A 72,089-nucleotide genomic window follows, 5' to 3' on the forward strand; every position below is an offset into this window, starting at 1 on the left:
AACATTAGCTGGGCATGGTTGCAGGCATCTGTAATCCCAGATACTCAGGAGGCTGAGGCAAAGAATTGCTTGAACCCGGGAGGCAGAGGTTGCAGTGAGCTGAGATTGCGGCACTGCACTTCAGCCTGAGAGATAGAGCAAGACTCCGTTTCAAAAAAAAAAAGAGTAGGTGACTTTGCAAATGTGGATTTCATGACTAATGTGGATAGACTATATGTATGTATGTATGTGTGTGTGTGTACATATATGGCATTGTCTATGAAAGTTGAACATGTATACACACACATTTCTGTGCATATGTATTTAAAAAGTAAAACTTAAATGCATTTACACCCACCGGCTCCAGGATGGATGAGGAGGCATGACCCTAAGGCTTCCCTCAGTGCCGCCTTTTCCAGCTGCCTACAGCAATCTCTGGTTACTTGGCTTCAAGACTCCTTGGAGCAGAAATTTCCAAACCCCACACTGCCTCAATCAGACCATCCTTGCTTATGTAGCAATTGCCAGGGGGACCTCGTTACAAATGGATCCTAACTCCATTCCTGACGTACTCAAACAGAATCCAAGGGAGGAAAGGCTGGAGCTTGGAATGTGAATGTGTACTTGACACCATTTACAAAGCTCACAATTCAAGTTTGAGAATGACTATGAATAGGTTCTCAGCCAGCTGGAGAAATCAGCAGCTGACACTGACCCTGGGAGAAGAGGCAAATCGTCTGTGTGGGCCACCCTGCTCCTCTTGTGAGCACACGAAATTAGTCAAAAGTGTTGTATGCTTCGTGAAAGACCGCAGGCAGTTTCATTTAAAGCTGTATAACCTAGAGAGAAAAAAGTAAATAAAAATTAAAGAATTGTGTGTGCTTAATGACAGGAAAAAAATAATTAAGCTGGGAACACAAGGAAGGTTATGTAACATCCCTGTGTCTCATGTTTAAAGTGAAATAGTAGTTATCTCTTAAGGTTGTCAAAAATGTTAAAAATGTGTGTTGAGCAGCACTTCCCATGTGGGAACAGTTAACAACCACTTATTATTATCACCATCAGCTGTTGTTCCCTGTGTGTCCAGAATTGGTGGGTTCTTGGTCTCGCTGACTTCAAGAATGAAGTTGCAGACCCTCGTCGTGAGTGTTACAGCTCTTAAGGTGGCGCATCTGGAGTTGTTTGTTCAGAATGTTCGGATATGTTTGGAGTTTCTTCCTTCTGGTGGGTTCATGGTGTCACTGGCTCAGGGGTGAAGCTGCAGACCTTCGCGGTAAGTGTTACAGCTCTTAAGGTGGCACGTCCGGAGTTGTTCGTGTGTTACAGTTCTTAAAGCGGCGCGTCTGGAGTTGTTCGTTCCTCCTGGTGGGCTCGTGGTCTCGCTGGCTTCAGGAGTGAAGCTGCAAACCTTCGCAGTAAGTGTTACAGCTCATAAACGCAGTGTTGACCCAAAGAGTGAGCAGTAGCAAGATTTATTGCAAAGAGAGAAAGAACAAAGCTTCCACAGTGTGGAAGCAGGTTGCCGCTGCTGGCTCGGGCAGCCTGCTTTTATTCTCTTATCTGGCCCCACCCACGTCCTGCTGATTGGTAGAGCCGAGTGGTCTGTTCTGACAGGGCACTGATTGGTGCATTTACCATCCCTGAGCTAGACATAAAGGTTCTCCACATCCCCATCAGATCAGTTAGATACAGAGTATCAACATAAAGGTTCTCCAAGGCCCCACCAGAGCAGCTAGACAGAGTGTCGATTGGTGCACTCACAAACCCTGAGCTAGACACAGGGTGCTGATTGGTGTGTTCACAAACCTTGAGCTAGACACAGAGTGCCGATTGGTGTATTTACAATCCTTGAGCTAGACATAAAGGTTCTCCAAGGCCCCACCAGAGCAGCTAGACACAGAGTGTCGATTGGTGCATTCACAAACCTCGAGCTAGACACAGGGTGCTGATTGGTGTGTTTACAATCCCTGAGCTAGACATAAAGGTTCTCCACATCTCCACCAGACTCAGGAGCCCAGCTGGCTTCACCCAGTGGATCCTGCACCGGGGCCGCAGGTGGAGCTGCCTGCCAGTCCCGTGCCGTGCGCTCGCACTCCTCAGCCCTTGGGTGGTGCGATGGGACTGGGCGCCATGGAGCAGGGGGTGGCGCTCGTCGGGGAGGCTCGGGCCGTACAGGAGCCCATGGAGTGGGTGGGAGGCTCAGGCATGGCGGGCTGCAGGTCCCGAGCCCTGTCCCGCGGGAAGGCAGCTAAGGCCCAGTGAGACATCAAGCACAGCGCTGGTGGGCTGGCACTGCTGGGGAACCCAGTACGCCCTCCGCAGCCACTGGCCCGGGTGCTGAGTCCCTTATTGCCCGGGGCCAGCAGGGCCGGCCAGCTGCTCCGAGTGCAGGGCCCGCCAAGCCCACGCCCACCCGGAACTCTAGCCGGCCCGCAAGCGCGGCACGCAGCCCGGGTTCCCGCTCGCGCCTCACCCTACACACCTCCCTGCAAGCCGAGGGAGCCGGCTCCCGCCTTGGCCAGCCCAGAAAGGGGCTCCCACAGTGCAGCGGTGGGCTGAAGGGCTCCTCAAGTGCGGCCAAAGTGGGAGCCCAGGCAGAGGAGGCGCCGAGAGCAAGTGAGGGCTGTGAGGACTGCCAGCATGCTGTCACCTCTCACCTGGACCTGAGCTGACCCCCGGAGTATGCTCTTTCCTCCTGCTCACTTTCTCAGCCACCGGAGTCTCACCTTTTTTCAGACCTTTCCTGTTTCAGTCTAGATGTTTCTTTTTCAAATGATTACTTTGCAAAAATATGTATTTAATAGAAAAGTAGGACTGTGCACCCACCTGGATGGCAAGCACCCAGTGTTGGCAAGGACGCAGAGCAAGTGGGGGCTTTGCTGCTGGAAATATAAATTTCACTTTGTCAAACTTTGACATTATCTATGAAAGTTAAACATCCACACACACTGTGACCCAGCAATTCTCCTAAATTCATAGATACAGTCACCGAAAGACATGACAAGAATGTGATTTGTAAGAATAAAAAGTTAGAAGCAAACTAAAAGTTTATCAACAGCAGAACTTGTATCCGTGCAATGGGGGACAGTAAGCAGCTAGCGTGGACTAACTGCAGTCTTCTCAATGCAGAGGAATCCCGTGAACACAAGGTTAGGTGGGAGGAGACAGACACTAAAGAATGCATACTGGGTGGTTCAATTTATGTGAAGTTCAAAAAAAGGTAAAACTACTAATGTATGAAGTTAGGACTCCAGAGCAGGGTCTCTCAGAAGGGGTGCTCGAGACTGGAAAGGGGGTACTGAAGGTTTCCGGGTTGTGCTCAGCAATGTGCTACTTATACACGTGCCTGTACCTTGTGAAAATTCTTTTTATTTGTACACGTATTCAAGCACTTTGCTAAATTTACATTATATTTTGGTAAAAGTTCACATTAAAAAAGAAAGGTAGGAATGGGCACGGTGGCTTATGCCTGTAATCCCAGCACTTTGGGAGGCCGAGGCGGGTGGATCACTTGAGGTCAGGAGTTTGAGACCAGCCTGGCCAACATGGTGAAACTCTCTCTACTAATAATACAAAAATTAGACAGGCATGGTGGCGCTCGCCTGTAATCCCAGCTACTCAGGAGGCCGAAACAGAAGTATTGCTTGAACCCAGGAGGCAGAGGTTGCAGTGAGCCGAGATCATGCCATTGCAATCCAGCCTGGGCGATGAGAGTGAAACTCCATCTCAAAAAAAAAAAAAAAAAGAAAGAAAGAAAGGCAGAATTCTGAAGACGTCTTTGGTTGGAAGTGGGGATAGATGTTTAAGATGGAGAACAAGCCAGGTGCGGTGGCTCATGCCTGTAATCCCAGCACTTTGGGAGGCCGAGGCGGGTGGATCACAAGATCAAAAGTTCGAGACCAGCCTGACCAAAATGGTGAAACCTTGTCTCTACTGAAAATACAAAAATTAGCCAGGCATGGTGGCGCATGCCTGTAATCCCAGCTACGCAGGAGGCCGAGGCAGGAGAATCGCTTGAACCCAGGAGGCAGAGGTTGCAGTGAGTCAAGATCACACCACTGCATTCCAGCCTGGGCAACAGAGTGAGACTCCGTCTCAAAAAAAAAAAAAAAAAAAAAAAGATGGAGAACAGTGAAGTAGCATTGAAAAACAGAGAAGGAAAATTTCAGAGAAGTTTAAAAGAACATTTTACCTTTAATGATTTTGAAAGACTAAGCACAGAAAACCCAAGGATTCAAAGAAAAGTGGCAAGGAGTCCCACAGCACCGAGACTGGAGAAGCATAAGGGGGAGGCAGGGCCCTGGGTGGTCTCAGGAGACAGCAGTGAGGCCAATAGAGGTCATTTGTGGGGTCCTGGCATCCCCTGGGAGGGCAAACAGCCCCAACATGTCCCCACAGCCTGAGCTGTGTGTGTGCTCTTGCCCAGCATTCAGCCCACAGAGCTTCATGGAGCACTTATCATGGGCCAAGAGAATCCTCCCACCCAACGGAGACCAAACTCCCTGTGGGACTGATCTACTGTGTTCTCTGGGGCAGAGAGGCGGCCTCTCTTCCAGCATTTCCCAGACTTGCCTGTGTGATGGCATCACTGAGGCACTTGCTGTAAACACAGGTTCCCAAGCCCGTTACCTGGAGATTCTGATCTGGTTGGTCTGAGGTGGGGTCCAGGACCCCAGGCTCTTCTTTTAACCAGACTAGTTGAGGAAACAGTGCTCTCGTGCAAGGGGATGCTCTTTTAAAAAGAATAAACACATTACTGTAAATGGTGAGATAATGTTTTGAAAATAATCCAAGATATTGTCAAAATATAATTTCCTGTTGGGAAAAAGGAAAAGGGGGAGGGACCATGACAGTGAGCCTGGCAGTAAAGTTGCTGGATAGAAACACAGGATGCCCAGTTAAATATGAATCTCAGATACACAATGAATAATGTTTTCGTTTAAGTATCTCCTAAATATTGCACCAGATATACTTACACTAAATTTCTTGTTTGTCTGAAATTCAGATGTAGCTGGATACTCTGTATTTGTATTTGCTAGATGGGGCTGCCTCTCCAGGAAGGGCGGAAAAGGCTTTGGAAAGTTGCTCCAGCTGTCTGTGAGTGGTGGCAGGGCACAGGGAACACCCAAAATATGGCTCCCTGGTATGGTATTTTGTATTAAAGGCCCTTAAGGATCAGCAGATGGAAGAAGACACTTTTTCCCTACCTACATGAAGACCAGACAGACTTGCCAAGGAGAAAAATTGTTCCCCAAGTACCTCTGGCCCCGTCCCTTTGTTTTCATTTACTGAACTCATAGCAAGGCGTGATGGCTCACATCTGTAATCTTAACTCTCTGGGAGGTCGAGGCAGGAAGACTCCTTGAGGCCAGGATTTCCAGACCAACCTGGGCAACATGGCAGGTCCCATCTCTATTATTTACGTATATGTATCAAAAAACCCAACTCTTATCACAGGAAGGAAGACTGAAGACTGTCAACAAGCCTGGACATTTTGTCACAAACCACTGTCTGCTCCGCGGTCCTGACTTTGTCACAGAACTTTGCATGTTCTTCAAGCCCCTGAATTCCCTTACAAATCATTTACCAACCCCCCAAATCATCCACACTTCCCCATCTACCTTTTCCCTAAGAAGTAGGGTGTATACTTTTCTTTTTTTGGAGATGGAGTCTTGCTCTGTCACCCAGGCTGGAGTGCAGTGGTGCAATGTCAGCTAATTGCAACCTCTGCCTCCTAAGTTCAAGAGAACTCCTGCCTCAGCCTCCCGAGTAGCTGGGATTACAGGGGCCTGCCACCAGGTCCAACTAATTTTTGTATTTTTAGGAGAGACAGGGTTTCACCATATTGGCCAGGCTGGTCTCGAACTCCTGACTTCAGGTGGTCCGCCTGCCTCGGCCTCCCAAAGTGCTGGGATTACAAGTGTGAGCCACTGCACCCAGCCTAGAAGTAGGATGTATAAGCATCTGTACCCACTAGGATGTCAGGATGTCACTGTGATTCTCTGATGTGCACAGTGGTGATATCTTTGCATGCCTTTTCTCTTACTAATCTGCCTTTTTGTGAGTTGATTTTTCAGCGAAACTTCTGAGGGTGAAGGGGAAGCTTCCCGGCTGCAATGGCCATGGGCAGGTTGGGAAGGGGGTCTGAGATAGACTGTCAGGAGGCCATGATGATAGGAACATTTACTGACTATCAATAGAGCCAGGAACAATTTTTTTTTTTTTTTTTGAGATGGAGTCTTGCTCTGTCACCCAGGCTGGAGTGCAGTGGTGCAATCTCAGCTCACTGCAACCTCCGCCTCCCGAGTTCAAGCAATTCACTGCCTCAGCCTCCTGAGTAGCTGGGACTATGGGCGCCCGCCACTATTAGCACTGCACTGCTAATTTTTTATATTTTTACTAGGGACGGGGTTTCACCATCTTGGCCAGGCTGGTCTTGAACTCCTGACCTCGTGATCCACCCGCCTCGGCCTTCCAAAGTGCTGGGATTACAGGCGTGAGAATGATCTTAAGTACTTCACACTAACACATTTACCCCTACACTAACCTAGGTTGCAGATAGCGTCCTTAGCCTTCTTTAAAAGATTTTGGACACGGGGACAGGTAGAGAAGTGGAATGGAAGAACCGGACTCTTCCCAGGCAATCTGGTCCTGCGCCCCTGGGGAGCCCGCCAGCCCGGCTGTCGCCTCGGGGAGAAGGGGGGTTTCTCTAGTGCAGGGCTGTTAAACTGGGGATGTGGCCTGTGAATGGTCCCCGCTCCCAACCCTAAGTTCATTAGTATATTCAACAAACACCTACTGTGTGCCTCCTCTGTGCCCCTGCACCTGCCTAGGGCTTTTGGGGGTGTGATGGTGAGCTGGCCTGCTTTGTGGGGTTCAAGATCAGGGATGGGGGGAGTGGAAGGGGGACGTGTCCAGAATTTCCCTCAGGTTCTCAACTCTGCCCCTACTTCCTCTCCCCCAGTGGAAGATGCAACTCAGGCCGGCTCCTCACCAGCGTAGGATCTTCTGAATCCGGCCGGGAGTTGCCCTGCCCGGCTACTCCCGGGCTGTTCAGTGACTGTTGGTATCAGGGACCTGCACACTCCAGCAAGGGCCACTAGACCCGCCTACTCCACCTTGGGGCCGAGGTTGGCCAGCTGGAATTTGACCAGACCTCACAGTGGGTGTCAGTACCAGACAGGCGGGAGGACTGTGGCGCTTCTCAGAGAACGAGGCCCGTCCCTGGGTGCATGTCCCACATTTCTGTTCACCTGAGACAGGCATTCCAGTCTAAGCCAGGCCTTCCTCACGCTGAGGGTCTAACCGAGGCTCCATCAAAAGACGTTGGCCTGGCAGTGGCTCACGCCTGTGATCCTGGCACTCTGGGAGGCTGAGGCAGGAGGATCGCTTGAGCCCAGGAGGTCCAGGCTGCAGTGCCGTGACCCGGCCCCTGCACTCCAGCCTTGGCCACAGAGTGAGATCCCATCTCAAATAAATAAATAAATAAATAAATAAATAAATAAAAATAAAAATAGGCCAGTCATGGTGGCTCATGCCTGTAATCCCAGCACTTTGGGAGGCTGAGGCAGGCAGATCACGAGGTCAGGAGATCGAGACCATACTGGCTAACACATTGAAACCCCGTCTCTACTAAAAATTAAAAAATCAGCCGGGTGTGGTGGTGGGTGACTGTAGTCTCAGCTACTCGGGAGGCTGAGGCAGGAGAATGGCGTGAATCGGGAGGTGGAGATTGAAGTGAGCCAAGATCGCACCACTGCACTCCAGGCTGGGAGACAGAGCAAGACTCCGTCTCAAAAAATAAAAAGTAATAAAAAAATAAATAAAAAGACATCTGGCGAGTTTCGCCAGGGCAGCCTGCTGTGCCTCTCTCTGCTTTTATAGGAAATGGTTCATTCTCCATCCACCCTCACTCTGCCCCTACCCAAGACAGCAATTTAAGGCTGCTTGTTCTTGTTTTAAAACATTATTATCACCAGGATCATAATGAAGAAAACGCAAATAAAAACTGTGTGGTGTTTTTCGCATCTCATGTTGGCAAGTGTCTTCCAGAGTGCCAGCCTGCGATGGTGGTGGAGGTGTGCGAAGACAGGCATTCTCATGCGCTGCTGTGGGGAGAGGGAAAATCAGAACACACTTTTTGGAGGGCAATTTGGTAATATCTACAAAACATACACATATGCTTTGACTCAGCAATTCCCCTGTAGGGGAATTCACCATGCAGTACAACCCAAAATATTTGTGGAAGGAAATTTACTGCAGCGCTGGGGGTGATGGTAAAAAAGCCAGAAACCACAAACGTAAACGTGCATCAGTGACGGATAAATAGCCTGCAATTACTTTGTAAAAGTGAATTCCATGTAGCTATGACAAAGAAGGAGCTAGGTCAGTATACACTGACATGGAAAGATTCTGGTGTGCACCCAAGGCCAAGGAATGCCAGATAAAAGCATAACCAGGAAATAGGAGAGGGACACCAAGAGGTAGGCAGGCTCCCCAGCTCACAACTCAAACACCCACAGCAGTGCTGGGAGGGAGCTAGTTCAGCTTGGTCACTGAAATCAAAGGGGCTATAGACAGCAGCAGGAGCTTCCTCTGTTTATAATAGTACAAATAAGTATATAATAAAAAGACCAGGCACGGTGGCTCATTCCTGTAATCCCAACAATTTGGGAGGCCAAGGCAGGTGAATCACCTGAGATCAGGAGTTCAAGACCCGCCTGGTCAACATGGTGAAACCCCGTCTCTACTAAAAATACAAAAAATTAGCCGGGTCCGGTGGCTCACGCCTGTAATTCCAGCACTTTGGGAGGCCAAGGTGGACGGATCACCTGAGGTGGGGAGTTTGAGACCAGCCTGACCAACATGGAGAAATCCTGTCTGTACTAAAAATATAAAATTAGCTGGGTATGGTGGCACATGCCTGTCATCCCAGCTACTCAGGAGGCTGAGGCAGGAGAATTGCTTGAACCCGGGAGGCGGAGGTTGCAGTGAGCTGAGATCGTGCCATAGCACTCCAATCTGGGCAACAAGAGCAAAACTCTGTCTCAAAAAAAAAAAAAAAGCCAGGTGTGGTGGTGGGCGCCGGTAATCCCAGCTACTCGGGAGGCTGAGAAAGAAGAATTGCTTGAACCTGGGAGGCAGAGGTTGCAATGAGCCAAGATTGCACCACTGCACCGTAGCCTGAGCGGCAGAGCTAGACTCCATCTCAAAAAAAACACAAACATATAAATAAATAAAAGTGTATAATAAAAAAGAAACCATGCCTTTCTTCCAACCCACTAGCTCTCTCATGAATCCCATTGTTTCATGCCATCCCAGTTTGTAGTTCAGTCTTTACGGAGCTCAGTGAGTCTTGCTATTATCTTAGAATAATCTGAGGCCAAAAGGATCAAAATATAAAAATGAGTTTCAGATAAACTAATGATATCACTGAAAAGAGCTAGGCCAGGTGGCAAGTACAGAAAGAGACTCCCAGAAGGTGGTGAGGAGGTCTGGGGTGGTATGGCAGCCACTGTTCTCTCCCCTTGCTCTGAGAGCCTAGCTCTTTCCTCCAGTTGATGCCTTTTCTGCCTGGGGACCTGGCTGTGCAAGGATGTGATACCAGGAGCTGGGGGCACAGCCTGAGGAGGCAACGGTTATGGGAAGACACCTCGGCAGAGATGCGGGCAGCCTGGGTCCTCAGTGACAGCGTCGCATCCTGGAGGTAACCAACCCCTGCAACTGCTGCATCTCTGGACTATTTGTTATAGAAGGCAAGGAAATTTTTTTTTTTTTTTGAGACAAAGTCTCACTCTGTTGCCTAGGCTGGAGTGCAGTGGCGTGATCTCAGCTCACTGCAATCCCTGCCGCCCGGGTTCAAGCAATTCTCCTGCCTCAGCTTCCCAAGTAGCTGGGATTACAGGTGCCTGCCACTGCACCTGGCTAATTTTTGTAGTTTTAGTAGAGATGGGGTTTCACCATCTTGGCCGGGCTGGTCTTGAACTCCTGCCCTCATAATCCACCCACCTCAGCCTCCCAAAGTGCTGGGATTACAGACATGAGCCACCGCGCCAGGCCAGAAATTATTGTTTAAACTGTTGACCTGAGATTTTCCATTTCTCCCAGCAGAAAGCATCGTAAATGAAAATAGCCCATTACTCCAAGGCTGTGGCTCCCAACTTTGGCTACAAATGGGATCTATTTGGCTGAGTAAATAAATAGATAAATAAATAATAAATTAATAAATAAAACAACCACTGATTTCTGGGTTCCACATCCCGAAATTCTAGTTGTGGGAAACAGGTGCTCGGTGTCGCACAATCAACACTGAGACAAAGGATCTCTCAGAAAGGCTAGTTTACTTTCTGCAGAAAGGGTGCTGCTCACTAACAGCCTTGCCACGAGAGCACACCTGAACAAAAGAGAGGGGGACATTTATAATCTTTGTAACCTGATGCAATCATCCTATGGCTGTGTCCCGTTTCCATTGGCTGGAACAGGACCTCACATTCTGAGCTTGACCCAATTGGCTAACAGCTTGAAACTTTTCTAAATAGGCAAAGGGGAAAGAGGACAAAGAAAAGAGGAAGCTAGTCATGAGAGGGTCAGGAGGGTTTCCAAATAAGGAATGGCATGTACTATGGTCTGGGGCTCACTTAACCCTGCCCAGGCACGCCAGGTCAAGTCAGAGCAGTTGCATTGGAACATATATAGATATGCGTAGAGCAAAGAAATGACAAGCTCTTTATGGTTTTAAGAAACTTTGAAGAACTTCTACATTCCTTACACTGATTTAATTGATGTTTGGTGAATGAAAGGTTGATATTGTGATAAAATAAGAAATATGCATTTGGTTTTTGTCCCCATTTCCAGGAACAGAGCTCCTAAAACCCTTAGAATGGAATTTCCTGAGTGATAAAGGTCAGAAGAATATCTTTTATTATTCATAATAAGCCTCTTTCAAACATCTGGAGCTGCTAATGCTGATGAGCTGACTCTTGGAGGATGGGGACTGGTTGCCCAGCATCCCGCAGGTGATGAGAGGTTGGGAACTTTCATCTCTATCTCCTGGTCCTCCAAGGAGGGGAGGAGGAATGGAGACTGACTTAATCACCTGTGGTCAACGATCTAATCAATCATCCCTATGTAATGAAGCTGCCATAAAAAACCGCAAAGAAAGAGTGTTTGAGAATTTCCAGGTTGATGACCGCATTGAGGTGCTGGGAGGTTGTTGTACCTGGAGAGGGCTTGGAAGCTTTGCAGTGCCCACCCCTCACCCTTGCCCTGTCCATCTCTTCCATTCGGCTGTTCCTGAGTTGTATTCCTTGTAATAAACCACCAATAGTAAATAAAGTGATTTCTTGAGTTCTATAAGTCATCCTAGCAAATTATGGAACCCAAGGAGAGGGTTGTGATTGATAGTCAGTTGGTTAGGATTGTGGGTAGCTCTTAGGATTGTGACTGGTGTCTGAAGTGAGGGCAGTCTTGTAGGACTGAGCCCTTAGCTTGCGGGATCTGCACTAACCCCGGGTATTTAGTGTCAGAATTGCTTAATGTGAGGGGAAAAATACACATTTGGCATCAGCAGTATTGTGTGAGAGTAAAGAAAAGCAGTTTGTTTTCTTTTTAGAAATGCATTGGGGATTTTTAAAGCTGGCATGGGGTTGACAGCCTCTGCTGTAACATTGGGATATGTGAGGGAACACAGACACTGCCTCAGAGCCCCTTCCAGTCAGAGCTGGGCAAGGGTGGCTTTAGGAGAAGGTGGGCAAGGTCCCTCTGTCTGCCAGGGCAGGGCAAGGCCAGCTGTGCAAGTGTGTGGGCAGTTCACAGAAGCCTCTAAGGCTGGAAGGAGCTCAGTTTCTACCTAGGACCAGGGGTACACCTGGCATCTGCATAAAAATGACCACATTTCCTTATACAAAAGTGGTCTCACTTCCTCGTCAACAAAAGGATCTGGTGTGTGGTGTATGTTGTGTGTGTTGCAGGGAGGTAGAAGCGTTGCACTTTGATTTGGAATGGATAGAAGTACAGGTTTCCCAGGATAAGGAGGGAAGGCGGGAAGGTCTGACCACCGGGTGAGTCTGTGCCAGCCCTGATCCCCAACAGACTTGGGTGTGTGCTGTGTGCACTGAGGTCTCCCCATCCAGGAAAGGAGATGGACTCTGCTCCCCAACTCGCAGAGACTTAAAGGCTGTGAAGGGTGTGGGTGGCTGCAGAGACCGAGAGTGAGAGGGACACACACAGGAACCACAGGGACAGGAAAAATCACGGTCACTACAACGCAGTGCTTGCGGAGGGGCCCAGGTCCTGAGTGGTGCCAGGGAAGTTTTCGCCAACAGCTGAGAGCATAGCTGTGGCGTTGGAGGTTTAGGCCTGTGTTGCTGTCCCAAGGGCTGGGAGCCACCTAGCTTTGCTGTGCAGACATGTGCGGAGGGCTGTGACGGGACACCCCACCCTCTTCTCACTGTTCCTACTCTTGCTCTCTAAGTGTCCCTTTAAGGGTTAGCAGGACTCACATTCCTGTGAGTCCCCTGGCCTCAGTGAGGACAGCTGGCCCTATCTTTGGGATGGTCAGGATTGGGAGGGGGCAATTATGTCATTCATTTGTTCAAGGGACATTGAAAGTATCCCACAGGCACTGGCTCCGCCCTTAAAGTGCTTAACATATTAGGGAAGGAAAACTGAAGTGCGTAATGAGCCTGATGGAGAAGTAGGACCCCAGCTGGTGAGGAGGGGCAGCGGTCTTTGGCCCAGTTAGGGGCCACCAAGTGGACGTGGTTTGATGAGGCAGGATCGGCCGGGCGTGGTTCGGTAGGGGGGCGGGGTCGGTAGGTGGGCGCAGTTCGGTGGGAGTGCGGGGTCGGTAGGTGGGCGTGGTTTGGTGGGGCGGGGCCGGCCAGGGTGCAGGGAGGTGACCCTGAGCTCTGAGCGTGGGACGCCTGGAGCGAGCTGGGTCAGAGAGTGTGACCAGAGTGTGGAATATCTCCCAATATTCAGAAAACGGGGAGCGATAAGAACCTTCAGACGCGGACCTACGCGTCCCGACGTGGGCAGACCTATATACTTTATGATGCTGCTCTGGCAACGCCCTCCCTCCACCCAAAGGCGGCCGCGCCAAGAGCCATGAGCTGACAGCTGGCGCGGGTTGACAGACACAGGGTAAATACGACTTCTAGTACATGGGCCAGTCACTTCCCGTGTTCCTGTTGGCTGTGGGCCTGGGCTCCTCTGTTCAATGACCATGCGCCCCGCCGACCGTGCTGGTCCACCGAGCGCTGAACTGGCTGTCTCCCAGAAGCACGCTCCCCACGCTCCCCGTCTGGCTGACCTTGCAGGACCATTTGCTCAAACTACTCCCAGGAACCTCCTGCCCAGGCCCCGCACTCTCCACCGGAACTTCCGTGACTCCTCAAGGCACTGTCGATTAGGGGTCCGTTTTTGCCAATTCACTGTGTCTTTACTGGTATTGTCTACCAACAGTTACTCATCATTTTCACTCTGAGCGGAGACTATTTCATATTCTTCTTTCGTGTGGTTTAAAGTTTAATAACGCTTTTAGTTTCTCCCAAATGTATTGAAAGCAAAAACTTATACTTTTTTTTTTTTTTTTCCCAAAGACAGAGTCTCACTCTCTCGCCTAGGCTGGAGTGCACTGGCGCGATCTCGGCTCACTGCAACCTCCGCCTCCCAGGCTCAAGTGATTCTCCTGCCTCAGCCTCCCCAGTAGGTGGGCTACAGGCGCGCACCACTACCGCCCTGCTAATTTTTGTTTTTTAGTAGAAACGGGGTTTTACCACGTTGGCCAGGGTGGTCTCAAACTCCTGACCTCAAATGATCCACCCACCTTGGCCTCCCAAAGTGCTAGGATTACAAGCATGAGCCACCGCACCCAGCCTTACATTTTTTGTTGTTGTTGTGTGTGTTTGAGATGGAGTCTTGCTTTTGTTGCCCAGGCTGGAGTGCAATGGCACAATTTCAGCTCACTGCAACCTCCACCTCCTTGGTTCAAGTGATTCTCCTGCCTCAGCCTCCCAAGTAGCTGGGATTACAGGCACCTGCCACCACGCCCGGCTAATTTTTGTATTTTTAGTAGAGACGGGGTTTCATCATGTTGGCTAGGCTGGTCTCAAACCCCTGACCTCGTGATCTGCCCGCCTCAGCCTCTCAAAGTGCTGGGATTACAGGCGTGAACCACCGCACCTGACCATATTTTATTTTAAATAATTGGTAAATACACACATGAACACACTTTTAAAGGTCCTAAAGGGAAAAGTAAGTTTTCCTCTCTCCTCTGCCTTTTATTTCATCTAATTACCCCCAATGCAATCACTCCTAGGTTTCTTGGTTATCCTGTGATAAATATCCTATGTGCTTATGAACATTCGTGAATATATATATTTTTTCACATAAATGGTTGTGGGGAAAAGAAAGAGATCAGCCTGTTACTGTGTCTATATAGAAGGAAGTAGACATAAGAGACTCCATTTAGTTCTGTATTTGAGATGCTGTTAATCTGTGACCCTACCCCCAACCTTGTCCTTGCAAGAGACATGTGCTGTGGTGACTTAAGGTTAAAAGGATTTGGGGCGGTGCAGAATGTGCTTTGTTAAACAAGTGCCTAAAGGCTGCTTATGGTTAAAGGTCATCACCATTCTCTTAAATCTAGAGAAAAAGAAAAACATTTGTCTCCTGCCCGTCCCTGGGCGATGGAACATCTCCAGGTAAAACCCTTTGTGTGCTTTGTTTACTGAGTAAGGAGAAAACCGCCTTTAGGAATAAGGTGGGGCTTGCTGGAGCAATACTGCTAAAAGGTTTTTGGAGATGTTTGCATATGCATCTCAAGGCACAGCATTTTCTTTTAAACTTATTGATGTTACAAGGATTTTTTGTTCATATGTCTTACTGCTGATTTCCTCCCTACAATGATCCTATTGTCCAGTCACTCCCTTATCTTTTTGATGGTAAAGATAATTATCAATAAATACTAAGGGAACTCAGAGGCTGGGGCCGGTGTGGGTCCTCTGTAAGCACAGCACCGGTCCCCTGGGCCCCGCTTTTCCTTCTCTACACTTTGCCTCTGTGTCTTATTCCTTTTCTCAAGTCTTTCGTCCCACCTAACGAGAAGCACCCACAGGTGTGGAGGGGCAGGCCACCCCTTCAAATGGTAATATGCTATATTCACTATTCTGCATGTTGCCTTTATCACTCACATTCTATCTTGCAGCATCATCTGTATCCGTATACGTAGTCCTTCCTCTTTCTTTCCTTTGGAGGCAGACTCTCTCTGTTGCCCAGGCTGGAGTGCAGTGGTACGATTTCCACTCACTGCAACCTCCGCTTCCCGAGTTCAAGTGATTCTCGTGCCTTAGCCACCCAAGTAGCTGGGACTACAGGTGTGTGCCACCACCCCAGTCTAATTTTTCTATTTTTAGTAGAGGCAGGGTTTCACTATGTTGGCCAGGCCGGTCTCATACTCTCCCAAAGTGTTGGGATTACAGGCATGAGCCACCACGCCCAGCTGCCCTCTTTCTTTTTTAATAGCTGCATACTATTCCATTGTGTAGATGTGCACATGATCATTTAGCCAGGCCACCATTGATGAACATGTGGGACAAACAATGTCACAATGAATATGCTCATGATTACATCGGTTCGCACTTACACCAGTATATCTAGGATAATTACTGAAGAATAGAATCCCTGGATCTAAGGGTACGTATGTATATTTCAAATTTTGGCCAATATTGTCAAATTGCCTTTGTAGAGGTTGTACCAATTTACATACTCACAAGCAATATAAGAAGTTTCATGCTTCTCACACCCTCAGAAATCTAGCGTGTGTTTTGATCTTGAGGCAGAAGCTGTTTGCTGAAAACTCATTCTGTGCACAGCATTCTACTGGGCACTGCGAGCATGTGGAAGGCTGTGATAAGAGCAGCCCTTGCCCCTCGCACAGCCTGGTGGACCTCCCCTGCTGGGCAGAGCAGCCCCATGAGATCAGCAGCAATGTTCAAGTCAGTGAGGTTCACAGAGGGCATGTGGATTGGGGGTATTGGTTTGCTGTGGTTATGGTTTATTTAAAATGGCTGTCAGTTTGTGGGAAGGGTTATATGAAGGTCACAAAACAAAGGAGGAAATGGTTCAGATTCAGAGGGCAAGGGAAGGACAAGGACAGAATGAGGGCAAGGGTAGAGTAGATGAATGGTTTCTGGAGTCATCAGGTGCTGGAGAGTGGAGAAGAGCACAGAACACAGGGAGGAGACAGAGTTTTGGGTAAAAAAACCCAAAACACAAAATCTAAACCATGAGAGAAGATATGGGTGTTTAAAAATGCCTGGAAAATTTCACAGAACAGTTATTTTGTGGGGGGGGGTTGTAGTTAATTTCATAAATTATAGAATTTCCTTGTCTCCCAGCCTCTGGCTTTCATATCTCAATACCTTTTTATTCTTAGTTTTTAGGTGGTTTTGCCATTTTTGCTCAGTCACATGGTGATTGGACATCGGTATCTTGGGGACCACTGGCAGTGTTGTGGGGGAGCTGGGAGGAGGTCAGGGAGGGCCCTGGGTTTGTGTTGAAGCAAGTTAAGCCCTGAGCCAGTGGCCACTGGAAGTTCTACAGGAGGCTGGACATTTCTTAGGTGGAACTGGAGCATCAAGCTCAAATCATGTTTAAATCAATTGGTTTCAGTACTTTTTTTTTTCTTGCTATTTTTTTGAGACAGAGTCTCACTCTATTATCCAGGCTGGAGCGCAGTGACATGATCTCGGCTCACAGTAACATCCATGTTCTGGGCTCAAGTGATCCTCCTGTCTCAGCCTCCCAAGTAGCTCGGACCAGAGATGCGTGCCACCACACCCAGATAACTTTTCGTATTTTTTGTAGAGATGGGGTTTCACCATGTTGTCCAGGCTGGTCTTGAACTCCTGAGCTCAAGCAATCTGCCTCCCAAAGTGTTATAGGGCTCAATGCACTCAATTAAGTGGCTCATTCAGTTATTTATTTGTATCAACAAAGACTTTTATTTGGGGGTTATAATTAAGAACGTCATGAGCTCCTGCATGCTGAGCCCTGTATCCTTTCGATAGTCCCCATTTGATTTTTGAGCACTTCTTATATTTTGGCTCCATAAGACGTTCAGGCCCATCTTGTATTTTCCCTGCCCCATCCCTAGAACCAACTCCTCTCTGAGGAGCCCTGGTTTCTCTTCTTGGAAATGGGCTCTAGAAACAATATCTGGGAGCAGGGCGTGCTCGTGTTACTAAGGTGTCACTGCTAGATTTTCTCAGTCAACAGACCTAGCAATGCCTGTATCTACAGTGACTCATGCTCACACATCTGTGTGCACTTCTGTCATTTCTGTCTATGTATGTCTGTTTTTTAAGATTAATACAGAGACGGGGTCTTGCTATGTTGCCCAAGCTGGTTTTGAACTCCTGGCTTCAAGCAATCCTCCCCCCTTGGCCTCCCAAAGTGCTGAGATTACAGGTGTGAGCCACTGAACCTGGTCCGTGTATATCTATTTAAACCTCCATGAATTCACATCCACACCTGTGAGGCCGATCTCACACCACAAGTTCAACCTAGCCTCATTTGTAACTTGTTTCTCCAGCTGTTAGAAACCTGGCTCTCCTTGACCATAGTACATTTACTGTCTTCAACCCGAGTGTACACCTGCCCCTGTGAGGTGAAAATCCACACCTGCACTGTAGCATCTTTGTGCCATTCTTATGGTCCTGGCCTGATGGGATCCAGCCACAGAACTGCCTTCCAAAGTTTCTTAATGAAAGATTCTCCCCCAGGGCCTGAAAGCCTAAAGGAATGAATAACTCCTCCCTCCTCAGGCCCAGTCCCAAGGCACAAGGCCACTTGTGCCAGCAGCGTGCCTCAGCAAGATAGTGTGTCCAGAATTGGTGGGTTCTTGGTCTCACTAACTTCAACAGTGAAACCGCGGACCCTCGCAGTGAGTGTTACAGCTCTTAAGGTGGCGCGTCTGGAATTGTTCGTTCCTTCTGATGTTTGGATGTGTTCGGAGTTTCTTCCTTCTGGTGGGTTCATGGTCTCGCTGGCTCAGGAGTGAAGCTGCAGACCTTCACGGTGAATGTTACAGCTCTTAAGGTGGCGTGTCTGGAGTTGTTCCTTCCTCCTGGTGGACTGGTGGTCTCACTGGCTTCAGGAGTGAAGCTGCAGACCTTCGCAGTGAGTGTTACAGCTCATAAATGCAGTGTTGACCCAAAGAGTGAGCAGTACAAAGATTTATTGCAAAGAGTGAAAGAACAAAGCTTCCACACTGTGGAAGCGAGTTGCCGCTGCTGGCTGGGCAGCCTGCTTTTATTCTCTTATCTGGCCCCACCCACGTCCTGCTGATTGGTAGAGCCGAGTGGTCTGTTTTGACAGGGCGCTGATTGGTGCCTTTACAATCCCTGAGCTAGACATAAAGGTTTTCCAAGGCCCCTCCAGAGTAGCTAGATACAGAGTGTCGATTGGTGCATTCACAGACCCTGAGTGAGACACAGAGTGCTGATGGTGTGTTTGCAAACCTTGAGCTAGATACAGAGTGCTGATTGGTGTATTTACAATCCTTGAGCTAGACATAAAGGTTCTCCATCTCCCCATCAGATCAGTTAGATACAGAGTATCAACATAAAGGTTCTCCAAGGCCCCACCAGAGCAGCTAGATACAGAGTGTGGATTGGTGCATTCACAGACCCTGAGCTAGACACAGGGTGCTGATTGGTGTGTTTACAATCCCTGAGCTAGACATAAAGGTTCTCCACATCTCCACCAGACTCAGGACCCCAGCTGGCTTCACCCAGTGGATCCTGCACCGGGGCTGCAGGTGGAGCTGTCTGCCAGTCCCGCGCCGTGCGCTCGCACTCCTCAGCCCTTGGGTGGTCGATGGGACTGGGCGCCGTGGAGCAGGGGGTGGTGCTCGTAGCGCAGGCTTCGGCCGCACAGGAGCCCATGGAGGGGGTGGGAGGCTCAGGCATGGCGGGCTGCAGGTCCCGAGCCCTGCCTCACGGGAAGGCAGCTAAGGCCCAGTGAGAAATCAAGCACAGCGCCGGTGGGCTGGCACTGCTGGGGGACCCAGTACACCCTCTGCAGTCGCTGGCCTGGGTGCTAAGCCCCTCATTGCCCAGGGCCGGCAGGGCCAGCTGGCTGCTCTGAGTGAGGGGCCCGCCAAGCCCATGCCCACCCGGAACTCCAGCTGGCCCGCAAGCGCCGCACGCAGCCCCGGTTCCTGCTCACGCCTCTCCCTCCACACCTCCCTGCAAGCTGAGGGAGCCAGCTCCCGCCTTCACCAGCCCAGAAAGGGGCTCCCACAGTGCAGCGGTGGGCTGAAGGGCTCCTCAAGTGCCACCAAAGTGGGAGCCCAGGCAGAGGAGGCACTGAGAGCAAGTGAGGGCTGTGAGGACTGCCAGCACGCTGTCACCTCTCAATAGCAGAAGCAGGAAGAGAGCTGGTGGGAAGACACATATCCCCTGAAGATCGACAGGGAAGCCTTCTGGGTACTATGTAGAAGTCACGTCAGAGTGGGACACTTCCTGTTTACAGAAGACTATAAAACCCCTTCCTCGGGCAAGGCGCAGTGGCTCATGCCTGTAATCCCAGCACTTTGGGAGGCTGAGGTGGGCGGATCACGAGGTCAGGAGATTGAGACCATCCTGGCTAACATGGTGAAACCCCATCTCTACTAAAAATACAAAAAATTAGCCGGGCATGGTGGTGGGAGCCTGTAGTCCCCGTTACTCGGGAGGCTGAGGCAGGACAATGGTATGAACCCAGGAGGCGGAGCTTGCAGTGAGCCTAGATGGTGCCACCGCACTCCAGCCTGGGCTATAGAGCGAGACTCCATCTCAAAAACAAAAACAAAACCAAAAAAACGCCTGCCCTGTCCTCACTTGGGGCTGACGCCATTTTAGGCCTCTTCCCGCCTGCACCCAGGTGCTCATTAAAACAGCCTGTTGCTCCACACAGCCTTGTGTTGTTTGTTGGCGTACTCTCCAGGTTCGAACCGATGCAAGAGCCTTGCACTTAGGCCAGGGTTTTTTTGGTTTTGTTTTTTTAAACAGGGTCTGACTCTGTTGCTCAGGATGGAGTGCAGTGATGCAATTATGGCTCACTGCAGCCTCAGACCTCCTGGGCTCAGCTGATCCTTCCACCTCAGCCTCCTGAGTAGCCGGGACTACACACGTGCACCACCATGTCCAGTTAATTTTTCTATATTTTTTACAGAGATGGGCTTTTCACCATGTTGCTCAGGCTGGGTCGGGAGATTTTACTGATGACATGAACGAACCAGAAAACAGAAAAAATAGTGATAGGAAAGGACAGCCTGGGTGGGAGAGGGTGGCAAGACAGAAGGAAAATGATGCCCCCGGGTCTTGGGACCAGCAATGCTTGGCTGGGAAACTGCTCCGCATGTGTGGCTGCGACCTGTCTTGTTGGAGTGTACGTTCTGTTTGGTTTTCAATCCCGATGAGTCACAGAGTTGCCTATTTCTCGGGGCAACAGCAGGAAAGGCACTCCTGACGCCTGTGGTGCCCTGTGGATGAGATCTTGGGGTCCAGGCCTTGGCAACCCCTCCCTGGGACAAGCTGCTGTATAGACTGGGCCTCGTTCCTCAGAGGACACCCTCTGATGGCTTTGGCTCTGTGAAGGCTCTCCAGTGAACACTTGTTCTTCCTGGGCACACTCTCAGGAGTGCGACCCCTGCAGTCCCCTGACAGGGGCAGCTTCCTGTGAGCTGAAAAGAGACTCCGTTGGAGCCCTACTTTTCCTTTAGAATCAATGTAAAATTTTCCTCTTCCTAAACACTGTCCCTAGCTTCCTTTCCTGGCCAACATTTTCTTTCTTCTTCCTTTCTTTTTTTCTTTTTTCAGATGGAGTTTTGCTGTTGTCGCCCAGGCTGGAGTGCAATGGTGCGATCTCAGCTCACTGCAACCTCCGTCTCCTGGGTTCAAGCAATTCTTCTACCTCAGCCTCCCCAGTGGGTGGGATTACAGACACCCAAGACCATGCCCAGCTAATTTTTGTATTTTTAGTAGAGACGGGGTTTCACCATGTTGGCCAGGCTGGTCTTGAACTCCTGACTTCAGATGATCCCCTTCCTCGGCCTCCTAAACTGCTGGGGGCATGAGCCATCACGCCCGGCCTGGAAGACATTTTCTAGGAACCTGTTACCTCTGCCTGAAAATCTGGTAGGCAGTTAAGACAGCCCTGGGAGCTGCAGACAGGCTTTTGGAAAGACCCAGAACAGCATGCCTGGGCAGCAGAGAAAGGGCAAGCTTGCCAAATAGGTGCACATGAGTTGGGGGGCACGTGACATTCCATAGGCCTCCTAGATGGACCTTTGCAGCCTGAATTCTAACTTTTTTTTTCAAATCCATTGAGGGAAAATAACAGGGTAGAATTTACATTTAAACTGGGCAGCTTTATCTTGTGCTAGCGTCTGGGGTCAGCAGGCATAGAAGAGTAGAGAGGTCAGCAGGCAACAATTCCTGGCGAGATTTGCAAGGAGCTGTAGCATATTTTCAATACCTGCTTCTCGCAATGACAAAATCCAACCAGGCCTTTGACTGAGATTTTTTTCCCTGCTACATTCTGGTTCAGCAAACTCTAAAATTCCTTCTGCCAAATGCTCTCTTCCTCCCTTCCCCCCTCATCTCTGCTCAATTTCTAAAAGCATAGTCAAGCACTTAAAGAGAAATTTCATCCATATGGGTTGGATTATCTACACTTAACTCATAAACGTTGCCTATTTTTTTTTTTTTTTTTTTTTTGAGACAGAGTCTAGCTGTGTCACCCAGGCTGGAGTGCAGTGGCACAATCTCAGCTCACTGCAACCTCCGCCTCCCGGGTTCACGCGACTCTCCTGCCTCAGCCTCCTGAGTAGCTGGGATTACAGGTGCACGGCACCACGCACGGCTAATTTTTGTATTTTTAGTAGAGATGGGGTTTCACCATGTTGGTCAGGCTGGTCTCGAACTCCTGACCTCATGATTTGCCCGCCTCAGCCTCCCAAAGTGCTGTGATTACAGGTGTGAGCCACTGTGCCTGCCCAAACTCTGCTCTTTTGTAAGAGTTATTCCATTGTCAAGTATCTCTGAACAACAAAATGTTTTTCCAAAACAAGTGATAACTGAACTCCAAAAATTAGTATCTGCGCTCACTCTCTCTCCTTACCTAAATTGTATTCGATTTAACCAGCATTTACGAAATTTCCTGAGATGGATTATGTACCTATTGGGGGTATGCACGTAGGGCACAAAGATCAAAGTTCTTTGGCATCTGTTCTCCAGGAGTTATTGGTCCAATGAGGGAAACAGAAAGGTAACCATGGTACTGTGAACCCTGAATGTATCTGAGACAGGTCTTAGCCAATTTGGGAAGTTTATTTTGCCAAAGTTAAGGATGCATGCCAGTGACACAGCCTCACGAGGTCCTGCTATGTGCCTAAAGTGATCAGAGCACAGCTTGGTTTTATACATTTTAGGGAGACAGGAGACATCAATCAACATATGTAATATGAACATTGGTTCCGTCTGGAAAGGCGGGACAACTTGAAGCAAAAAGCAGGACAACTCAAAGTGGAGGAAGCACTTGTAGGTCATAGGTAAATGAGAGACAAATGGTTGCATTCTTTTGAGTTTCTCATTAGCCTTTCCAAAGGAGGCAATCAGATATGCATTTATCTCAGTGAGCAGAGGGATGACTTTGAATAGAATGGAAGGCAGGTTTGCCCTAAGCAGTTCCTAGCTTGACTTTCCCATTTAGCTTCGTAATTTGGGGGCCTTAAGATTTATTTTCTTTTCACAGTACTACTATTAAGTTATTAGCATGCTCCTGGCACGTGTGACAAAGGAGGCCACCCAGGGGCAGAGGAACCCCAGAGTCCCTTGAGAATGAGCAAGTTTCTTAAGGTGGCACAGCCAGTGAGGGACTGAGCCAGGCCTGCCTTCCAGGTGTTCACCATCAGTAAGCTCATGAGAGCCACCTTGGGTGTGGGAGGGAAGTTGGGGGGAACAGGGAGAATTCTGCTAAGCCTAAGACTCCCCATTTCTCATTTTCTTTTTTCCCTTTGCCCCACCTTCTTCCTTCTTGTTCACTCAGTAACCAGGGAGTTCTGGACACTGACCTTGTGATTATCTCTTCTCAGCCCAGTCCTGGCTTTGCCTTGTTTCTCATGCCAGTGCCATTAATGGGGCACCTCGTAGGTTGGGGCCAGCCAGTGCTGCTGGTGTGACAATGTTCTACCATAAACACCAGAGCAATCAGCTCTGTCTGGCTGCAAGGCAGGTTCTTTTTTTTTTTTTTTTTTTTTTTCCAGACAGAGTTTCGCTCTTGTTGCCCAGGCTGGAGTGCAGTGGTGCAATCTCAGCTCACTGCAACCTTTGCCTCCCAGGTTCAAGCGATTCTCCTGCCTCAGCCTCCTGAGTAGCTGGGATTACAGGTGCCCAGCTCCATGCCCAGCTAACTTTTTGTATTTTTAGTAGAGACAGGGTTTCACCATGTGGGTGAGGATCTCTTGATCTCGTGATCCATCCATCTTGGTGTCCCAAAGTGCTGGGATTACAGATGTGAACCACCGCACCCGGCCAACGCAGATTCTTTAAAATGACAGAGCAAAGGTCTGGGGTCTCTCTTGGCACTGCAGAACTTGAGGCTAAAAATACCTAGGAACGATGGGAAGTGTTTACGATAGCCCTTGCCAGAAGCCTAGCAAGTGTGTTTAAAGAAAAATGGAAAAATGCACGATGTTCAAGTAACACAACCAGGCCCCATCAGCTGCGGATTGTTGAGAGAGAAATTTCTCTTAGATGACAGGTTTTTAGTGGATACCACATTAGCAATAGTGGTCTCGGTCTAAACATGGGGACATGTGGACAGAGCCACCCAGAGCCACAGGTCGATGATCAATCAGTGCTGCCAGGCATAAGGCTGGGTGGACCAGGGCCTGGTGGGGCTGGTCTCTGAGCTCACCCAGGCCTGTTTCCAGGGCTCTGCTCTGAGCTGGATCCAAGCAGGAATGCCCAGGACTACCCTGCACTTGGCTAGGGCAACTTAGCCTCAGGGGCCCGGCTAGGTCTAGAATGAATTTCTGAGAGTTCCGCCAGCCCTCCAGAAAGGGGACTTGGGGGTACCTCAGGTGATCTCCTGGGTTGCGAGCTCTGGTTCCTTCTGCCCCCACCTGCCCCCAGAAGGGGTAAGGAGGGGATAGGGAGGGACAAGCAACCAGAACACAAATCTATAGAGTAAAACAGAAGCCTCTGTGGGGGCCCTGGACACATGCAGCCCTGTTTCCACCTCCAACTTTAGGCCCCCTGGAAAGTTCATGATCAGTTTTCAATTTCTGCCTATCAAACCCAAATCCATCCCTTGCACATTTTAGGTTTTTGTGTTCTGAATCAGGAGTGAATAAAATGTGGCAGCAGAAAAAAGCCAGACACAAAAGGCCACATGGTACGTGATTCTATTTAGGGGAACTGTCCATGATAGGCAAACACACAAAACAGAAGGCAGAGAGGGGGTTGCCTCAGGCTGGGGGCGGTGGGGAGGGTGCTGGGTTTACAGCAGAGGGGTGGCAGATCTCCTTGGGGTGATAAAGTGTTCTAAAGTGGTTATGGTGGTGTCAGATGCACAACTCTGAGAACAGACTCTAAACCACTGAGTTGTTTACCTTAAGGGGTGGTTTTTATAGCATGCAAATTATATCTCAGTGAAAAACAAATGTGAGAGCAGAACTGAAAGAAACAAAATCCAAGCTGAGAGGCTGTCCACTTCTCTCCTTGTTAGGAAGGTCCTTAGGTTATTGTTTGGTTTTGGCTCAGCTGGAAGCTGAGGCCGTGTGGGAGAAAGCGAGGAAGGCTGTGGGACGGAGGCCCACTTCCCCACTGCGGCCCAGTGCCATTTCTCCGTTCCCTAAGTCAATCACTTGGGTTTCCAAGAAGCAGCTAAGTGGCTGCCTGCATAAATTCACCTCTGAAATTGCAGACTGAAGGGCCCACATGCGCCTCGTTCCTCATCTTTCAACTGTCCATCATTCAACTTGTATTTCTCAAGGCCAAGGACGACCCCAGATGCTGATCCAGGCAGTTGGGGTGCATCAGATTTTCACATCAGGGAGCTCACGTTTCAGTCAAAGAAAGAACAGCAAACATAAAAAGTAAGTAAATTATGTGGCTTGTCAGAAGGTAATAAATGCTAAAGACGAAAGCAGAGGCATAGCAGTGGGATGGGGCTGGGGGCGCAGGGTGGGGCGTGACCCACTGCCAGCTCCACTCAGGGTGGGCAGGGCGACCACCGAGAAGGCATGGAGGGAGTGAACCCTGCAGCCCACGGGGGACTGAGGCCCGGCATGCAGGGTGGCCGGCACAGAGGAAGAAAGGGTTAGGTAACAAGGAAAGGAGGCTGACCAGGGCCAGGCAGGGCAGCAGCTCCTGTGAGGCATTGGCAGTGTTTTCCCCTTGTCTTTTTCATTCTGTGTTTTGATGCTTTACATCTTGGGGCCTTGCTGGACAAAGAGGGATGAGCCCCTCCCAGCGGTAGCTCATTCCTACAGATAGTAAATCTGCAAACCAACCAATCCAGGGCCCATACCCTCAATCACCTCCAATGTCAGGGTCTCACTCCAGGCCACTATCCACCTGCCTAACCACTCCAGGACTAGACACCAGACAACCTGCCCCTGTGCCCAGGGCCCCCTGAAATGGGCCAAACCAGCCAATCCCAAACCTGCTTACCCAGCCTCTCCCTTTCCTCTTGCCCATGTTTTCCTGCTCCTTCTGCCTCCTGGCTGACCCTGCCCCTTCCTCCAGTGGCCCCCAGGGCATGCCGCACCTCCTATTCTAGGCATCTATGAGAATGTACCTCTTCCCCCATGACAGTCATTTCATGCCTGCCGTGTCTTAACCACATTAAGATTAAACTGATTAAAAACAAAGTTCAGGTCCTCTTAAAAGATTAGGTGTTTGGCTTTTGTCCTGGGAGAGATGCAGGACCACTGCGTGATTTTGAATAGAGAAGGGACAAAGTCTGAGTTGGTTCTGAAGGCCACTCTGATTGTTGTGTTGAGTAGAGACTAAAGGGAGAGCTGGAGCTCAGGGACCAGATTCAGGCTGCTGCATTCGCCTAGAAGAGAGAGGGTGCTGGTGAGAGGTGACAGCATGCTGGCAGTCCTCACAGCCCTCACTCGCTCTCGGCGCCTCCTCTGCCTGGGCTCCCATTTTGGCGGCACTTGAGGGGCCCTTCAGCCCACCGCTACACTGTGGGAGCCCCTTTCTGGGCTAGCCAAGGCGGGAGCCGGCTCCTCAGCTTGCAGGGAGGTGTGGAGGGAGAGGCGCGAGCGGGAACCGGGGCTGCGTGCAGCGCTTGTGGGCCGGCTAGAGTTCCGGGTGGGCGTGGGCTTAGCGGGCCCCTCACTCAGATCAGCCAACCGGCCCTGCCGGCCCCGGGCAATGAGGGGCTTAGCACCCAGGCCAGCGGCTGCAGAGGGTGTACTGGGTCCCCCAGCAGTGCCAGCCCACCAGTGCTACGCTCGATTTCTCACCGGGCCTTAGCTGCCTTCCCACGGGGCAGGGCTCGGGACCTGCAGCCCACCATGCCTGAGCCTCCCACCCCCTCCATGGGCTCCTGTGCAGCCCAAGCCTCCCTGACGAGCACCACCCCCTGCTCCACGGCGCCCAGTCCCATCAACCACCCAAGGGCTGAGGAGTGTGAGAGCACGGCACGGGACTCGCAGACAGCTCCACCTGCAGCCCCGGTGCAGGATCCACTGGGTGAAGCCAGCTGGGCTCCTGAGTCTGGTGGAGATGTGGAGAACCTTTATGTCTAGCTCAGGGATTGTAAATACACCAATCAGCACCCTGTGTCTAGCTCAGGGTCTGTGAGTGCACCAATCGACACTCTGTATCTAGCTGCTCTGATGGGGCCTTGGAGAACCTTTATGTCTAGCTCAAGGATTGTGAATGCACCAATCGGCACTCTGTATCTAGCTCAAGGTTTGCAGACACACCAATAAGCCCCCTGTGTCTAGCTCGGGGTTTGTGAATGCACCAATCGACACTCTGTATCTGGCTGCTCTGGTGGGGCCTTGGAAAACCTTTGTGTCGATACTCTGTATCTAACTGATCTGATGGGGACGTGGAGAACCTTTATGTCTAGCTCAGGGATGGTAAACGCACCAATCAGCGCCCTGTCAAAACAGACCACTCGGCTCTACCAATCAGCAGGACTTGGGTGGGGCCAGATAAGAGAATAAAAGCAGGCTGCCCGAGCCAGCAGTGGCAACCCACTCGGGTCCCCTTCCACACTGTGGAAGCTTTGTTCTTTTGCTCTTTGCAATAAATCTTGCTACTGCTCAATCTTTGGGTCCACGCTGCTTTTATGAGCTGTGACACTCACGGCGAAGGTCTGCAGCTTCACTCCTGAATACAGCGAGACCATGAGCCCACTTGGAGAAACGAACAACTCCAGGCGTGCCACCTTAAGAGCTGTAACACTCACTGCGAAGGTCTGCAGCTTCACTCCTGAGCCAGTGAAACCACAAACCCACCAGAAGGAACTCCAAACACATCTGAACATCAGAAGGAACAAACTCCAGACACGCCACCTTAAGAGCTGTAACACTCACCGTGAGGGTCTGCGGCTACGTTCTTGAAGTCAGTGAGACCAAGAACCCACCAATTCCAGACACACTGGGATCAGGGTGGTGGCTGTGGATGTGGTGAGAAATATAGTCTAGATATATCTTGAATGTAGAACCTGCCCAGTTGGACGTGAGGTGTGAAAGAAAAGGGTTGTCCAAAGTGACTCCATGTTTTGCTCTGAGCAAAGGAATCTGGGCACTGGCATTGACTAAGGTGGAGAAGGCTGGGGTACAGCAGGTTTTTGGGGATATCATGATTGGGAATCTAGCTTTAGGGATGTTGCCTGTTAGTTCTGAGTGGGGCGTTTGATAAGCCACTGGACACACTTAGGAGTGTGGAGGGAGAGCTAGGTGGGAGAGCACTTGGGAGCGGCCAGCATGTGGGTGTGAGATCAGAGGAGAGAGCAGTGGACCCAGGACACACTAGGCACCTGGCACTAAGGCCCAGGAAAAGATGAGGTCCTCAGGTCCAGCATAAGAGGAAGAAAGGAGCCCCCCTTGAGCAGACCGCAGGGGGAGGGGTGTCTTCTATAGGGCGGAGGTGCAGAATGGGTGGGGTTTGGCAGGTATTTGACTGAATTCCAGAGGGCACAGAGGAAGACTTGGGTATTGGGCACAGTGAGATAAGGCAGGGTTCCCTAACTCCGCCCCAGCTGCAGACCAGTACCAGTCCATGGCCTGTTAGGAAGTGGGCCACACAGCAGGAGGTGAGGGGCAACCTGAGGTGAGGGGCAGCATTACCGCCTGAGCTCTGCCTCCTGTCAGATCAGCAGCAGCATTAGATTCTCATAGAAGCGGGAACCTATTGTGAACTGCGCATGTGAGGGATCCAGGTTCTGTTCTCCTTATGAGAATGTAATGCTTGATGATCGGAGATCTAACAGTTTCATCCTGATGCTCCACCCCCCATCCCCACACTCCCATCTGTGGAAAAATTGTCTTCCGTGAAACTGGTCTCTGATGCCAAAAAGGTTGGAGACTGCTGACAAGGGACAGAAGAGAAGGTATGCGGATAAGCTCCCTGCTTCCCTGGGGCTTGCATTCTTTTTTCTTCTCTTTTTTTTTTTTTTTTTTTTTTTTTTTTGAGATGGAGCTTCACTCTGTCGCCCAGGCTGGAGTGCAGTGGCGCAGTCTTGGCACACTGCAACCTCCAACTCCTGGGTTCAAGCAATTCTCCTGCTTCAAGCCTCTCGAGTAGCTGGGACTACAGGTGTGTGCCACCATGCCCGGCTAATTTTTGTATTTTTAGTAGAGATGGGGTTTCATCATGTCAGCCAGGATGGTCTCGATTTCCTGACTTTGTGATCTGCCCGTCTCGGCCTTCCAAAGTGCTGGGATTACAGGCATGAGCCACTGCGCCCAGTCCCTTTGGGGCTTGCATTCTAGTGGCAGGAACAGAAATCAACAATAGGCAGAAGATGTAAAAAAAAAAAAAAAAAAATCAGTGAGCAGTGTGGTAAGAATAAGAGAGTGGGCCAGGTGCGGTGACTCACACCTGTAATCCCACCACTTTGAGAGGCTGAGGTGGGCAGATCATTTGAGGTCAGGAGTTCAAGACCAGCCTCACCAACATGGTGAAACCGCATCTCTACTAAAAATACAAAAAAAGTTAGCTGGACATGGTGGCACACGCCTGTAACCTCAGCTACTCAGGAGGTTGAGGCAAGTGAATCGCTTGACCTGGGAGGCGGAGGTTGCAGTGAGCAGAGATGGATCCACTGCACTCCAGCCTATGCAACAGAGCAAGACTGAGTGAAAAAAAAAAAAAAAAAGAATAAGACAAAGTGATGTGGTGGGAGGGGCTTGGCAGCTACTTTAGATGGAAGGGTATTCTCTAAAGCTGAGATGACAAGAAGGGGCGAGGGAAAGCCCTTCCAGGCAGAGGGCACAGGCATCACAAAGGCCCTGGAATGAAAGGGAGCCTGGTATACTCCAGGGAAGAAAGGAGATTGGTGTGGCCAGCACTGCATGAGCAAGGGGAAACTGACAGACAAGGTCATATCCACTTAAAATGTGTACATTTTATTGTATGAATTGTACCTGAACAAGGTTGATTTATCTGTTTGTTTGTTTGTTTTGAGACAGAGTGTCGCTCTGTCACTCAGGCTGGAGTATAGTGGCATGATCTCTCTTCACTGTAACCTCCACTTCCCGGATTCAAGCAATTCTCCTGTCTCAGCCTCTCGAGTAGCTGGGATTACAGATGTGCACCACACCCGGCTAATTTTTGTATTTTTAGTAGAGATGGGGTTTCACCATGTTGGTCAGGCTGGTCATAAACTCCTGACCTCAAGTGATCCGCCCACCTCGGCCTCTCAAGTGCTGGGATTACAGGCATGAGCCACTGCGCCCGGCCCGATTTATCTCATATTTTATTTTTTTATTTTATTATATTTTATTGAGACAGAGTCTCACTCTGTCCCCCAGGCTGGAGTGCAGTGGTGCGATCTCAGCTCTCTGCAATCTCCACTGCCTTGGTTCAAGCGATTCTCCTGCCTCAGCTTCCCGAGTACTTCCCAAGTACTTCCCATGCCCAACTAATTTTTATATTTTTTAGTACAGACAGGGTTTCACCATATTGGCCAGGCTGGTCTCCAACTCCTGACCTCAAGTGATCCACCCACCTCGGCCTCCCAAAGTGCTGGGATTACAGGCGTGAGCCACCATACCCAGCTCTTATATTTTATTTTTTAAGCATTACTGTGGCATGTGAGTTGAGAGGCCTTGGAGAGTGAGACCAGAAGCAGGGATGGGGGTGCGGCTGGGGAGTCATAAAAACCCAGGAATTTGTCGGGGGTAATGATAGAGTTGGAGAGAAGGGACAATTGGGTGATAATTTTGGAAGTTAGGTAGGCAGGATTTGCTGACAGATTATATAGGATGGGTAAGGAAAAGAGAGGAGCCAATTTTCATCCCTGGGTTTTGGTTTGAACAACAGAGTGGGGGAAATGGAGGCAGAGTAAGTCCTTGCACAAGGGCAGCAGCGAGTTCCTGAGTCAAGGGGTGCATATTTATGCCAGGGACGTGTGTGTCCACAGGAAGCAATTCCACAGGACAGGTCTACAGTGCTGCAGGAGTGCAGAGGCAGGGGAGGCTCCCTGCAGTCCCAAGGACTCAGGAAGCCACTCGGAGACAGAACCTGGTCAAAGCTGCCCTTCACTTGGCACACTAGAGTAACTGCAGACTCAACAGGAAATGCAATGCGGGTAACCTGTGTTTTCCATAGAACTCCTTTCATAACTGTAAAAATATATCAGCTCTGTTCTCATCAAAACAGAAATAAGTAGAAATCAGACTCTTAACCATACCAACTTTTTTGGTTGTGTATTCTTTGCAGAGTGAACTTCAGTTAGATGGTGCAACTAGAAGCCCTGAGACCAGCACTGATGGCTCCCTGACATCAGCAGCTTGGCCAGCTAAAGGTTTACATCTGAATAATGCATGGGGCAGGGCTTCTCACTAGGAACGTGTGATTTCATGTGTCTTTAATATGTCCCATTTGGCAAAGAAAACTAAAGACAGAAGAATTGCAGGGACATGGGAATCTTTAGCCATTTATTTCATCCCAGAATGTTGACTCCTTAGCCAACGGAGTTGAATAAATAAATTTATCTTTTTTTGTTTTGTTTTGAGACCACAGGGGTCCTACCAGGGGACAGGATGGACTGGGGCAGGCAGCCATGTCATCCCGGCAATGCTGTGGGACGAAATAAAAGTTTGGTTGAGTCCGGGCTCGGTGGCTCATGCCTGTAATGCCAGCACTTTGGGAGGCCAAGGTAGGTGGATTACCTGAGGTCAGGAGTTCAGGACCAGCCTGGCCAACATGTTGAAACCCCATCTCTACTAAAAAATACAAAAATTATCTGGGTGTGATGGCAGGCACCTGTAATCCCAGATACTCAGGAGGCTGAGACAGGAGAATTGCTGGAACCCAGGAGGCAGGGGTTACAGTGAGCCAAGATTGCGCCATTGCACTCCAGCCCCGGTGACAGAGCGAGACTCTGTCTCAAAAAAAAAAAAAAAAAAAAAAGGAAAAAAGAAACCTAGTTTGCTGGCTGTTTTTGGTATGTCTATCTCCATAGACAGATTAAGAAGAAAACCAAATTAGATGAAAGGAAGTTGTAATCGGATGATAACTGGCATCTAGGATGAGGTTATGAGAAGACTGGAAACACCTCTAGGTCTTGACTGCAGACTTTGGGAAAAATTCCTTTGTCATCTGCCTCCCAAGTGCCTAGTGGGTGATGCCAGCCAGGGCCATCTATCATTGGATGATTCAACTCCCACAGGTGGGGGGCCCATGGGCCCAAAAATCCACTGCACTCTGGGTGTGCTGGTGCTGTGGTCTCACTGCAGTCAAAGCGGGCCCATCCATAGTGTAAGGCGGCCCTCATTTTGTCAGGCCCTGGAGTAAGATGGCTGCAATGGGTTGGGAAAGCTTAATGGAGGAAGCCAAATTCGAGTTGGTTATGAAAGTCTTTTATTATTTGCTAGCATTTAAAAATAGAAATGCTACTTTTTTTTGAGACAAAGTCTCACTCTATCACCCAGGCTGGAGTGCAGTGATGCAAACTCAGCTCACTGCAACCTCTGCCTCCCGGGTTCAAGCGAATATCTTTCTTCAGCCTCCTGAGTAGCTGGAACTATAGGCGCCCGCCACCACACTGGCTAATTTTTGTATTTTTAGTAGAGACGGGGTTTCATCATGTTGGCCAGAATGATCTTGATCTCCTGACCTCATGATCCACCTGCCTCGGCCTCCGAAAGTGCTGGGATTATAGGCTGAGCCACCGTGCCTGGCTGAAATGCTACTTTTAAAAGTAAAATAGGGCCGGGCACAGTGGCTCATGCCTGTAATCCCAACACTTTGGGAGGCCAAGGCTGGTGGATCACAAAGTAAGGAATTTGAGAGCAGCCTGGCCAACATAGTGAAACCCCGTCTGTACTAAAGATACAAAAATTAGCCAGACTTGGTGGCACGTGCTAGCTACTCAGGAGGCTGAGGCAGGAGAATCGCTTGAACCCAGAAGGCGGAGGTTGCAGTGAGCTGAGACCATGCCATTGCACTCCAACCTGGGTGACAGAGTGAGACTCCGTCTCAAAAAAAAAAAAAAAAAAGTAAAATAGGCTGGGCGCAGTGGTTCACGCCTGTAATCCCAGCACTTTGGGAGGCTGAGACAGGTGGATCACTTGAGATCAGGGGTTTGAGACCAGCCTGGCCAACATGGTGAAACCCCGTCTGTACTAAAAAAAAAAAAAAAAAAAAAAAAAATGCAAAAATTAGCTGGACGGACATGGTGGCATGTGCCTGTAATTCCAGCTACTTGGGAGGCTGAGGCAGGAGAATCACTTGAACCTGGAAGGCAGAAGTTGCAGTGAGCCGAGATTGTGTCACTGCACTCTAGCCTGGGAGACAGAATGAGACTCTGTCTCAAAAAAAAAAAAAAAAAAAATTGGGTTGCTCTGATTGTTTTTTGATTTTGCTCCTGTGGATCAATGGCTGCTAACAGAAAGGGGGATTCTTCCCGTACATATGGATACAACCTCTGTCAGTCATTAATGGACAGAAAGTTTGAAAAGGAACAATTAAGGCTGAGTGTGGTGACTCACGCCTGTAATCCGAGCACTTTGGGAGGCCAAGCCGGGTGGATCACCTGAGGTCAGGAGTTCAAGACTAGCCTGGCCAACATGATGAAACCCCGTCTCTATTAAAAATACAAAAAATTAGCTGGGCGTGGTGGCAGGTGCCTGTAATCCCAGCTACTTGGGAGGCTGAGGCAGGAGAATCGCTTGAACTGGGAGGTGGAGGGTGCAGTGAGCCGAGATCGCACCACTGCACTCCAGCCTGGGTGACAGAGCAAGACTCTGTCTCAAAAAAAAAAGAAAAAGAAAGAAAAAAAAAAGAAAAGAAAAGGAACAATCGGACCCTCCCTGACTTAAAAGCTCCTGATGGCTCCCCAGTGTGGGCAGTCTGGGTCCCTGAGGTGGTATTTAAGCCCTCCCAACCCAGCCTTGCTTGCTCCCCTTCCTGTGCTGGGTGTCCACTGGCCTGCATTGGTTACAAGCCTCTCAATGAGTGCCCACACTTCTTAGCTCCCACTGCTGCCTGGAACATTCTGTTCCTCCCTCCTGGTTCAGCCCACTGCCTTCCATCCTTCGGGACCCAGCTCAGGCTTGTCATTCACTCGAGGACTCCTGCACCCACACCTGATGGGGAGAAGGTGCTGCTCATCTGGGCTCCCATGGGTCTTATCCTCTGACCTCCTGGCCTGCAGCACTCAGCATCACTAGTCTTTAGACACAGGAGGAATTTTCTCAAGTTCAAGCACATCCTGTCCTATTCCTGTCACTTCATGCCAGGAGGAGGCCTTGCAGAGGCAGAGAGCTGGGATGGAGGTGGAGCTGTGTCCCTCTGCTGAGGACAGCTGGGCTGTGCTTGGGACTGAGGCTTTCCCCGAGCAGACACTGCAAAGATTAGACAGGGCCTTAGCAAGAGGATGCCTGAGATATTGGAAACCAGTGTCCTGCCCTGCCCAGGTCTTATAATCCAGGAACATGTCCCATCCTGCTGGGGAAGCATTGTTCTGCCTTTGATACTTAACTTTTTCCAGAGGAAAGTGGGCGGATGTAGTTGGATCGAGTGGTAATAGACTGAGGCCAAAGAGTGAATATTCTGACAGTATTTCATTTAGGAAATGCTTCCCTGGTTTATGATTGTTGTAGTTAGAAAATAGGATAATTAGTTACACTCAGAAAACCCCAAGAAGAAGTGCAATACCAAGATCCCAGAACACAGAAACAGGTGAAGTGCTGGCTTGAGGCAAAGTCTCCAGGGAAATTCAGGCCAGGTGGGGTGGCTCAACACCTGTAATCCCAACACTTTGGGAGGCCAAGGAGGCCGGATCACTTGAGGTCAGGAATTTGAGACCAGCCTGGCCAACATGGTGCAACCTCATCTCCACTAAAAATACAAAACTTAGCCAGGCGTGGTGGCGTGCGCCTGTAATCCCAGCTACTAGGGAGGGTGAGGCATGAGAATCGCTTAAACCTGGAAGATGGAGGTTGCAGTGAGCCGAGATCACACTGCTGCACTCCAGCCTGGATGACAGAGCAAGACTCTATCTCAAAAAAAGAAATTCAGAGCAGCCTCTCTGTTCTTGGGCTACTTGGCCTGTTTCTGGTGAACCCCAGGAAAGGAGGAAGAGAAGTGTTCCCCAAGCTGGCTACAGAAAAATTCTCCTAATTGTCCCTCAGTACATACATTGGGCCAACTCTTGAAAAATATTCTTTTTTATTTCGTTTTAGGCACCTAAATAGATACCAAAGCCCTGTACAGAATGCAGGGAGGACTCAGGCTGCAGGAGCTGTACACAAAGTGTGGCAGGCTCTGGCAGAAGGAGCCCACTCAGTGTGACACAGCCCTCCTTTCCCTGTCTTCTGTCCCCTCACTCTCCCTTCTCCCCTTCTTCCACCTGGGCCTGCTCTTGGCTACTGTGTCTCCCCTCTCTCCTTAATCTACACTTCCAATATGCTCACTGCCAAGAAACATGCATTTTCACTGTGGATGTTCTGGTCATAATTCACAACCCAAAATTGTTATTTCTTGGCAAGAAGTTCCAAGTGTGTTTCAGGTGACTGGGCACGGTGGCTCACACCTATAATCCCTGCACCTTGGGAGGCCGAGGCAGGTGGATCACCTGAGGTCAGGAGTTCAAGACCAGCCTGGCCAACATGATGAAACCGCATATCTACTAAAAATACAAAAAATTAGCTGGGCGTGGTGGCAGGTGCCTGTAATCCAAGCTACTCAGGAGGCTAAGGCAGGAGAATCGCTTGAACCTGGGAGGCGGTGGTTGCAGTGAGCTGAGATTGCGCCATTGCACTCCAGCTGGGGCAACAAGAGCAAGACTCTGTCTCAAAAAAAAAAAAAAAAAAAGTGTGCTTCAGGCTCAAGTCTTTTAGTACCTCAGAGAGAGATCAGGTAATTAACAGGGCTGTCTCCAAGAAACGGGCAAGAATACGAGATTCGAGTTGTTCACTGTGTATTTTGGAAAGCCCCCCATCCAGCACTGAGGTTTCAGGTAGAATTATGATCGGATGCAGGGACAAAAATTGTGAAGTGATATGAAGGAGAAGGCCCACTTTGTGAGTTTCACAGTTGGAGCCAATTGCCAGTACTAACCTTGATGTACTTCCAATGACAAAGCCCAGTGTTGAATATGTTGAAATGGCACCTTTATTCAAGCCACTAAGACCCCTTCAACACCTTTGTGAGGAAAGGAATGGGAAGGATTATTTCCATTATTTTATGAACAAAGAATCAAAATCCAAGCCCAGGGGTCTTGCCCGCAGACCCTGGATGTGTCAATGATGGAGATGATGAGCCAGGACACTCCCAACAGCCAGGTCTAGCCATCCTGCCTCTCAGACTGAACACTCCCCAAATCACGACAGCATTTCTTTATCTTCCCTCTGAAGGAATAATATGGAGATGTATTTATTATGGCAGTGAAGGGCTTTAAGATTCATGGATATGGTTGCTATTGAATAAAAGATGTAATAGTGGATTACGTCCAAATTTCAGTCAGTAACACTAAATTTAGTCAAAGTAACTTCTCGCTCTGTTGCCCCAGCTGGAGTGCAGTGGTGGGATCTCGGCTCCCTGCAAGCTCTGCCTCCCAGGTTCTTGCCATTCTCCTCCCTCAGCCTCCCAAGTATCTGGGACTACAGATGCCCATCACCACACCCAGCTAATTTTTCTGTATTTTTAGTAGAGATGGGGTTTCACCGTGTTAGCCAGGATGGTCTCGATCTCCTGACCTTGTGATCCACCTGCCTCAGCCTTGCAAAGTGCTAGGATTACAGGCATGAGCCACCACGCCCGGCCTAGTCAAAATAACTTCTATACCCCTCATCAAAGTACTGGTTAATATTGTATATAATAGATCACAAAAATAATTACCTGTGAAGTTCTAAGAAATACATATCTCGTATCTTTAAAAGGAAGTATCCTTAATCAAATACTTATTGTAATATTATGTATTTCTTTGTTTTATGGCTTTATTTTAATAAAGATAATCCATGTTCACTGTAAACATTTCAGAAAATACAGAAAAAAATCACTTATTACCCAGCCACTCAAAAATGCTGCTGGCATTTGGCTGTCCTGATTTTCAGGCTTTTTCTCTGCATATGTACATAGACTTTTTTTTTTTTTTTTTTTTTCCAGAGACAGGGTCATGTTCCACATACTGTTTAACTTGCTTTTTAAAATTTAACAATACAGGCCAGGTGCAGTAGCTCATGCCTGTAATCCCAGCACTTTGGGAGGCTGAAGCGAGTGGATCACCTGAGGTCAGGAGTTCAAGACCAGTCTGGCCAACATGGTGAAACCCCGTCTGTACTAAAAATACAAAAAAAAAATAGCGAGTCATGGTGGCATATGCCTGTAATCCCAGCTACTCAGGAGGCTGAGCCAGGAGAATCATTTGAACCTGGGAGGCAGAGGTTGCAATGAGACGAGATCATGCCAGTGCACTCCAGCCTGGGTGACAGAGTGAGACTCCATCTCAAAACAAACACACAAACAAAAAAAAAACAAAATTTAATAATACAACATAACCTTTTTATTCATGTCAGTATATACAGTTTGACACAGGCATTTTTTTTTTTTTTTTTGAGACGGAGTCTCGCTCTGTCACCCAGGCTAGAGTGCAGTGGCACGATCTTGGCTCACTGCAAGCTCCACCTCCCAGGTTCACGCCATTCTCTTGCCTCAGTCTCCCAAGTAGCTGGGACTACAGGTGCCCGCCACCACGCCCGGCTAATTTTTTGTATTTTTAGTAACGATGGGGTTTCTCCGTGTTAGCCAGGATGGTCTCGATCTCCTGACCTCGTGATCTGCCCGCCTCGGCCTCCCAAAGTGCTGAGATTACAGGCATGAGCCACCGCGCCCGGCCAACACAGACATTTTTAATGACCGAATGAGAGTTCATTGAATGGATGAACTACAATATGTTTAATTAACCCCAACTGAGGGAGATGTAGGCTGGGTCCCATTTACTGCTAGATTAAGGGTGCTGCCGTGAGCGTCAGGCCTTGACACTTGTTTGGATATTTGCAGAGGAGAAGTTCCTGACAGTGGCATTGTTGGCTCAAATGAATACATACATTAAATATTAACAGATGTAATTGTATAACTCTATATAATTATATATGTGTGTACACACACAAAGTCTACCTTCCAGAAAGCCTTCACCAAGAGGCTATTTTCCTCACACTTGTGCCAATGGTGAGTTCTGGGATTTGTAAATATTTTTGCCAACCTGATAGTTAAGTTGACTATGTGTTAAAACAGGTGGTGTGTTTATTAATGACTCATATTTTTCCTTTCTTTTTTTTTTTTTTGGAGATGGAGTCTCACCTGTTGCCCAGGCTGGAGCAATTTCGGCTCACTGCAACCTCCGCCTCCCAGATTCAAGTGATTCTCCTGCCTCAGCCTCCCAAGTAGCTGGGATTACAGGTGTCTGCCACCACGCCCTGCCCAAATAGCTCAATTTTCTAGGTGATGGTACCCTGTATGACATGTGATGAAAAAGCTGAAAGCATAGTACTGGTATTGATAACTATTTATTTACTTTTAAGCTGTCGGAGTATACATGCATATTCAGATGTTCAGATTTTCTGGCTGGCAGATGGATGTGGGAAGCGTAGAAGAGAGGACTGCTCATTGTTGCAGTTTTTTTTTTTATCTGTTACACATGTAGAGATCACTAAATTGTCATCTGTTTATCACCACATAGATTTTGCTTACATTAAAGTATATTGTCAGTGATATAAACTTGTTTAACACTAAAATAATGCAGCAGAAGATAAATTTCAAATTGAAGACAGTGATTACCTGGAGGGGTGAAGAGGGGAAGGATGCACAGAGGTATTGCTATTGTTTCATTTATTTTATTTTATTTATTTATATTTATTTATTTATTTATTATTTTTTTGAGACAGAGTCTTGCCGTATTGCCCAGGCTGGAGTGCAGTGGCGTGATCTCTGTTCACTGCGGCCTCTGCCTCCCAGGTTCAAGAGATTCTCCAGCTTCAGCCTCTTGAGTAGCTGGGATTACAGGGCGTGCCACTGCACCCGGCTAATTTTCGTATGGTTAGTAGAGATGGAGTTTGGATGTGTTGGCCAGGCTGTTCTTTGTTTTTCATAGAGTCTCGCTCTGTCACCTAGGCTGGAGTGCAGTGGCGTGATCTCGGCTCACTGCAACCTCTGCCTCCCAGGTTCAAGCGATTCTCCTGCCTCGGCCTCGGAAGTAGCTGGGACTATAGGCGCCTGCCACCACGCCCGGCTAATTTTTGCATTTTTAGTAGAGATGGGGTTTCACCGTATTGTCCAAGCTGATCTCAAACTCCTGACCTTGTGATCCGCCTCCTTCGGACTCTCAAAGTGCTGGGATTATAGGCGTAAGCCACCACATCCAGGCTGTTTCATTTCTTAAGCTGGAGGATTTGATACTTAAGTATTCTTTTTCTTTTTCTTTCTTTCTTTTGTTTTTTGGGGGGAGGGCAGGGTCTCACTCTGTCACCCAGGCTGGAGTGCAGTGGCACCATCATGACTCACCACAGCCTCCACCTCCCAGGGCTCAGGTGATCCTCCCACCTTGGCTTCCTGAGTAGCTGGGACTACAGGCTCACACCACCATGCCCAGCTAATTTTATTTATGTATTTATTTGTTGTAGAGATAGGGTTTTGCCACATTGCCCAGGCTGGTCTCAAACTCCTGGGCTTAAGAGATTTACCCGCCTCAGCCTCCCAAAGTGTTGGGATTACAGGCGTGAACCAGCATGCCTGGCCATAAGTGTATATATTATTCTTTATTCCCTTTTGAATGCTGTGAGTAAAGTATTAATTGTGGGCCTAGATCCTGGACAGACCTAGGCCACCTTCTCACAACACTGTTTCCTTAAAAACGTATCAAGTTCAATGCGGAATAATGTATGTTTGTCACTTGCTTTGTTTACTGTGAAGCCCTTGGTCTGTGGGACTGTTCCTGCCCTGGGAATGCACACAGGCCTGGAGCCTCCATCACGAGGAGAATATAAAAGACTCATGGAAAACCAAGGCAGGGACTTCCCTCTGTCAATATGAACCACATACACCTTCATCTCTTTTTTTTTTTTTTTTTTTTGAGACAGAGTCTTGCCCTGTCGCCCAGGCTGGAGTGCAGTGGCGCGATCTCGGCTCGCTGCAAGCTCCGCCCGCTGGGTTCACGCCATTCTCCTGCCTCAGCCTCCCGAGTAGCTGGGAATACAGGCGCCCGCCACTACGCCCGGCTAATTTTTTGTATATTTAGTAGAGACAGGGTTTCACCATGTTAGCCAGGATGGTCTCGATCTCCTGACCTCGTGATCCACCCACCTCGGCCTCCCAAAGTGCTGGGATTACAGGCGTGAGCCACCGCGCCCGGCCACCTTCATCTCTTTTTTTGTTGTTTGTTTGTTTTTGTTTTTGAGATGGAGTCTTGCTCTGTCACCAAGGCTGAAGTCCAATGGCATGGTCTCTGCTCACTGCAACCTCCACCTCCTGGGTTCAAGTGATTCTCCTGTCTTAGCCTCCTAAGTAGGTGGGACTACAGGCGCATGCTACTGCACCTGGCTAATTTTTGGTTTTTAGTAGAGACGAGGTTTCGTCATGTTGGCCAGGCTGGTCTCAAACTCCTGGCCTCGTGATCTGCCCTCCTCGGCCTCCCAAAAAGCTGGGATTACAGGTGTGAGCCACCACACCTGGCCCTTCATCTCATCTCTAGTCACTGTGCATGCTCTGCGTGTGAGTGAGTGAAGGGATGAGGAACTATGTGCATGGGTACTGCTGGGCCTCCCAGTGAGCTGTAAGATGTTGGCTATACTGTATTTTCTGTTCTTCCTTCTCTGTACAGCTAAGTAAATGCAGTGCTAAATTAAAGCCATTGAGACTTATGGATCTGATTGCCAATCTGAACATGTGCCCAGTGCTGGTGGTAGGAAACATGCCTTAAATAAATACATCTATATTTGAATTAACTCAAAGCCATATGAAAAAATGAAGATCTCTGGTAAAGATAAATACATGGACAATTATAAGGTAGTATTATTGTAATTTTCACTTATAATTCCATTTTTATTAATAATTTTCTGCATTTTAAAAAGACAAATGCAAAAAACAAGTATTAACCTATTTATTAGGCACATAATATATAGAGATGTAATTTGGGACATCAATAACAAAAAGCAGAAGACAAAGATGCATGGAGCAGAGTTTTTGTATGCTACTGAAGTTAAGTTGGTATAAATTCAAAATAGAATGTTGTAGCTTTAATAAGTTAAATATAATCCTCATGGTAACTAGAAAGAAAATATCTATACAATACACTCAAAAGGAAATAAGAAAATAAAAATTTTTCCCTGAAAAACATCAGCTAAACACAAAACAGGCAATGATGGAAGAAAAAGGGGACAATAAAGAAATGGCACATAGAAAAAAAATAACAAAATGGCAATAATATTTACTCCTTATCAGTAAATACTTTAAGTATAAATGGATTAAGTTCTCTAATTGAAAGACAGAGATGGGGAAAATGGATACAGAAAAACAGGATCTAATTATTATCTACAGGAGACTCACTTTAGGACAAAAGACACTAATAGGTTGAAAGTGAAAGGATGGTAAAAAATATTTCATGCAAATAGTAACCAAAAGAGAGCTGAGGTGGCTATAGTAATATCAGATAAAATAGATTTTAAATCCAAAAAGGTTACAAGAGACAAAGAAGGACATTAATAAAAGGTTTAAAACAGAAAAAATATATAGCAAGTATAAATATTTACACACCTAATAACAAAAATATATGAAGCAAAAACACGACAGAATTGTAATAGGCAATCTTAGAGTAATAGTTTGAGAATTCAATATTTCACTTTCAATAATGGATAAAACCACCAGAGAGAAGATAAGAAATTAGAGGACTTGAACAACAAAATAAACCAACTAGCCCTAACAGACATATACAGAACACTCAGCCCAGTAACAACAGAATGCACATTGTTCTGAAGCGCACACGGGATGTTCTCTAGGATAGACCACCTGTTAGGCCATAAACATGTTTTAATAGATTAAACAGTATAGATATCACACAAAGTATCCTCTCTAACCACAATGGTATGAAGTCAGAAATCAATAACTGAAGGAACACCAGAAAATTCACAAATACGTGGAAATTAAACAACGCACTCTCACAAAACTAATGCATCAAAGAAGAAACCACAAAGAATATTTGTATCTTGAGATAAATGAAAATAAAAACACAACATATCAAAACTTATGAGATGCAGCAAAAAAGCTGGGCTAAGAGGGAAGTTGACAGCCGTAAATGTCTATATTACGAAAGATCTCAAATCAATAACTCAACTTTACATCGTAAGGAACTAGAAAATGAAGAGCAAATGAAACCCAAAGATAGCAGAAATAAGACAGTAATAAAGATTAGAGCACAGATTTTTAAAAAGTAGAGACAATAAATGACAGAAAAAATCAATTAATTTATTGGGAAAGAAACAAAATTGACAAACTTCTATCTAGATTGACAAAAAACAAAAGAGAAAAGATGCAAATGACTTAAATAAAAATAAAAATGGACTGCCATTTCGTGGCTGCCAGGTGAGCGAGAGCATCCCTGGGTATTGGGCCGGAGGAAAGCGGAAAGACCCACCGGAGCATATGAATTTGAGCCTCCGCATTTTTTACCGTAGATGTCGAAATACATCGTGATTCCTGTCCATTGGACTGTAAGGTTTATGTAGGCAATCTTGGAAACAAGGGCAACAAGACCGAATTGGAACGGGCTTTTGGCTAGTATGGACCACTCCGAAGTGTGTGGGTTGCTAGAAACCCCCGCGGCTTTGCTTTTGTTGAATTTGAAGATCCCCGAGATGCAGCTGATGTGGTTTTAGAACTAGATGGAAGAACACTATGTGGCCGCTGTGTAAGAGTGGAACTGTCGAATGGTGAAAAAAGAAGTAGAAATCGTGGCCCACCTCCCTCTTGGGGTCATCGTCCTTGAGATGATTATCATAGGAGGAGTCCTCCACCTCGTCGCAGATCTCCAGGAAGGAGAAGCCTCTCTCGCAGCAGGAGCAGGTCCCTTTCTAGAGATAGGGGAAGAGAGAGATCTCTGTCTCGGGAGAGAAATTACAAGCCGTCCAGATGCTTCTCTAGGTCTCGTAGCCGATCTAGGTCAAAAAAAAAAAAAAAAAAAAAAAAGACCAGTTGGCAAGAGAAGTGGTGTACAAGAAATTACTTCATTTGACAGGAATATGTACAGAAAATTCAAGTTTTGTTTGAGACTTCATAAGCTTGGTGCATTTTTAAGATGTTTTAGCTGTTCAAATTTGTTTGTCTCTTGAAACAGTGACACAAAGGTATAATTCTCTATGGTTTGAAATGGATTATATGAGGCATGTAATACCAAGAACTGTTACTTTACAATGTTCCCTTAAGAAAAATTAAATTTGCTTTGAACTTTAGTTATGCATAGACTGATAATAAAGCTCTAAACATGCAAAAAAGTAATAAAAGTAAAAATGGAGACATTACCACTGATTTTAGAGAAATAACGGATTATAAGAGAATAGAAAAATAGATGAAAAAATAGACAATCTAGATGAAATGAAGAAATTTATTGAAACGTAGAAATTATGTAGGTTGACGGAAGAAATAGAAAATCTCAACAGTTCCACAACAAAGTGATTGTAAACATAATTAAGAAAAAACTCCCCCAAAAGAAAAGTCCTGAATCAGATGGCTTCACAGGTGAATTCTACTAAAGAAAGAAAAATTGACACAAATTATTTCTCAAATAATCCAAAAAAAATTGAAGTTTTGGGGATAGCAATGAACACTTGCTATGCATTCTGTGAAACCAGCATTACCTTGATATTAAAGCCAGATGATATTGCAAGAAAATTGCAGACTAACATTGCTTATAAATATAGATGGAAAATCCTTAACAAATATTAGCAAGGCCGGGCACGGTGGCTCACTCCTGTAATCCCAGCACTTTGGGAGGCCGAGGCAGGCAGATCACCTGAGGTCAGGGGTTCGAGACCAGCCTGGTCAACATGGTGAAATCCTGCCTCTACTAAAAATACAAAAATTAGCCTGGCGTGGTGGTAGGTGCCTGAAATCCCAGCTACTCGGAGGCTGAGGCAGGAGAATTGCTTGAACCCAGGAGGCTGAGGTTGCAGTGAGCTGAGATCATGCCACTGTACTCCAGCCTGGGTGACAGAGTGAGAATCCAGCTCAAAAAAAAAAAAAAAAAGCAAATTAACTCCATCAGTATACTATAATGATTATTCACAATCGAATAGGATTTTACCATGAATGCAAGGATGTTTCAACAGAAGAAAATTAATCAATGTAGTACATCACATTATTTGAACAAAAGAAAAAAAATCACATTATCATCTCAATTGACATGGAAAAAGCATTTGAGGAAATTTAACATCCTTTCATAATAAAAACTCTCGGCTGGGTGCAGCAGCTCACACCAGTAATCCCAGCACTTTGGGAGGCCTAGACGGATGGATCAGCTGAAGTCAGGAGTTCAAGACCAGCCTGGCCAACATGGTGAAACCCTGTCTCTACTAAATAATACAAAAATTAGCCGTGCATGGTGGTGGGCACCTGTAATCCCAGCTACTTGGGAGGCTGAAGCAGTGAGAATTGCTTGAACCAGGGAGGCAGAGGTTGCAGTGAGCTGAGATGGTGCCACTGCACTCCAGCCTCAGCAACAGAGTGAGACTCCATCTCAAAAAACAAAAATAAGCAAACAAACAAGAAAAACTCTCAGCAAAGTAGGAACAGAGGGAAAATTTCTCAACATGATAGAGTGTGTTTCTGGAAAACTTACAGCTAAAATTATATTCAATGTTAAAAAAACTGAATGAGTTCCCCTTAAGATAAGGGACAAGAAAAAGTTTCCCACTGCTGTTTGACACTGAATTAAAAGTTCTAGCCAGACAAGAAAAGCAAATAGACCGGGTGTGGTGGCTCACGCCTGTAATCCCAGCACTTTGGGAGGCCAAGGTGGGCAGATCCTTTGAGCCCAGGAGTTTGAGCCCAGCCTCAGCAACAGAGTGACACCCTGTCTCTACAAAAAATACAAAAAAAACAAAGTGGCTGGGTGCGATGGCTCACGCCTGTAATCCCAGCACTTTGAGAGGCTGAGGCAGGTGAATCACCTGAGATCAGGAGTTCAAGACCAGCCTGGCCAATATGGTGAAACCCTGTCTCTACAAAAAATGCAAAAATTAGCCCCCCATGATGTTGGGTGCCTGTAATCCCAGCTACTCAGGAGGCTGAGGTGGGAGAATCGCTTGAACCTAGAAGGTGGAGGTTGCAGTAAGCCAAGATCGTGCCATTACACTCCAGCCAGGGCAACAGAGTGAGACTCCATCTCAAAAAAAAAAAAAGTCATCCAAATCTAAAGGAATAGGTGAAACTATTTCTATGTATAGATGACATAATCCTTTGTATACAAAACCCCACAGAATTCACAAGAAAACTCAGAGCTAATGAATGAATTCAGCAAAGTTGCCATGTACAAAATCAGCACACAAAAACAAACTGTTTTCTATACAGTAGAAGGAAATTAAGAAGAAATTCCATTTACAATAGCATCTAAAAAATTAAATACTTAGAAATAAATCTAACTGAGGGGGGTGGAGCCAAGATGGCCAAATAGGAACACTCCGGTCTACAGCTCCCAGCCTGGGCGACACAGAAGATGGGTGATTTCTGCATTTCTGTTTGAGGTACCGGTTTCATCTCACTAGGGAGTGCCAAACAGTGGGTGCAGGACAGTCGGTGAAGTGCACTGTGTGCGAACCGAAGCGGGGCGAGGCATTGCCTCACTCAGGAAGCGCAAGGGGTCAGGGAGTTCCCCTTCCTAGTCAAAGAAAGGGGTAACAGAAGGCACCTGGAATATCGGGTCAGTCCCACCCTAATACTGCGCTTTTCCAACGGGCCTGGAAAACGGCACACTAGGAGATTGTGTCCCGCACCTGGCTCGGAGGGTCCTATGCCCACGGAGTCTCGCTGATTGCTAGCACAGCAGTCTGAGATCAAGCTGTAAGGTGGCAGCGAGGCTGGGGGAGGGGCGCCCGCCATTGCCCAGGCTTGCTTAGGTAAACAAAGCAGCCAGGAAGCTGGAACTGGGTGGAGCCCACCACAGCTCAAGGAGGCCTGCCTGCCTCTGTAGGCTCCACTTCTGGGGGCAGGGCACAGACAAACAAAAGTCAGCAGGAACCTCCACAGACTTAAATGTCCCTGTCTGACTGACAGCTTTGAAGAGAGTAGTGGTTCTCCCAGCACGCAGCTGGAGATCTGAGAACGGACAGACTGCCTCCTAAAGTAGGTCCCTCACCCCTGAGCAGCCTAACTGGGAGGCACCCCCCCAGTAGGGACAGACTGACACCTCACTCGGCCGGGTACTCCTCTGAGACAAAACTTTCAGAGGAACTATCAGACAGCTGAATTTGTGGTCTCACAAAAATCCGCTGTTCTGCAGCCACCGCTGCTGACACCCAGCCAAACAGGGTCTGGACTGGACCTCTAGTAAACTCCAACAGACCTGCAGCTGAGGGTCCTGTCTGGTAGAAGGAAAACTAACAAACAGAAGGGACATCCACACCAAAAACCCATCTGTACATCACCATCATTAAAGACCAAAAGTAGATAAAACCACAAAGATGGGGAAAAAACAGAGCAGAAAAACTGGAAACTCTAAAAAGCAGAGCACCTCTCCTCCTCCAAAGGAACGCAGTTCCTCACCAGCAACAGAACAAAGCTGGATGGAGGATGACTTTGACGAGTTGAGAGAAGAAGGCTTCAGATGATCAAACTACTCTGAGCTACGGGAGGAAATTCAAAACAATAGCAAAGAAGTTAAAAACTTTGAAAAAAAATTAGAAGAATGGATAACTAGAATAACCAATGGAGAGAAGGGCTTAAAGGAGCTGATGGAGCTGAAAGCCAAGTTTCGAGAACTATGCGAAGATTGCAGAAGCCACAGTAGCAGATGCGATCAACTGGAAGAAAGGTTATCGCTGATGGAAGATGAAATGAATGAAATGAAGCGAGAAGGGAAGTTTAGAGAAAAAAGAATAAAAAGAAATGAACAAAGCCTCCAAGAAATTTGGGACTATGTGAAAAGACCAAACCTACGTCTGATTGGTGTACCTGAAAATGACAGGGAGAATGGAACCAAGTTGGAAAACACTCTGCAAGATATTATCCAGGACAACTTCCCCAATCTAGCAAGGCAGGCCAACATTCAGATTCAGGAAATACAGAGAACGCCACAAAGATACTCCTCGAGAAGAGCAACTCCAAGACACATAATTGTCAGATTCACCAAAGTTGAAATGAAGGAAAAAATGTTAAGGGCAGCCAGAGAGAAAGGTCGGGTTACCCACAAAGGGAAGCCCATCAGACTGACAGCTGATCTCTCAGCAGAAACTCTACAAGCCAGAAGAGAGTGGGGGCCCATATTCAACATTCTTAAAGAAAAGAATTTTCAACCCAGAATTTCCTATCCAGCCAAACTAAGCTTCATAAGTGAAGGAGAAATAAAATACTTTACAGACAAGCAAACGCTGAGTGATTTTGTCACCACCAGGCCTGCCCTAAAAGAGCTCCTGAAGGAAGCACTAAACATGGAAAGGAACAACCGGTACCAGCCACTGCAAAAACATGCCAAATTGTAAAGACCATTGAGGCTAGGAAGAAACTGCATCAACTAACGAGCAAAATAACCAACTAACATCATAATGACAGGATCAGATTGACACATAACAATATTAACGTTAAATGTAAATGGGGTAAATGCTCCAATTAAAAGACACAGACTGGCAAACTGGATAAGGAGTCAGGACCCATCAGTGTGCTATATTCAGGAAAACCATCTCACGTGCAGAGACACACATAGACTCAAAATAAAGGGATGGAGGAAGATCTATCAAGCAAATGGAAAACAAAAAAATGGCAGGGGTTGCAATCCTAGTCTCTGATAAAATAGACTTTAAACCAACAAAGATCAAAAGAGACAAAGAAGGCCATTACATAATGGTAAAGGGATCGATTCAACAAGAAGAGCTAACTATCCTAAATATATATGCACCCAACACAGGAGCACCCAGATTCATAAAGCAAGTCCTGAGTGACCTACAAAGGGACTTAAACTCCCACACAATAATAATGGGAGATTTTAACACCCCACTGTCAACATTAGACAGATCAACGAGACAGAAAGTTAACAAGGATATCCAGGAACTGAACACGGCTCTACACAAAGTGGACCTAATAGACATCTACAGAACTCTCCACCCCAAATCAACAGAATATACATTTTCTTCAGCACCACACCACACCTATTCCAAAATTGACCACATAGTTGGAAGCAAAGCTCTCCTCAGCAAATGTAAAAGAACAGCAATTATAACAAACTGTCTCTCAGACCACAGTGCAATCAAACTAGAACTCAGGATTAAGAAACTCACTCAAAACCGCTCAACTACATGGAAACTGAACAACCTGCTCCTGAATGACTATTGGGTACATAATGAAATGAAGGCAGAAATAAAGATGTTCTTTGAAACCAACGAGAACAAAGACACAACATACCAGAATCTCTGGGACACATTCAAAGCAGTGTGTAGAGGGAAATTTATAGCACTAAATGCCCACAAGAGAAAGCAGGAAAGATCCAAAATTGACACCCTAACATCACAATTAAAAGAACTAGAAAAGCAAGAGCAAACACATTCAAAAGCTAGCAGAAGGCTAGAAATAACTAAAATCAGAGCAGAACTGAAGGAAATAGAGACACAAAAAACCCTTCAAAAAATTAATGAATCCAGGAGCTGGTTTTTTGAAAAGATCAACAAAATTGATAGACCGCTAGCAAGACTAATAAAGAAGAAAAGAGAGAAGAATCAAATAGATGCAATAAAAAATGAAAAAGGGGATATCACCACCGATCCCACAGAAATACAATCTATCATCAGAGAATACTACAAACACGTCCATGCAAATAAACTAGAAAATCTACAAGAAATGGATAAATTCCTCGACAAATACACCCTCCCAAGACTAAATCAGGAAGAAGTTGAATCTCTGAATAGACCAATAACAGGTTCTGAAATTGTGACAATAATCAATAGCTTACCAACCAAAAAGAGTCCAGGACCTGATGGATTCACAGCTGAATTCTACCAGAGGTACAAGGAGGAACTGGTACCATTCCTTCTGAAACTATTCCAATTGATAGAAAAAGAGGGAATCCTCCCTAACACATTTTATGAAGCCAGCATCGTCCTGATACCAAAGCCTGGCAGAGACATAACCAAAAAAGAGAATTTCAGACCAATATCCTTGATGAATATTGATGCAAAAATCCTCAATAAAATACTGGCAAACCAAATCCAGCAGCACGTCAAAAAGCTTATCCACCATAATCAAGTGGGCTTCATCCCTGGGATGCAAGGCTGGTTCAACATACACAAATCAATAAATGTAATCCAGCATATAAACAGAACCAAAGACAAAAACCACATGATTATCTCAATTGATGCAGAAAAGGCCTTTGACAAAATTCAACAACCCTTCATGCTAAAAACTCTCAATAAATTAGGTATTGATGGGACGTATCTCAAAATAATAAGAGCTATCTATGACAAACCCACAGCCAATATCATACTGAATGGGAAAAAACTGGAAGCATTCCCTCTGAAAACTGGCACAAGACAGGGATGCCCTCTCTCACCACTCCTATTCAACATAGTGCTGGAAGTTCTGGCCAGAGTAATCAGGCAGGAGAAGGAAATAAAGGGTATTCAATTAGGAAAAGAGGAAGTCAAACTGTCTCTGTTTGCAGATGACATGATTGTATATCTAGAAAACCCCATTGTCTCAGCCCAAAATCTCCTTAAGCTGATTAGCAACTTCAGCAAAGTCTCAGGATACAAAATCAATGTACAAAAATCACAAGCATTCTTGTACACCAATCACAGACAAACAGAGAGCCAAATCATGAGTGAACTCCCATTCACAATTGCTTCAAAGAGAATAAAATACCTAGGAATCCAACTTACAAGGGATGTGAAGGACCTCTTCAAGGAGAACTACAAACCACTGCTCAATGAAATAAAAGAGGATACAAACAAATGGAAGAACATTCCATGCTCATGGGTTGGAAGAATCAATATCATGAAAATGGCCATACTGCCCGAGGTAATTTATAGATTCAATGCCAACCCCATCAAGCTACCGATGACTTTCTTCACAGAATTGGAAAAAACTACTTTAAAGTTCATATGGAACCAAAAAAGAGCCCACATCACCAAGTCAATTCTAAGCCAAAAGAACAAAGCTGGAGGCATCACGCTACCTGACTTCAAACTACACTACAAGGCTACAGTAACCAAAACAGCATGGTACTGGTACCACAACAGAGACATAGATCAATGGAACAGAACAGAGCCCTCAGAAATGATGCTGCATATCTACAACTATCTGATCTTTGACAAACCTGACAAAAACAAGAAATGGGGAAAGGATTCCCTATTTAATAAATGGTGCTGGGAAAACTGGCTAGCCATATGTAGAAAGCTGAAACTGGATCCCTTCCTTACGCCTTATACAAAAATTAATTCAAGATGGATTAAAGACTTAAATGTTAGACCTAAAACCATTAAAATCCTACAAGAAAACCTAGGCAATACCATTCAGGACATAGGCGTGGGCAAGGACTTCATGTCTAAAACACCAAAAGCAATGGCAACAAAAGCCAAAATTGACAAATGGGATCTAATTAAACTAAAGAGCTTCTGCACAGCAAAAGAAACTACCATCAGAGTGAACAGGCAACCTACAGAATGGGAGAAAATTTTTGCAACCTACTCATCTGACAAAGGGCTAATATCCAGAATCTACAATGAACTCAAACAAATTTACAAGAAAAAAACAAACAACCCCATCAAAAAGTGGGCAAAGGACACGAACAGACACTTCTCAAAAGAAGACATTTATGCAGCCAAAAAACTCATGAAGAAATGCTCATCATCACTGGCCATCAGAGAAATGCAAATCAAAACCACAGTGAGATACCATCTCACACCAGTTAGAATGGCCATCATTAAAAAAGCAGGAAACAACAGGTGCTGGAGAGGATGTGGAGAAATAGGACCACTTTTACACTGTTGGTGGGACTGTAAACTAGTTCAACCATGGTGGAAGCCAGTGTGGCGATTCCTCAGGGATCTAGAACTAGAAATACCATTTGACCCAGCCATCCCATTACTGGGTATATACCCAAAGGACTATAAATCATGCTGCTATAAAGACACATGCACACGTATGTTTATTGCGGCACTATTCACAATAGCAAAGAGTTGGAACCAACCCAAATGTCCAACAACGATAGACTGGATTAAGAAAATGTGGCACATATACACCATGGAATACTATGCAGCCATAAAAAATGATGAGTTCATGTCCTTTGTAGGGACATGGATGAAACTGGAAAACATCATTCTCAGTAAACTATCGCAAGGACAAAAAACCAAACACCGCATGTTCTCACTCATAGGTGGGAATTGAACAATGAGAACTCATGGACACAGGAAGGGGAACATCACACTCCGGGGACTGTTGTGGGGTGGGGGGAGGGGGGAGGGACAGCATTAGGAGATATACCTAATGCTAAATGACGAGTTAATGGGTGCAGGAAATCAACATGGCACATGGATACATATGTAACAAACCTGCACATTGTGCACATGTACCCTAAAACCTAAAGTATAATAAAAAAAAAAGAAAAAAAGATTTGAATAAATAGAGAAGTATTCCATGTCCATAAATAGTAAGATCCAATATTGTTAGGATGTCAGTTATTCCCAACTTAATCTGTAGATGCAATGCAATCCTAATAAAAATCTCAGCAAGTTGTTTTGTGGAATTAACAAATTGATTCTAAAGTTTATATAAAGAGGCAAAAGACCCAGAATAGCCAACACAGTATTAAAGGAGAATGAAGTCAGAGTACTAACACTATCTGATTTCAAGATTTACTCACTTATAAGTGAGAACATAATGCTGGAACAATCAGGACAATGTGGTATTAGCAGAAGATTAGATGAATAGGTCAATGGAATAGAATTGAAAGCCTAAAAATAGATGCCCCCAGGTATAGTCAACTGATATTTGCAAAGGAGCAAGGACAATTTAATATAGAAACAAATGATGCTGGAATGATTGGACATCTACATTTAAAAAAATCTAGCCAGGCATGGTGGCTCACACCTGTAATCCCAATGCTTTGGGAGGCACAGATGGGAGAATCACTTGAGCTCAGGTCAAGACCAGCCTGTACAACATAGAGAGACCCCCCTCTCTACAAAAAAATTAAAAAATCAGCTCGGTGTGGCAGCGAGTGCCTGTAGTCTCAGCTATTTGGGAAGCTGAAGTGGGAGGATGGCTTGAACCTGGGAGGCCGAGGCTGCAATAAGCCATGATTGCATCACTGCACTACAGCTTGGGTGGCAGAGCAAGACCCTATCTCAAAAAATAATAAAAATCCTCACACCTGTAATCCCAGCACTTTGGGAGACCGAGGCAGGTGGATCAGGGGTTTGAGACCAGCCTGGCCAACGTGGTGAAACCCTGTATCTACTAAAACTACAAAAAATTAGCTGGGCATAGTGGCGGGCACCTGCAATCCCAGCTACTTGGGAGGCTGAGGCAGGAGAATTTCTTGAATCCAGAAGGCAGAGGTTGCAATGAGCTGAGATTGTACCATTGCACTCCAGCCTGGATGACAGAGTGGGACTCTGTCTCAAAAAAAAAAAAAAAAAAAAAAAATATATATATATATATATATATATATATATATATAGTAATAAAAATCTAGACATAGACCTTAAACCTTTCACAAAAATTAACTCAAAATGAATCACTGACTTCACGTAAAATGAAAAACCATAAAACTTTAAAAATATAACATGGAAGAAAATCTAGGTAATCATGGGTTTGGCTGTGACTTTTTAGATATGAAACCAAAAGCAATATCCGTAAAAGAAAAATCGATAGTGGGACTTCGCTAAAAATAACAATTCCTGTTCTGTGAAAGACACTACTAAGAGAATGAGAAGACAAGCCACAGGCTGAGAGAAAATATTTACAAAGATATATCTGATAAAGGATTGTTATCCAAAATATACAAATAACTCTTTTTTCTTTCTTTCTCTTTTTTTTTTTTTTTGCAACTTTTAGTTTTGATTCAAGGAATATTTCTGCAAGTTTGCTACCTGGGTATATTGTGTGATGCTCAGGTTTGGGGTATGAATGATCCTGTCACTCAGGTGCCAAGCATAGTACCCAATAGTTAGTTTTTCAACCCTTGCCACCTCCCATCCTCCACCCTTTACTAGTCCCCAGTGTCTATTGTTGCCATCTTTATGTCCATGAGTACCCAATGTTTAGCTCCCACTTACAAGTGAGAACATGTGGCATTTGATTTTCTGTTCCTGGGTTTATTCACTCAGGATGATGGACTGCAGCTGCATCCATGCTGTTGCAGAGCATAGGATTTTGTTCTTTTTATGGCTGCATAGTATTCCATGGTATATATGTAGCATGTATTCTTTATCAAATCCACCATTGATGGGCACCTAAGTTGATTCTATGTCTTTGCTATTGTGAATAGTGCTGTGATGAACATGTGAGTGCATGTGTCTTTTTGGTAGAACAATTTTTCTTTTGGATATATACCCAATAATGGGATTTCTGGGTTGAATGGTAGTTCTGTTTTAAGTTCTTTGAGAGATCTCCAAATTGCTTTCCACAGTGGCTGAGCTAATTTACATTCCCACCAATAGTGTATAAGCATTCTCTTTTTTCCACAGTCTTCCTGGCATCTGTTGTTTTTTGACTTTGTAATAATAGCCATTCTTACTAGTGTGAGATGTTTTTTCATTGTGGTTTTGATTTGCATTTCTCTGACGAATTAGTATGTTGAGCATCTTTTCATGTTTCTTGGGCACTTATAGGTCTTCTTTTGAGAAATGTATTTTTTGCTTGTTGATTTGTTTACATTCCTTATAGATTCTGGATGGTAGACCTTTGTCAGATGTGTAGTTTGTGAATAGTTTCTCCCATTCTGTAGGCTGTTTACTCCAAATTATGCAAAGAATTCTTAACAGTCAATAATAATAAAATTAATGATCTAATTAACAAGTAAGCAAGAGATCTGAATAGATATCTCACCAAAGTAGATATACAAATGGCAAATAATTGTATGAAAAGATGCTCAACATTATATATCACCAAGGAACCGGAAATTAAAACAACAATTACATATCACTAAACACCGATTAGAATGGCTAAAATCCAGAACACTGACAACATCAAATGCTGGTGAGAACATGGAGCAACAGGAATTCTCACTCATTACTGGTGGAAAAGCAAAATGGCACCATTACTTTGGAAGAGTTTGGCAGTTTCTTACAAAACTAAACATACTCTTACTATACAATCTAGTAATCAAGCTCCTTGATATTTATCCAAAGAAGTTATAAATTTACATCCCCACCAAAAATGCATGAGTGTTTATAGCAGCTTTATTCACAATTGTTCCAAACTGGAAGCAATAGGTGAATGAACAAACAAACTGTGGTATATCTGTATCATGGTATATTATTCAGCAATAAAAGAACATGAACTACATATATTTTTTCTCTTTTTTTGTTTTGTTTTGAGACAAGGTCTGGATCTATTGCCCAGGCTGTAGTGCAGTGGTGCGATCTTGGCTCACTGCAATCTCTGCCTCCCAGGCTGAAGCCCTCCTCCCACCTCAGCCTCCTGAATAGCTGGGACTACAGGCATGCACTATTATGCCCAGGTAATTTTTTTTGTTTTTTGTAGAGATAGGATTTTTGCCATGTTGCCCAGGTTAGTGAGCTCAAGCGGTCTGCTCACATCAGCCTCCCAAAGTGCTGAAATTACAGGCATGAGCCACCATGCAGTCCAGGACATGAACTATTAAGCCATGCAAAATCATGGAGAAACTTTAAACGTATGTTGCAAGGTGAAAGAAGCCTGTCAGAAAAGGCTACACACTGTAAGATTCCAACCATTTGACATTCTAAAAAAGGCAAAACTATAAAGACAGTAAAATGATCAGTAGTTGGTGGGGGATGGGAGCGAGGAATAAATAGGTGGAGCACAGAGGATTTTTAGGGAAGGAAAACTATTTTGTATTAGTCTGTGATGATGGACATATGCCATTGCACATTTGTCAAAAGCCCCAGAAGTACAAAACATAAAGGCATAGCCTGGCCGGGCGTGGTAGCTCATGCCTGTAATCCCAGCACTTTGGGAGGCCGAGGCAGGGGGATCACCTGAGGTCAGGAGTTCAAGACCTTCCTGGCCAACATGATGAAACCCCGTCTCTACTAAAAATACAAAAATTAGCCGGGTGTGGTGGTGTGTGCCTGTAATCCCAGCTACTTGGGAGGCTGAGGCGGGAGAATCACTTGGACCCAGGAGGCAGAAATTGCAGTGAGCCAAGATGGTGCCATTGTACTCCAGCCTGGGTGACAGAGTCTCAAAAAAAAAAAAAAAAAGATATAGCCCTAATTTAAATTATGGATTCAGTGAATAATAATGCATCATTATTGGTTAATCAGTTGTAACAAATGTACCACAGTAAAGAAAGTTAATGACAGAGGAAACTGGAAGAGGGGAGATGAGGAGAAATTAGGGAAGGAAATATAGGAAACATTGTATTTTCTGCTTGGTTTTTCTGTAAAACCAAGCTCTAAACATAGTCTATTCGTTTTTAAAAAGGTAATGAAATGCTTGAGAAAAAGGTAAAGATATTGAGAAAAAGTCGTGGCTTCAATAGTTGAGTAATGAGCACAGCACATTTGATTGACAATTCTGAAATCTACATTAAACATACCTTAGTTTCTATTAAATTCCAATAAATGCATAAAGAATTAGAACACCTGAACTAATTTTCCAACACTCTCCTGTGAACATGTAGAAAGAGCTAAAGAGATACTAAATCAAACCACTGTTCTAGGTGGTGACACTGTATTTGGAAAATGTTTATAAATGTGCCAATCCAAAATTACAAAAAGGTCATTTTGATTTCTAAGAATGACAAGGTATTTGTGAAATCTTGCACAGACTCAAGCAATGTTTCCATAAATATTCTTCAGTATTTTTATTATTATTCACAACAGATGATGCTGTGGTTTGGATGTTGGCCACCAAACCTCATGTTAAAATTTAATACCCAGTGTTGGAGGTGGGGCCTAATGGGAGGTGTTTGGATCATGGGGGTGGCTCCTTCATGAGTGGATTAATGCCCTCCCTGGCGGGTGGGTGGTGAGTGAGTTCTTGCTCTGTTAGTTCCCATGAGAACTGGTTGTTAAAGGAGCCTGGCACCTCCTCCTCGTTCTCTTGCTTCCTCTCTCACCATGCAGTCTCTGCAAACCGGCTCCCCTTTATCTTTCTTCATGAGCGGAGGCAGCCAGAGGCCCTTGCCACATGCCCAATCTTTCAGCCAACAGAATTGTGAGCCAAATAAATCGTTTTTCTTTATACGTTATCCAGTCTCAGGTATTCCTTTATAGCAACACAGATGGGCTAAGACAGATGATATCCATTCTTAGTAATATACCACAAATAATATGGTTATATGCCTTTCTAATCCTTGATTTCTTTATATATGAAACATGATTCATATAGCATCATGATCTTCCCAATATTACTAAAAATTTATTAATAAAATATTAATTATCTTATCAGCATATGAGGTAATAAAAAAACAGCTTTAGTGGTTAAGTGAATCTAATAAGGTACAAAAATGAATATTTTATTACACTGAGCAAGACCCCCAAATTTAGAAAATAGACATTTATGATTATAACATAATTATGACTAGACATAATCTAAATTCATTTTGAGGTATAAAATTAGTTTTCCTTTCAAAATGATTCAAATCAACTACTCTAAAAGAATTTTTTTAAAAAATATGCCTGGTGTTCAAGGACTACTCTGCCCTATAAGATCATTAATAGGCCAGGCACTATGGCTCATGCCTGTAATCCCAGCAATTTGGGAGGCTGAGGCAGGCGGATCACTTGAGGTCAGGAGTTTGAGACCAGCCTGGCCAACATGGCGAAATCCCATCTCTACTAAAAATACAAAATTAGCCAGGCATGATGGTGGGCGCTTGTAATTCCAGCTACTTGGGAGGCTGAGGCAGGAGAATCGATTGAAACTGGGAGACAGAGGTTGCATTGAGCCGAGGTCACACCATTGCACTCCAGCCTGGACAAAAAGACCGAAACTCCGTCTCAAAAAAAAAAAAAAAAAAAAGATTATTAATGATACCTACATGCTAAACTTTTGGTTCAGTAGTAATTTGAATTTACTGTTTAAGGTAAACTAATTTTTGTTCCTGTCATTCTCAACCCAATTGTTTAATATCAAGGTAGAATGCCATGGTCTTGCATTTCTATCATACTACTTCTTACAGGGTCCTAAATTTCCATTAAATTTAAGTTGAAGGAAATTGTAGGAAAAAAACATTAGGCTAAAGGAATTTTAAATTTTTTAACATTTACACCTCTTTAAGAGGATCTGTCTCACAAATTCTTATCCTCTAAGTCTAGGGCAAATAAACAACACTAACCAACGTACTTTCAATGGACTAATTACAAGTTACCATTCCATGAAAGGAAAACATTTTGGTTTTTCATTTTCTAGGTGTAAAAATTGCTTAGGCTGCATTATCTTTAAAGGAGTATTTATATTGTAACCCCCAGTACTGTTGCATAACTCTTCAATTTTCTGTACAACAGAGAATGAGACACAATTCGAATTCTATATTCCCCATTTAAAAGACTACCTTGCCGGGCGTGGTGGCTCATGCCTGTAATCCCAGCACTTTGGGAGGCCGAGGCAGGCAGATCATGAGGTCAGGAGATCGAGACCATTCTGGCTAACACAGTGAAACCCTGTCTCTACTCAAAATACAAAAATTAGCTGAGCGTGGTAGCATGCGCCTGTAGTCCCAGCTACCCAGGAGGCTGAGGCAGGAGAATCCCTTGAACCCAGGAGGCAGAAGTTGTAGTAAGCCGAGATTGCATCACTGCACCCGAGCCTGAACGACAGAGTGAGACTCCATTCAAAAAAAAAAAAAAAAACAACTAGCTTAGGCCCAGAAGAGTGGCTCATGCCTGTAATCCCAGCACTCTGGGAGGCCGAGGTGGATGGATCACCTGCGGTCAGAAGTTCAAAACCAGCCTGGCCAACATGGCAAAACCGTGTCTCTACTAAAAACACAAAAATTAGCTGGGCATGGTGGCATACGCCTGTAATCCCAGATACTCAGGAGGCTGAGGCAGGAGAATCACTTGAACCCAGGAGGTTGCAGTGAGCCAAGATCGCACCACTGCACTCCGGCCTGGACAGCAGAGCGAGACTCTATCTCAAAAATAAATAAATAAATAAAAGACTAGCTTAAAATAAACATGTATAAAAATGAATTTAGCCTTGGAAATAAATTAGAGAGGAAACAATATGCTGCCTGAAATATCCCTACAATTTAGCATTTGTGAAAACTTTAGCATTTTATTCATATGCCTATTAATTGTATTATGACTTCTCTTTATTACACAAATCAGATGATTTGTTCCAAAGAAGTATAGAAACCTAACTTTGGAATGAACAGCCAACTGAGTTTCTTTCAGTGGAGAGCAGAGAGAGGTACGTTTGGTATGACCAGCGTTCGGAGCAACTGAATCAAACCTCCACAGTGGAGAGCAACACTGATACTCTTCCAGCTGATGTGTGCGGCTTCATTGGAGGATGAGTGTGTCTTCAGTGTCAGCTGAAACAGGGAAGATCACTTTGTTAAAGTTAGCGAGTATTCACGAGAAATACTTTCCAGTGATGGTAAAAGACATTTGTATTGTCCTGAAAAGTCTCTAAGGTGCTTTATATATAAGGTAATAAACCTGTGGACAAATAGATGAGTAGAGGCATCCTTTAAGAACAGTTCTGGGGTGGGTGCAGTGGCCCACGCCTGTAATCCTAGCACTTTGGGAGGCTGAGGCAGGTGGATCACCTGAAGTCAGGAGCTTGAGACCAGTCTGGCCTTGTCAGGCTTGGTGAGATATGGCAAAACCCTGTCTCTACTAAAAATACAAAAAATTAGCTGGGCGTGGTGGCAGGTGCCTGTAATCCCAGCTACTTGGGAGGCTGAGGCAGGAGAATTGTTTAAACCCAGGAGACAGTGGTTACAGTGAGCCGAGATCGCGCCACTACACTCCAGCCTGGGTGACAGAGTGAGACTCCATCTCAAAAAAAAAAAAAAAAAAGAACCAGTCTAATACGTGCAAGATTGGAAAGTTTGAGAAATAATTACAATTATTATTTAATATGATATAATTACTTTTAAGAAATTTAGCCTAATGAATTTTAGGGTTGGCTGGAACTTGAATTGATTTTTTTAACTACTGACAAGGTCACATAATGTGATATGTTTTATGGGCAATACATATGCTTAGTTGAATATATATTTCTTCCCTTATCCACAATAAAACCTGTTTCATAGCATGTCACACCATTTGTTAGCTTATCTCCAGAAAAAACAGTGATGTCATACAAGAGTCCCTTTAAAACCTATTTGGGGCCAGGCATGGTGGCTCAAGCCTGTAATCCCAGCACTTTCGGAGGCCGAGGCGGGCGGATCACAAGGTCAGGAGATCGAGACCATCCTGGCTAACATGGTGAAACCCCGTCTCTACTAAAAATACAAAAAATTAGCCGGGCATGATGGCAGGCTCCTGTAGTCCCAGCTACGGGGGAGGCTGAGGCAGGAGAATGGCTTGAACCCGGGAGGCAGAGCTTGCAGTGAGCCGAGATCGTGCCACTGCACTCCAGCCTGGGTGACAGAGCAAGACTCCGTCTCAAAAAAAAAAAAAAAAACCTATTTGGATAATAGTATTACAGTCATTCAAAACTTAATTAAAATGAAAAACTCAAATATATCAAGAGATTTTCTCAATGCCAGCTCACTTCTTTTTTTTTTTTTTTTTTTTTTTGAGACAGAGTCTTGCCCTGTCGCCCAGGCTGGAGTGCAGTGGTGCAATCTCGGCACACTGCAAGCTCCGCCTCCCGGGTTCATGCCATTCTCCTGCCTCATCTTCCCGAGTAGCTGGGACTACGGGTACCCACCACCACACCGGGCTAATTTATTGTATTTTTAGTGGAGGCGGGATGTCACCATGTTAGCCAGGATGGTCTCGATTTCCTGACTTCATGATCCTCCCACCTCAGCCTCCCAAAGTACTGGGCTGCCAGCTCACTTCTTTTCTGAGACTCTAAAGCATTTTACAGATGTTTATGAATTGTGAATTTTCAGTATGAGAGATGTTTGAGTGTGTTTAAATCTTACATAGCCAGAAATATACAATTCTCTAAAGTACATCACAGGCTGGTAGTGTTGAAGATGTGCTAAGTTAACATTGTGACAACATGAAAGGCTGCTGTGAACTGAATTCTGGTCATAGCACAAGAGTAGTGCATAGAAGCACAACCATGGGAGACCGTGTGGGTAAATGATACTTTTGCTGAGCTCATAGAAAATAGAGGAACCATCTAGGTGTTCTGGGTTATGCTAATGGTTGAAAACAGCATTTTCAACCATTTCGGGGGGCTTTGTAACCCCCGAGCTTAACATATCTGGGCCTGAGATTCCTCACACTAAATGAGTTTGAACTAAATGACTGGTTGAATCTCACCTAGCTACACTGCCCTTCTCTCTCGTTCTCATGAGGCTATTGTAAAAATTTGATAAGATCAAGGACTTTGCATGGTAGCTGGCATCTACTTACTGCTGAACAGGCAACAGGAATCACTACTATAATTATTAACCCTGTTTATAAAACCAAATTATTCTACCTTAGGTGTCAGTCAGGTCCCTACGCTAGGGCTGTTTAGGAACAGGCTGGATGATCCTTTGCTGACAAGGATTTAGTAACTGGTTAGAACTAGGACTAGGATCCAGAGAGCAGGGGAGAGGAGTCTAGATACCTCTTGTTAGTTCTATTTATGTGAAACAAATTGCCAGAAACCTCAAATTACCAGTTGATTTATGTTGAATGTTAGGAAAGTCTCTCAGACTTGCTTCATTTCTGACCCGTAGACTCTCTTCAAAAGGACTCTTCTAATTAGATAAAACTACCTCTTGATTATATAACAGTCGGAATACTATGCACCTTAAAAACATCTGCAGCCCCCGCCTGCCAGCATTGCCATGTAAGGTTACCTAATTAACAAAATGACATCCCAATATATTCAGAAGTCCAGGCCCCCCTCAATGGGAGGAGATTAAACAGGGGTGGACTCCAGGGGACAGAATCTCGGGGCCTGTCTTAGAATTGTGCCTACCAAAATAGCCTTTCAGTCCCCTTCCAACTTAGAAAGTTGGAGGTTCTAATTTACAAGGAGGAGCAGCTCAAGGTTTATCAGAAAGAACTGGGAGAGATGAGAGTGAAATAACAGGAATTGAGAACCCGCTGTTCAGCAGAGACAGTGCTCTGTGTGCTTCAGCTGATCTGATTCTCACAAGAACTGGTAGCACCCTCATGAGGAGGCGTGAGCTTCCCAGGACAACACACCCACATCTTCATTGCATTTCGTCTCCTTTTTGGCTGTGATGATCTGGATACTAAACCTCACTGCCTCATTTGCCCCATCAGTGCCTTGCCTGTCCAACCCTCTTCCTTCTTTCTGCTCCTACTGCCCTTCATCCCCCGCCACTAGTCCATCCTTGCCCCAATACGGCTGGGGTCACTCACCCGCATACTGCATGCTCCTGCGGCATCTCCGGCCTGTTTCCTCCCTCCTAGCCTCCTCTCCCTGCCCTCTCCTCCTGCCTGTCAAGGTGAGGAATAACCATGGCAGTGTAGGTGGGAAAATATGGACAGGTTTGACATTTTAAAGGAAGACTTACATTAACATCAGACTTCAGTCATAAATTGTGTTATTTATCCATGTTCATATAAATATCTGCCACGTGTATGTACACGTAATACTAATATAATGGTTAAGATGCATAATTTTGTGTCCTATGTTTCTCAGCTCATATTCAAAGTTATTTTCTGATGGACCCAAATTTCTACTAATAAAATTATGTTAAGAGCTGCATAAAAAGCTAGAAACTGACCAACATATGGTATTTTTTCAGCAACTTTGGCCGCATGTATATTGAAAAGTATTTAACCTTTAACCTCATCACTTATTACTTGTCACAAAATTTTGCATTCAACAACCCAAATCATATCACAATCGTATTTTTATCTTACTTTTAAAAATTGAGTCACAGGGCAAAATTCTGAGTTCTTAAATGAATTGTGGGCTAAAAGGTTCCTTTTACAATTTTTTTTATTTTGATTTTTGTGGGTTCACAGTAGGTACATATTCATGGAGTACATGAGATGTTTTGATTCAGGCATGCAATGCATAATAATCACATCAGAGTAAACGGGGTATCCATCCCCTCAAGCATTTATACTTTCTTTGCATCACAAACAACCCAATTACACTTTTTTAGTTATTTTAAAATGTAAAATAAGTCGTTGTTGACTGTAGTCACCCTGTTGTGCTATCAAATATTAGATATTATTCATTCTACCTAAGTATATTTTTGTACCAATTAATCATCCCTACTTTCCCTCACCCGCCACTACCCTTCCCAGCCTCTGGTCACCATCCTTCTTTCTCCATAAATTCTATCGTTTTGATTTTTAGCTCCCACAAGTAAGTGAGAACATGGGAAATTTGTTTTTCTGTGCCTGGCTTATTTAACTTAACACTATGATCTCCAGTTCCATCCATGTTGTTACAAATGACAGGATCCCATTCTTTTTTTACAGCTGAGTAGTACTCCCTTGGGTATATGCACCACATTTTCTTGATGCATTTGTCTGTTGATGGACACTTGGATTGCTTCCAAATCTTGGCTATTGTGAATAGTGCTGCAATAAACATGGGAGTGCAGGTATCCCTTCAATACACTGATTTTCTTTCTTTTACTTATATACCTAGCAGTGGGGTTGCTGGATCATTTGGTAGTTCTATTTTTCATTTTCTGAGAAACCTCCCAAACTGTTCTCCATAGTGGTTGAACTAATTTACATTCCCACCAACAGTGAACATGGGTTCTCTTTTCTCCATATTGTTGCCAGTATTTGTTATTGTCTTTTGCATAAAAGCCATTCTAACTAAGGTGGGATGATATCTCATGGTAGTTTTGATTTGCATTTCTCTGATGACTGATGATGTTGAGCACCCTTTTATATGCCTGTTTGCCATTTATATGTCTTCTTTGGAGAAATGTCTACTCAGAATTTTTGCCCATTTTTTAATCACATTATTCAATTTTTTTCCTATAGAGTTGTTTGAGCTCCTTATATATTCTAGTTATTAATCCATTGTCAGATGAGCAGTTTGCAAATATTTTCTCCCATTCTGTGGGTTGTCTCTTTACTTTGTTGATTGTTTCCTTTGCTGTGTATAAGCTTTTTAACAAGTGACCCATTTGTCCATTTTTGCTTTGGTTGCCTATGCTTGTGGGGTATTACTCAAAAAATCTTTATCTAGGCCAATGTCCTGGAGAGTTTCCCCAATGTTTTTGTGGAGTAGTTTCATAGTTTGAGGACTTGGATTTAAGTTTTTAACCCATTTTGATTTGATTTTTGTATGTGGCAAGAGACAGGGGTCTAGTTTCATTCTTCTGCCTTTGCATACCCAGTTTTCCCAGCACCATTTATTGAAGAGCCCATCCTTTCCCCAATGTCTGTTCTCTGCACTTTGTTAAAACTGAGTTCACTGCAGGTGTATGGGTTTGTTTCTGGGTCCTCTGTTCTGTTCCGTTGGTCTATGTGTCTGTTTTTATGCCAGTACAATGCTGTTTTGATTACTATAGCTCCGTAGTATAATTTGAAGTCAGGTAATGTGATTCTTCCAGTTTTGTTCTTTTTGTTTAGGATAGCTTTGGCTATTCTGGGTCTTGTGTGGTTCCATGAAAATTTTAAGATTTTTTTTCTATTTCTGTGAAGAATGTCTTTGGTATTTTGATAGGGAATCAAATGATTTCAATGAAAGCATTGAACCTGTAGATTGCTTTGAGTAGTATGGACATTTTAAGAATATTGATTCTTCCAATCCATGAACATGGAATATCTTTCCATTTTTTTGTGCCCTCTTCAATTCTTTCATCAGTGTTTCACAGTTTTCATTGTAGAGATCATTCATTTATTTGGTTAAGGTTATTTCTAGGTATTTTATTTTATTTTATTTGTAGCTATATTGTAAATGGGATTACTTCCTTGATTTCTTTTTCAGATTGTTTACTGTTGGCATATAGAAATGCTACTGATTTTTGTATGTTGATTTTGTATTCTGCAACTTTACTGAATTTATCAGTTCTAATAGTTTTTTGGTGGAGTCTTTAGTTTTTTCCAAATTTAAGATCATGTCAAGTATAAGAATAATTTGACTTCTTCTTTTCCAATTGGGATGACCTTTATTTCTTTCTCTTGTCTGATTGCTATAGCTAGGACTTCCTAAAAGGTTCCTGATAGAGTTTTTTCCTGGTTTGAGTTTTCTGATGAATTCCTGCAGATGGTTTTTCTACTCGACTTTAGGATTAGTATCACCCTGCTGTAAGAACTGTAATACTGACTGAGGAATGAGTGATCACTGGGCCCTGTCCCTCATTGGTTACACTGAAATTATTCTACACCATGTGAATCCTTATATGTCCTACAAGAGTTGCTGTCTGAATAAAGGGTTTCTTATGTTTATTTCACTTCCTTCTCCAGTAGAAATTATCTGATATTCCCCTATTCCATTTTAACTACACTAGGGGTATATGGATATTCAATTCTGACTCTGTCCAGAGTTAGCATCAGACTTCACATGTTTAAAGGCTCATTCCCATCAAGCTTCTCTTAAGATTTCAAATACCAGGCACACTTTGGGGGGCCCCAAGCCACTTGCACTTCTACACAACTGTCTACAAAATCAGAGGTTTTCATTTCCCCTCAGATTCAATAATTCACTAAAATGACTCACAGAGCTCAAAAGTAAGCAATAATTATGATTACAGGTTTATTATAAAACATACAACTTGGTAACAACTAAATGAAAGGATGTATAGGGTGAAGTCTGGAGGGAATGTAGAGCTGTGTGCCCTCTCCCCATGGAGTCACTGTTGGTTACCCTCCTGATCAGCAAAGTATTCACCAACCTAGAAGCTCCCCTGAGCCTCAGTATCTAGAGATCTTACTGTGGTTTCATTATGTAGGCTTGGCTGGCTAAATTTTTGAAGCTCTGTGCTAAGAACTAAAGACAATGTCAGATGTATTCTTTACTATATCACGTTCTCCAGTACTCCCCTAAAACACCCAGGAAGCTTCCTCTTCCTGATTCAGAATTTCTATCCAATTTCTTGTGTTTTTTTTTTGTTGTTGTTGTTTGTTTTTTGTGGGTTTTTTGTGTTTTGTTTTTGTTTTTGCAGTTGCAAGATTTAATAGAGTGAAAACAAAGCTCCCATAAAATGGGAGGGGACCCAAAGGGGGTTGCCGTTGCCAGCTTGAATACCTGGGTTTATATCCCGATCATTGTCCCTCCCCCTGTGCGATAGATGATTGGCTATTTCTTTACTTCCTGTTTTAGCCCAATTAGCATTTTAGTGAGCTTTCTTTACTACTTGATTGGTCGGGTGTGAGCTAAGTTACAAGCCCCGTGTTTAAAGGTGGATGTGGTCACCTTCCAGCTAGGCTTAGGGATTCTTAGTCAGCCTAGGAAATCCAGCTAGTCCTGTCTCTCAGTCCCCCTCTCAACAGGAAAACTGAAGTGCTGTTGGGGAGGTTGGCTGACAACTGCTCTGTTTCCTGCTGAATTGGGCATAGTAGGGGTCGTGCAGTTGAGATTTCCTCAGGAGGGGTGCCTTCAATGTCATTAACATCAGAGCATGGGCTAGCAGGCAGGTCCAGGGGTCTGCGGTAGATCTTAGTCATAGACTGCATCTGGGGCTCCATTTGAAGAACGATTTGTAGTTTTACAGATTCGATTCTGGAAGAGACAAACTTAACAAGGAGGTTAAAGATACAGGAATTGAAATGTATGGCCTGCAGTGCAGGGGATTATTTCTTTGACACACTCTGACTATCTGCTTGATAGTTTTGAAAGGCCTGGTCCAGTAAATAATAATTTGGCCATCTGACGGTTGCTATCAATGACGAAGTGAAAGGTTTGGTGAAGGGTTTTAAGTAATTTCCATTGGTTAGCTGCAGGCAAAAGTATTTTTCCTTCTTCGGTGGCTAGCCATCCTGAGGGGAGGAAACTATGTCCTTGTGAGTTTCCTCCTTCTATTTCTCCTGCTGAGTACTGGGGCTTGGTTTCCTGGAGGGGATTACCCCATACTAAGGGTCCTTCTATGAGCATTTATTTTTGTTGTTGTTGTTGTTTTGAGACGGAGTCTCGCACTGTCGTCCAGGCTGGAGTGCAGTGGCGTGACCTTGGCTCACTGCAAGCTCTGCCTCCTGGGTTCACACCATTCTCCTGCCTCAGCCTCCCGAGCAGTTGGGACTACAGGCGCCCGCCACCATGCCCGGCTAATTTTTTTGTATTTTTAGTAGAGACGGGGTTTCACCATGTTAGCCAGGATGGTCTTGATCTCCTGATCTCATGATCCACCTCTCAGCCTCCCAAAGTGCTGGGATTACAGGCATGAGCCACCATGCCCGGCCTCTATAAGCATTTCTAGTGAAGGGTCCTGCCTTGCAGCTCTTTTAGCTTCAATATCCACTTGGCAGTTCCCTTCTATTTCCCTTTTCTTTCCTTTCTGATGACCCCGGCAATGTAAGACTGCCACCTCTTTAGATTTCTGTATAGCCAATAATAATCTCCTAATGGCTTCCTGATGTTTGATAGGTGTTTCCCTGGAAGTTAGGAATTCCCTTTCTCTCCATATTGCTGTGTGGGCACGGAGGACTAGGTAAGCACACATAGAGTCTGTATATATATTTACCCTTTTTTCTTCTCCTAATTCTAGTGCCTGAGTGAGGGCTATTAGTTCTGCCAGCTGAACACTAGTTCCTGGAGTGAGGGGATTGCTTTCAAGTATTCGATTATCACTGACCACTGCATACCCTGCTTTTTGAAGTCCTTTTTCTACAAAGGAACTTCCATCAGTATACAAGTTGAGGTCAGGATCAGTGGAAATCTCTAGAAGGTCCCCTTGAGCAGTGTAGGTTTGAGCAATTACTTGTTGACAGTTATGTTCTATTTTTTCTTCATTGTCTGGAAGAAATGTGGCAGGATTGAGTTGCACAAGTGTGCAGACACAGCACTGGCCCTTCAAGTAATAGAGTCTGATATTTAAGCAAACGGTTGTCTGACAGCCACAAGTATCCTTTAGCAGTGAGTATGCCGTTCACATCATGAGATGTCCACACAGTAAGTTCTCCTCCCTATATCATTTTAACTGCTTCAGGTACTAAGACTGCGATGGCAGCAAACAGCAGTGGTGGACGGCAAGTGAAAGCTCAGCCCGAGCCATAACAAACGGCTAGGCTAGGCTAGGCTAGGCTAGCCGTAACAAACACAGACGAGAAGAGTGTGCACTTGCAAGATTTAATAGAGTGAAAACGGAGCTTCCATAAAAGGGGATGGGACCCAAAGGGGGTTGCCCCCAATTTCTTGTTAGAGGCTATTCCTCCTCTGGGTTTTCTTGTGCACACTGGAGCTGGACCTCTGCCAAATGCTTGTTAAAGGTGATTACAGACCAAGGGCTTATCTACAGTACAGTTCAGTCCTGTTGTTTAAAGGATCAGTTAGATATGACAGGCATAAAGTTTCTCCTCCATGTAAGTTCTCTGGTGTTTATAAAGTTTACAGCTACTGCTGAAGGCTCTTATGCATTCATTATATTTCTAATGTAGGTTCTCCCAGGTTGTCCATAGTCAGAGAATTGACTGAAGGCTTTCCCACATATCTGACATTCATACGGTTTTTCTCCCCTATAATTCTTATTTTTGGTGTGTGTGTAAATCAAGTGAGAGCTCTTGATACAGGAGATAGAAAGAAATTATTTAGGCAGATAGTGAGGGCAAAAGAGTCCTTGACAGAGCTTCCCTTCTAACAAAAAGCAGCCCAAGAAATCATTTCTTTTTTAACAAAGAGAAGCATGTAAGATCGAGCTGCAAGCATCGATAAGGAAGCTGTAAGCTTGCACTGGGGGAGGCCTATAGCTACACCCATAGAAAAGGGCTACCTAGGGCCAGGCATGTCCACCATGGGGCTCCACCTTCCCTTTTTTTGTTACCATGTATACAGTCCGAAAGAAACAAGCAACATGGAGTAGCTACCCACCTGCATAATAAAAGATTGGGGTGGGGGCTGCCAGAGATTCATGCCCTGTGCAAATGGCACAATTGGTCCTAACCGGATTTTCACGCCCTATGTAGATCAGACACCATCTTCCCATTAGCTCATCTATAAAAAACCCCTGCATTTCACCACAGATTGGCAACCCATTTTCCTGGGACCCCTCTCTCTAGCAGAGGGCTATTCTCTTTCTTTCACCTATTACAGTTCTGCTCTAGATCTCACCCTCGTGTGTGTCCGGGTCCTTAATCTTCATGGCCATGAGACCAAGAACCTCCCCCCAGGCAATGAGGCCACTTCACTCTGATCTAAAATCCTGGTCACAGTCACTTTATTTCTTTAGTGCAAATTCTCTCATGTTTACTAACCAGAAATTTGACCACACTCTTCCACATAAATGACATTCATATCATTTCTCTCCAGTGTGAATTTGCTTGTGTTGACCAAGGGATAAAAGATAACTGATGGCTGTTCCACCATCATTACACTTACAGGATTTATCTGCAGTGTGAATTATGTGGTGTGAATAAAGCTGAATGCTCAGGTGAATTCTTTCCCACATTTACTATATTTACAGAGTTTCTCTGTCATGGCAGTTCTTTGGTGTGAATAAAGGTTACACTTTGTCTGAGATGCTTCCCAAATTTATTGCATTTATAAGGTTTCTCTCCTGTGTGAGTTCCATGGTGTGAATAAATTTGGTGTTCTGACAGAAGTGTTTCTCACAGTAATTCCATTTAGAAGGTTTATCTCCAGTGTGGATCTTCTTGTGTTGTCTAAGGCCAGAGTATGTACTAAAGACTTTTCTACATAGATGACATTCATATACTTTCTCTCCAGTGTGAGTGGGCTCCTGTTGTCTAATGTGAGATCAATGATTAAAGCCTTCCTGCATAGATGACATTTATAAGGTTTAACTCCAATGCGAGTTGATTTATGTCAACAAAAGGACTAGCAGTCACTGAGAATCTTTCCACATTGATTGCAGGCATGGGGTTTTTCCATGTGGGTTATCACATGCTGAGTCATTGTGGAGCTGGGATGGAGATTTTCCTACACTCACTGTATCCAAGGGCTCCTCTCCAGTGTGAGTTCTCTGTTGTTGGGAAGGTGACAGGCTGCTGAAGGACTGATTACACTCATACTTTCATTAATTTCTCTACAGATAGATTCTGATCATTTCGTAATAGTCTCCAGTCAAAATCACTTCCATATTGCTATATGTAAATGTATGTTAGTTACACACAGACTCTCTTGCATGCACAGAGATTTTCTCTCTTGTAGCATCTCAACGGTATAACTATCTGATGTATTTTCAAGGCTTCATTATGTTTCAAAGATGATGTATGAGCCATGTCTATGCAATTGTCCTTTTATAAAGAATTCAGGTTCTAATTTTGAGCTCAAGTTAATTTCTTTCCTAAATTCAAATATCCAAAACCATATGAAGGGACACACTCCCAGCTCTAATTAGAGCCATGTGACTGTGCTGTGTTCCTAACTCAGCCCATCCCCAGGTCTCTAATCTGGAGGAACAGGGTTCACCCCCATGAAGCTTATCATTGACAAGCAAGTAGAGGGACTCCTTCCTCCAGAGAAAGTGTATGGATACCATTTCTTGTTTTTAAAGGCCACCCTGCCTGCCTAAAATAATTGAAAAAATTAAATTGCTAGACTGGCATTAGGAGAATGAACACACTGAAAAGGATACAAGGCTCACGTGGGTAGGTTTCAAATACTGGCTCTCACAGGGGAGAGACATGTGAAATGGAGGAATACACCAGTGACTAGGAAGACATTTGGGGAAATTAAAAATTTTAAAGTATTTTCAAGAATGAAGAGAAAAAATAAAGATATGATATTGGGGAGGTCATGAAAAGGAAAATCATCAAAGGGAAGGGACCAGGGCAAAGGTCACAATGTGAAACTTTACCTCTAAAGAAGACATGAATATATGTGAATGAAACTGGTAAATATATAAGAAATAATAACATTATGTATGGAATTTTTCTCCCAATGACTTCTCATAGTTTTCTAAAAATATTATTCACTCAAGGTCATCTGCATTTGACATTATCAAAGTTCTGTCCCTCACTGACCAGGCACCTCCTGCACTGAGCCTATCTATCTGCAGCTCACCTGGATTTGGGCAATGGGGAAATCCTTCCTTCCCTCCACAACACTGCTCCTTGCTTCAACTGGGAAATCATGAATGATTTGCAGAGCTGACGCTCTGTGGGCAAAGTTGCATGGATTTTGAATTCTGTGTGAGAACTGTGCATGTTCTTCAGATCTAAGGCAGGCTCCCAAAAAGACAAGGCAAGCATGGAAGGGCACCCAGGGAAGAGCACCTTGAACAGCAAGGACATTGAGGGCCCTTCCCTGGAGCAGGAAGGAAAACCCCTGACACCAAGCCCCTGACAGTCTCAGAAGCAGTGAAGATTTAAATGTTTCCACAGTGGGTTGTGGAATTTATTCTCACAATTAATCCAATAAAATTAAGATCCATTGAAACAATCTAGGTTCTATTTGGAAAAGAAAAATGGCTATATTTTTATTACTGTGGTCTCAAACCCTAGCTTAGTGCTTAAAACAGTATTGTCACTTAGTAAAAAATTTAATCCATTTATTTATTCAAAAAAATAGTCATTGAGTTCCCAGCACTGTTCTCAATGTTGGAGACGGAGTAGTAATAAAGACACAAAACTGTGGTCAGGAAGATGTGTTCTAGTGGTTGATGAACTAGATTTAAGTAAACAAACAATGTTCAGGCAGTTGTAAGTGTGGTGAAAGAAAACAGATGAGGAAAGAGACAAAGTGGCGTAGGTGGAAGCTGCCTGGCCTGACGGGCTGAGCACCTGATGAAACGCTACCTCCATACCCGACCTTCAGCACCTGCTGTCACACATCCCTGTCACCTGTGGTCACCACACACCTAAGACCCCTGCAGCCACTGACATGGTTAACTGAATGAGTCATTTCCCTATCATGGCATTGGATGGATGAGAAAATGACAACCCTTCACTTACGCTCCCTGAAAGGACATCCTCAATGGAGAATGAAAAAATTAATGTACATGTTGGGAAGGACATGATCTCATGATCAGTTCTTGACCTGCCATGAGCATTCCAGAGTTTTGGAGAAACAGAACTTGCATGAATACTTCCCGGACACACTTACTAACAGAAGATCCAGGCCAAGAGGAGAAACGTGCTTGTCTGCTGGCAGAGGGTAATCAACTCAGGAGAAAGAGCAAGTCCCCACGCACCCATGGGTTCCTTGTCAGGAACTCGGCTGCCACCTGTCTTCCTCCACATTCTCCCTCAGGATAGTCTGAAAACTAAGCAGACAAAACTGAAGAAGGATAAAGAAACCATGAGACCCTGGTCTTATTCACCCCTTCATGGACCTCCAAGCCTTCATCTGGGAGTTAGTGGCACCACCTCCAACCCACATGCACCTGCAGGGTGATCTAAGACAAACAGGAGGAACCCTTTTTTCCCAGATCACAAGGAAGAAGGCTTTGGCTACAGCACCTCATAAGGAACATGTGAAAATTCTCATATTATAGAAAAATAAGAGGACAATTACAGTGTTGTATGCTTTACTTAGACCTGGTATTCAGGGATATCATGTAATTCCCTCCCTGATGGCAAATCCTAGGAGGACCTGACTCATGTCACATGGTGATTCTTGTTTGCACAACCAACAACAAAACTTTGTGACTTAATACTTCTTGGTTAGGTGCATTAGCATTCTTTCGCTAACACTCACCCAGCCCTGCAGAACAACAAACTCCCTGCTGTGCCCTGCCCTCAACCTCCCTGTCCTGTCCCACCCTACCCCCTTCCTCTCGATCCTGCCCTGTAACCCACCCCCACGCTCCCCCCTGCCCCCACCCTCCAATGC

General features: G+C 45.3%; 1 pseudogene; it reads left to right on the plus strand.

The window, feature by feature from the left end:
- The first annotated feature begins 13,204 nt into the window (after nt 1-13,204).
- Nucleotides 13,205-42,954, plus strand: LOC129462957 (serine/arginine-rich splicing factor 3-like; annotated as a pseudogene).
- Nucleotides 42,955-72,089: the final 29,135 nt, after the last annotated feature.

The sequence above is a fragment of the Symphalangus syndactylus genome, chromosome 14 (genome assembly GCF_028878055.3).
Source record: "Symphalangus syndactylus isolate Jambi chromosome 14, NHGRI_mSymSyn1-v2.1_pri, whole genome shotgun sequence".
NCBI lineage: Eukaryota > Metazoa > Chordata > Mammalia > Primates > Hylobatidae > Symphalangus > Symphalangus syndactylus.